Source organism: Canis aureus, chromosome 9, assembly GCF_053574225.1.
Source record: "Canis aureus isolate CA01 chromosome 9, VMU_Caureus_v.1.0, whole genome shotgun sequence".
In the NCBI taxonomy this organism is placed as follows: domain Eukaryota; kingdom Metazoa; phylum Chordata; class Mammalia; order Carnivora; family Canidae; genus Canis; species Canis aureus.
In genome coordinates, this window is record NC_135619.1 from 3,110,680 (window position 1) to 3,182,768 (window position 72,089).

The 72,089-nt window shown below is 38.9% G+C and overlaps 1 protein-coding gene and 1 pseudogene across 1 annotated transcript; one reads left to right on the plus strand and one right to left on the minus strand.

Annotated features, from left to right (window-relative positions):
- Window positions 1–6,102: 6,102 nt before the first annotated feature.
- Window positions 6,103–8,608, minus strand: LOC144320229 (transmembrane protein 229A-like). The gene has a single exon (XM_077908487.1). It carries the CDS (start codon window positions 8,454–8,456, stop codon window positions 7,653–7,655), a length of 804 nt encoding a protein of 267 aa, XP_077764613.1. The 5' UTR covers window positions 8,457–8,608; the 3' UTR covers window positions 6,103–7,652.
- Window positions 8,609–19,026: 10,418 nt separating this feature from the next.
- On the plus strand, window positions 19,027–19,755 carry LOC144319990 (translocon-associated protein subunit gamma pseudogene; annotated as a pseudogene).
- The last annotated feature ends 52,334 nt before the right edge of the window (window positions 19,756–72,089 follow it).

The following is a 72,089-nucleotide window of genomic DNA, read 5'->3' on the forward strand; positions in this document are numbered from 1 at the left end:
GTTCTATAAATAGCTTACAAATTTTAATCTATAATGTAGCTAAAATCTCTTATAGAGTTCTGCACCTGACAAAAGAAGTTGCTGAACAGATGAGGGAAGGAGAGGAGAGACTAAGCAAATTCCACATAATTCTAGGCATGTGGTGAGTCTCGTGTATGTTCCATAAATTAATGTCCTGTGTGGCCATGTGGCCATGTGGCACATTCCTAATTCCTGCTTCCACTATTGAATTGTCTGACATGAAAGCTCAGATAAGTTCATCATCAGCAACAAAATTTGAGTACGGCTCTGTGCTAGGTTCTTTCCTAACTGTGGAGAAAACATAAAGAATGACAAATGCTCATTCTCAAAATGAGAGTAGGAAAATCAGAGGAATGAAGGAAATGAAGAGTGAATTCAATGGTCGATTCTCTGTTCTTCACTCAACTTGCCTTCATTTCTCTATCATTCACCTTCAAGCCAATTCATGGAGTATGGGAATAGAACAGATCCATGCCAATTATTTTTATACGAATGTGCATATACACAAAGTGATCACGGGCTTAACAGCAGTTTACAAGAGACTTGGAGTGTTTGGAGAAATAAAAGTTCAATTGAAACAATTGAAGTGGGGGGGAACCTGGGGTGCACAGTCAGTTGAACATCAGTCAGACTCTTGGTTTCAGTTCAGGTGGTGATCTCAGAATCTTGAGATCACAAGCCTGGCTCCATGCTCAGTGCAGAGTCTGCTTAGGACTCTCTCTTCCTCTCCCTCTGCCTCTCCCCTACCCCCAAGCTTGCTCCCTCTCTCAAATAAATAAATCTCCTTAAAAAAAAAGAAAAGAAACAATCAAGTGGTCAGAGCTGCTAAAGAAGGTAATAGTGCTAAATGTTGTTCCCATTTGCAGAAATAAAGTGCCCTGATTGAAGTAGATAATAATTTTCTAATTGTACACTTTATTATCTATTGCTGAAAGATCTTGGATATTTCACCTGGAGTAAAACAATTAAGACACACTTGGAAACTTTCTTCAAACCTTTGGTCCTCTTTCGATGGGTGAAAACTTGGAAAATGTGTGAAAATTATAGATATCCCTTACTGTTAAGAACTTTCTAGCAACTAAAACAATAGAACAAAGAAATGATACTGACTCAGCTCTCTTGGCCTGCGAGAGCTGAGTAAGTATCATAATCTCATTGGATGTGATCAAGAAGAGAGTGGATGACACCTGTAAAAGAGGATCTAGAAAGAATTATTCTACTGTCTGGAAGTTAAATTAGATGACCTTTAGTTCTCTCCTCAAATTCTGAAACTCCATGGTTTTATTTATTTTTATTTCCCTAAGATTTAATTTTTTTTAAAATTAATCTCTACACCCAATGTGGGGCTCGAACTTACAACCCCAGATCAAGAGTCACATGCTCTACCAACTAAGCCAGCCGGGTGCCCCTGAAATACCATAATTTTAGGTTTTAGTAAGTTGTGGACTGTTTACTTGTACATTTGTAGAGACTTTAAAAGCACATTATTAAAACTTTTATAGTATGTCCAATCACATCATTACACATGCAAAAAAAAAAAACAAAAACCTCAGAAAATTTGCTGAATAAATGTTAACATAATAAAGTACACATTTTGATACCTCACCAAACTAAGGGTGTACAGCATTTCCTGAACTCAACATTTTCTTTTAATTCAAATCTTACATGATATAAAGACTTAGAAAAGCATTCATAATCTGAATTATTTTACATAGAAAGATAATCCATGGGCTCTCTAAAGCTACTGAATACTATCCTTTTCATTATATCTCCTATTAATGCCTTTATTATTCTTTTGTTTCTGTTTTGTTTGTTGAAAATATCCTCATTACAAGTAAGAACAATGATAAATTTTGTTAAATATTTGCTTTTGAGTACTTAGGATCTGAGTACTTGCTCTGATGTACTCCAGGGAATTTTCTTATTTATTTTATCTTCCTGTCCATTCATTGTTTCTAATAAAAGGTTAAGACTAAAATAGTTCTCCCTCAGAAATGTACAACAGCATATTTAATTTTGCTTTAGTATCTAAAAGTTAGTGGGTAATCAAAATGAGATGATGTAAACTTTCTACATATTCTTCTCAATACCATTTTTCTCCAACAACAACTACCTTTCAAATATTTAAAGTTCTGAATCTGAGATCCTGTGAAACAAGTCTTATTTTCATCATGGATCTTAATAATACGTTAATAAAGTATCTCAGATATAACCTAAATGTCTGTTGGAATCCCATCAAAAGTGGAGCTAGCTTTCCCTTTAATATATAATTCTCTTTTTCCGATTGGCATCTTTCATCCTTCCTGGCTAGCTACTTGCTTCTGTGACACCTGTGGCCTCTCAATTCCTTTCTTAATGCAGCTGTTTAGGTCTGCCAGAGGAAACTATCAGGAAAGTCCCCCAGTTGACATTCTGTAGGTAGCCCTGAGAAGCAACCAAAAGCTTTTCCTGGGTCCAGCCACATTGAGACTCCAGCAACCCAAGCAGGGTCCCTACCATTTAACCTTCAACTCCTCTATCTACAGCCAATGTTTCTTTTTTCCTCTTTCTCTGAAGTAATGTCAATTACTCTCAAAGTTCTCAAAGCCTTGCTGCTTAGACTCAGTGAATGAAAGCATCATTTGGAAAGATGTAAGACCATACGTATCATGATAAAAGAATGAAACACTGATTTTTTAATGACAAGAAAAGAGTGCCTTATAAAACGTTTCATTGCAATACACAAGCAATGTATTAAGCAATACATTAGCAATGTGCAACACACAAGATATGTTAGCTCCTGAAAGCCTTGAAAAGCCTTTTGCTTCACTGACAGAGAGTGGGTTTTATCAGCTCAGCTGTTGATAGCTTTCCCTTCATTCAGTCTTTGCATGAAAAACATAATTAATACTGCCTTGAATAGTCCAAGCTGAGTTGAGAAACCATCTGTCAGAGATGTCATGTAAGTAATTCCTGCCTGGGATGGAACTGGTTGTTAACCAGTTTAACCAGCTTTCTTTCAAACCTTTACTCTCCTTAATAATGGTAAAAAATCATTTTTTCCAAATGGGAAAGTTGGTCCATGTGACGTTTGGATTCTAATGGAATCATTAAAAGATGAAATCAAGTCTTTCTGTATGTCAAAGACCAGTCCCTCACTCCCACCCTTCCTTTCTTTCAGAATTAAGGGGAAAAGTCTCTAAATTTATGTTCTCTTTATATTAAGAGAAAAAGTCTCTAGGGAAAAATTCGCTACACTCATCCCAGTTTAATTTACAATTGGGTTGCTAGTGTCTAGAAGCCACTGCCTCTGTGGTGGTTTCATACCTCAATGTTAAAAATCAGAATGAGGCAAATTCTAGTGAATAGAAGTCCGCACAAACAATTGCTGCTTTTGTTGGTTCCTCTGGTACCAAGTCTAAGAATAGAAAGAAAAAAAAAAAAAAACCTGGCAACACAACAACATCATCTTTTACAGCCATCTTTCTCTTCAGCATAAACTGAAGCATGTGTTTGATGGAGGGAGGGAAAGAGTGTTTCTTTTATTTCCCCTCAGTAAAGGAGCTTAGTTCCATTAAACAATGTTGGAAAACATATTGGAGATAGTATATTTAAAATTAATTTAAAATGTAAAGTGTTTTTAATGCCTTTTAATATAAACAAAAAATGATTTTATTAAAATGCTTTCAGATATTACAATACAATGATTTATTTATCACTCCAAGTCTGTAGCATGACTATAACTTCCTTTCCAAGTATATTGATTTTTAACTGTATTATGGAAGTGGAAAAAGAACCAAAACAGTCTACCAAAATTCTTCACCAGCCCTCTTAAATACAACCAGGTCCATTATGTCAATGGAGTCTATTTCAAAACAGTATGGGAAAATTAGTTTTTCAAAAGGATAGGATTAACCAATTAGAAACATTTTTTAAATAACAAAGGACAGGTCATACTTTTCTAAGTTGTGTTTTGCTGAGTCGAAACATGGAAGGTCAAATATTGATAAAATATTCAAAGTTAGGTACACCGAAATGTCTGAAATATTGATATAGATTATCAACCTTTTGGAGTCTTTGCAGAACCTAAAAATGTCCTTGTTAACATGAGAAACTTGAAAGATCATATTTCTCTGTAGATACAGTGCCCAGATAGAATTGATTTAAAATTTAAAGCACCTTTAGAAGAAAATTTCAGTGTTGTTGAAGTTAAACATGGAGCAAAAATCATACTTGTTACTTTTCTTCCATGTTTTCTGTTCAGGACTCCTTAGACTTTAAGGTATTTAATCCAACTCAGAATAAATGTTGGTGCAAAAAATTTAATTTTAACTTTTGGAGCATTTAGCTCTCACAATGATGATCCCTCCAAATGCTATGTTAAATATGTAGCAATAATTATGTATTTTTCCTAGCTTGTGATATAAGGTATCATGCCTCTTGGTGTATTATTCTTCGATCAAGATTGCCTGACTTCAAATGAAGAACTCCACTTCAGAGCTCTGCTTAAGTATAAGACTATTACCTGAGGAATTAGTACTAGGCTGATTTTCAGTTATGTATCCTGGTATTAATAAATCGTTGTTATTTCCCATGGAATAGAGTGTTTTTGTTACTAGTGCCTGGTTATTAGACATCTACACTTGCATTTGTGATAGTGAAAGGGAAGAGCAAGACAAACAGCAAGGCGAAATCCGTAGAAGATCCAAAATCATTGCGGTCAGTAGACAGAGGCATGACAGTGTTGCTGTTAAAAACAGACCCTGGAGTACAGAGTACTTGGATTCAAGTCTAAATATTCAATAGCTGTATGACTTAACCTCTTCCGGCTTCAGTTTCATTGTCTTGGTTGTAAAAGGAGGGTTGCTAGAGGTTTAAGTAAAATCTGTGGGTTTGTGTCTGTATGTATCTGTATACATATGTATATATATCTACAATTAAGAGATATAGATCATATTTTATATGCATTACTTTGTATATGGATATATATTAAGATTATATACATCTACTTAAGATGTATAAATGTTACTCATTTAAAACATATACGTGGATATATACATATATTCACTTCAGATTTTATGTATGTAATAGAGGCTCATTTTTGGCAGGTGGTGTTCCTTAAATATTAACTATTATATTGGCTTGTCACTTCTATGTCTGAACTGCTAATGAGTTAACAAAATTGATTGATCTGATGATTCTTGCCATGTTTTTTCTTTCAAGTTTCAGTTATAGCAAAATGTCAATTAAGAAATTGAGTAAACACATAACAAGAAGTCTTAGAGCAAGGTGCGAGTTCATAGACAGGATAATCACTTCCGGAATACATACGGATGAAGTCTTTGTAGAACTAGAAGAGGGGCTGTTAATGGACTTTTGTTTTAGGGATGATGGATTGATGTTTATTCTGATGAATATCCAGCCTGATGAGGACCCTCCTAGCAACTGCCTCTCGTTGCCTAGTACTAAAACAGTAGCTTTCCGAGTTAAGTATAACTTCCTATAAACCAAAACACTAATACCTGAGCTTCATAAGGACAGATTTTGTTTGTGTTGGGTCATTGCTGTATCTGCAGAATTTAGGCAAATGCCTTGCAAATAATGGGTGCACAGTAATTATTTCTTGAATGAACTGAATGGATGGAAAACTTGGTCTTTTCTTTAAAATAGGATTAACATTAAAAGCAAAAACAAACAAACAAAAAGTAGCAGGCTTTCCTACTTCCTGACAGATTTCTGAACCTAGGAACGCTGGTAAGCAGGTAAGCAGGGATGAGGAGCCCTATATGAAGGATGTAAGTGCAAACATGTACATTTAGCAAGTATCCTAGAAGTCAAGGATTTGGTTAAGCATTCACAGGAATGTGTGGTGTGGTGCCACACCTAACTCAGATTCCTGTGCAATGGGTCACATTCATATTACAAATATTTGCTTAGCATCTGACTAACTTTAGTGTCTATACTTCTACTTTTCTCTGGCCAGTGTTTTCAGAAATCCTTTACCTATGACCAAGTTTCATAAAGTGACACTTTAACTTTCTGCAAACATTTGGTTTGCTACTCTGCTTTGACTAGCTAAAATAATCAGTTTGACACGATCCATTCCACAGGTGGGGTTGATTATATTGCATTATTTATAATTTAGCTCACAACCTCAGATAGTGAATTAAAATAACATTCTCAAAATTATTCCCAACAATCATCTAAATACATATTTGTTTTTACTGCCATAGCAAATATTTTTTGAAACCAGAAAGAAGTCCCCTTTCATAGCATAGACAAGCTAATAATTTGAAGCGGAAACAATTCATTTGTACAAACTGTAAGTTTTCCTCATAATTTTCATAACGAAAACTGAGAAAGTGTTAGTCATCCTTGGCTGAGCTATACTCAATTCTACATCTTTTCTAAATATAATAAAACAACAAACAACCTTAAAGTACATTATTATTGATTAGACATGATTTCTTAAAGCTGTTTTTATCATCTCATTTAACTTTGGAGCTTCCAGACAATAATGAGTCACCAAAAAGCTATCATTGATTTATACTGCACATTAGCACATCAGGTTTGGCCCAAGAACTCTGTGGGTCCAGAAGGAAAAAGAAAGACGATTACAAGTGAGCCGTGGCAGAAATACTCTGAAAACGCCTATCTGTATTCACGGTAAGCAATTAGGTCTAACGCGAGGATAATGAACATTCAGGTTCATTTTATTCCAAGGAACTGTTTCTGTTCTTGAAGCTCCCTGTAGAAAGAGTCCTTAGGGTTAGAATACTATTGTGGGTGATAAAATTTTGCTTGGCCTTTGGGCATATAAGGTAAACATTTTACAACAAAAGTTTACAACTATAGATAACACAGCATCTGATCAATGTCAACACACTTGGCGTTTAAGGCTAATCCACATTGGAAAAACAATCATCTCCAGGATGAAGGTCAAAAATCTTAACACAGTGTCACCTGTCTGAGTTGCTAGAAAAGATTTATTTAAAAATCGATCCATAGGATGTGTTTCCACATTTGTCAGTTTCTTTCCACTTGCGCGCTAGAGGGAGGCACTTTAAGAGTTATTAACTGTCATTCTAGGAATAAAAGACACTGAGTTTCAGCAGTGATTGGTAAATAGGGCAGGGAATTAAAATGAAATTGGATTAAAAAGAAAGTAAAAAAAATCACTGAATTAGAAAATTTCACCAAATCTTGTAGATCATTAATTTCTGATTTGAATAACTTCATTCTTAAACAACAACAACAACAACAAAAAACCTAGTAGTTATCACCCACCCATGCCCAAATAAGTGAATATACTACAGCTTCTGATGTTAAGGTATCATGGTTTTGCTGTTTGGGCTTGTAAGGGATTTTAAATATTGACAAGTACTTTGAGTTATGTTTCGAGTAAAATTTGAAAACGTTGTATTATGCATAGGTTCCAAAGTGTCAGAAAAACCGAAAAGTCGAATAAAACATATTAGAAGAGCTTAGGAAACCGTATAAAAATTAAAAGGGTAAAAAAAACACTCCGTTTTAAACGTGTAAAAATAAATCGAATTGGTTCGCGGGACTCGAATGACTTTTTTTTTTTTTTTTCTTTTAGATAGTTGGTATGTACTGAACCCGGCACAACACCAAGTAGGTCCTGGTACACACTAAGGAATATCCAACCAGGTAAATACATCAGGGTGATGAGGCCCATGAAATTGAGTGGGTAGTGAGAATAGTCCCAGGAGCAAGCGCCGCACGAGCGGAGGCCCAGGCCCCGGCACAGCTCCCACGCGTAGAGGAAGGTCACGTAGACGGGCACCGCTTCCAGGTGCTCCAGCCGCGGCTCCAGTGCAGGTGGAAGTAGAGTTTCTCCACCACGAAGCTGCAGCTGCCCTACAGAAAGGAGGACCAGAGCGACGTGTGGCCGCTGGTCGGCCCGTCTGCCTGCCCAAGAAAGTGAAGAGGATCTCATCCCAAAAGCCGTGCGTTCCGAAGAAGAGAAAGCGGAGCGGGTCCGGCAGCCCCCGAGCGGGGCTCCCCGACGCCCCCGGTGCCTCGGCGGTCGTCGCCGGCCACCTGCGCCCGGAGCGGCGGGGGCGCGCGCGGCCAAGGCTGGGGCCGCTGCTCGGGCGGCCCCGGTGCCGCAGGCGCAGGAAGCGCTTCGGGAGCACTGGGCCGCGGGAGAGCGCCAGCACGTCCTGCAGTCCCGCAGCCCCAGCGCAGCGGCCCCGCACCGCCGCGCCCGGTCCGCCGCGCAGGCCGAGCCGCAGCGCCTGGCCGCCGGGGTCTGCAGCGCCACGCGGGCCGACGGGGAGGCCGGAGAACTGAAGACGGAGGCGCTGGGGCAGCGCGGCCGGCAGGCAGACCTTCTCCGGGGCGAAGCGGGTGAGCGAGTGCAGCAGGCGGCGGCGGGCGAGGAGAACCCCAGCCTGCGGAGGTCCGGGCTGCGAGCGAGGCGTCCCGGGCATCCCGTGCGTCCCGTACTAGCAGAGTCGCTCCAGGCGGGCAGCGCGGCGCCGGCGGCCGGCGCTTCAGCAGTGGACAGCGGCTCCGGGCGGCTGGCGGCAGCCTCGCGCCCCCGCCCGCCCGCCCCTCCGCGCCCGCATCGCCGCGTGCGTGGAGCTGCGGGGCCGCGCCGCCGAGGCCCCCGGGGGAGCGCAGGGAGCTCCGTCCCGGCCGCGGCCCGATGGCAGCCGGAGCCCTAGTGTCCGGGAGACGCGCGGCCGCCCAGCTCGCGGAGCCCCCCGCGCAGCGCCCCCCCGCCCCGCGCCCTGCCCTCCGGCCCGGGTGGGTGCAGCCGGAGCCCTAGAGTCCGGGAGACGCGCGGCCGCCCAGCTCGCGGAGCCCCCCCGCGCAGCACCCCCCCCCCGCGCCCTGCCCTCCGGCCCGGGTGGGTGCAGCCGGAGCCCTAGTGTCCGGGAGACGCGCGGCCGCCCAGCCCGCGGAGCGCCCCCGCGCAGCCCCCCCCCCCGCGCCCTGCCCTCCGGCCCGGGTGGGTGCAGCCGGAGCCCTAGTGTCCGGGAGACGCGCGGCCGCCCAGCTCGCGGAGCCCCCCCGCGCAGCACCCCCCCCCCGCGCCCTGCCCTCCGGCCCGGGTGGGTGCAGCCGGAGCCCTAGTGTCCGGGAGACGCGCGGCCGCCCAGCTCGCGGAGCCCCCCCGCGCAGCACCCCCCCCCCGCGCCCTGCCCTCCGGCCCGGGTGGGTGCAGCCGGAGCCCTAGTGTCCGGGAGACGCGCGGCCGCCCAGCTCGCGGAGCCCCCCCGCGCAGCACCCCCCCCCCGCGCCCTGCCCTCCGGCCCGGGTGGGTGCAGCCGGAGCCCTAGTGTCCGGGAGACGAGCGGCCGCCCAGCTCGCGGAGCCCCCCCGCGCAGCACCCCCCCCCCGCGCCCTGCCCTCCGGCCCGGGTGGGTGCAGCCGGAGCCCTAGTGTCCGGGAGACGAGCGGCCGCCCAGCTCGCGGAGCCCCCCGCGCAGCGCCCCCCCGCCCCGCGCCCTGCCCTCCGGCCCGGGTGGGTGCAGCCGGAGCCCTAGAGTCCGGGAGACGCGCGGCCGCCCAGCCCGCGGAGCCCCCCGCGCAGCCACCCCCCCCCGCGCCCTGCCCTCCGGCCCGGGTGGGTGCAGCCGGCCGCGCCCGCGCTCCCTCCGCGCGGCCCACGGAGGAGTGGAGGCGAGGACCGCTGCGAACCCCGTCGCCGCCGCCGCTCCGCCCCGCCGCCTCTGCCGCCCGCTCCTGAAGCGGAGAGCGAGCAGTGACGCCCTTCCCGGCCTCCCCGTGCTCCCCTCCGGCTCGCCCTCTCCCGCCTTCGCCGGGCCCCCCTCCCGCTCCGCCCTCCGCGCAGAGGCCCGCGGGGTCCCGGCGAGGAAGCCCGGCCGCGCCTCTCCGCCCTCCTCCTGGGACGGCGTCGGCGGGGGAGGCAGGAGCGGAGAAACCCCCACCAGGGGTGACCCGAGCTGCGCCGGCTGCGCGGGGGCCCGGCACTCCCGGGAGCGCGGAACCAGGGCCGGGCCCGCTGGCGAGGCGGAGGGCCTCGCGCCACACGCCAGAGGCCGGGCCGGGCCCAGGCTGCGGTGCTGTGTATTTAATGTTCTGATTCAAAGCCGGCCGTGTCCCAGGCACGAAGAATAAACACGAGACTCCGTGCCGCACCCCAGCATCCGAAATGTCCCCTGGTTCACTTTTTCACTCTCTCTCCCCGACAAGACTGTTTTCCTAGGTTAGTCTGCCAGGGGCCAAGACAGAGATTCAAAGCTCCCCACCCCCCACCTCCCACCCCCGAATTATGAAATGATCTGAGGCCAGTTCGGTTGGACGTTGCTCTGGCTGCCGCGGAGGCTCTTGTCAGGAATAGCACCCTTGAGGGATCCCTGGGTGGCTCAGCGGTTTGGCGCCTGCCTTCAGCCCAGGGCATGATCCTGGGGTCCCGGTATCGAGTCCTGCGTCGGGCTCCCTGCATGGAGCCTGCTTCTCCTCTGTCTGTGTCTCTGCCTCTTACACCCCAGTGCTGCTTTTTCTCCTTGCAGAACTAGTTCATCCCAGAGATGAAGACTGAGAGTGAGATTTTTTAATTAATTAATTAATCTATTTAAGGTAGAATGAGAGAATCTAGAACTTTGGTGTGTTGGGGGCTGCGCTTTTTTTTTTTTAAAGATTTTATTTATTCATGAGAGACAGACAGAGGGGCAGAGACACAGGCAGAGGGAGAAGCAGGCTCCATGCAGGGAGCCTGACGTGGGACTCGATCCCAGGTCTCCAGGATCAGGCCCTGGGCTGAAGGCGGCACTAAACTGCTGAGCCACCGGAGCTGCCCTATTATAAACTTTCTTAAAGATGCAAGGAAAACCTTGAAAGGTCTAATTTGATAGTTCAGACTAGTTCATCTCAGGGAATGTAGGAAAATCTTTTGGATTAAACACAAAAATTGGTATCTTCTATTTCTGTATTTTTAGCCTCCACACTTAACAAAATTTCAATTTTGTGTACCATACATGTCTTATGAATTGTATTGGTATAATAAGACATGTATAAAATTTATGCATGTATAGTACATGCATGTTCTAAACACGCCAATTTTTTAAAATTAGGGAATATATAATAAAAAGCTTGTGTCTCACCACTGTTGTCAATGTATTGCTCTGCTAAGTGGGGAGTGGGTTAGATTACTAAAAATCTCAATGTTCTAGGTCCTTTTTTTGAATCTGTTTCTCATGTATTCCGGGAGAAGTAATGCAAAATAGAAATTAACAGTTATAAGTCCATAGCAGAAAAAGCAGCTATTACCTGTTATTCTATATTTCTTTTTATATTTTTGTTGTGGCCTCGCCTTACTTATGCCACTTCAAAATGTATGAAACACTAACTTTTTTAAAAAGTAGACCAAAAGGATAAAAGGAAAGGTTTTTAAAAAGGCATGAAACGAAGGGCAAGGAAACTATTCATTATATAACTTGCTATTATTAATTATTTACACTCATTGCCTCATTTTAAAAAAAGTGACTATCTTCTACCATTCTGAAAAGCTAGCCCACCAACGATACCAATCTTTGTTTCTGCCTTATCTTCACATTGTTCTTTTGTTTTAAACACTTCATTGCTGGGTTTCCAAATGGAAAACTGCAGCACGGCTTTGCTGATCCATGATGATTTTATAATTTACAATGGTTGCATCAGAATCTCCATGATCATAAAATGCTTAAAAGCATTTCTGTGTTGGTCTTGACTACTACAAACATTAGGTTGCAAAGATCCACCTGTTAAAGCAGCAACTTGCTGGGAGTTGGTGGGCATAAGGGTGAGGGGAATTTAAAAATAGGAAACGGGAATCTGCAATAAAATAACATGAGTTGAGACTCCCTAGGTTAGAAAGTAGCCATTCGGGGATCCCTGGGTGGCGCAGCGGTTTGGCGCCTGCCTTTGGCCCAGGGCGCGATCCTGGAGACCCGGGATCGAGTCCCACATCGGGCTCCTGGTGCATGGAGCCTGCTTCTCCCTCTGCCTGTGTCTCCGCCTCTCTCTCTCTCTCTCTGTGTGACTATCATAAATAAATTAAAAAAAAAAAAAAAAAAAGAAAGTAGCCATTCAAAGGATGTTTTGAAGCATTGTTCTTCCATGGAAAAGACACTCTTCTTTGTCCTCAGAAGCTGTGAAGCTGTCTCAGTAACCACCTGTAGAGATGTAACCATTCTGGGCTGGCCAGGTTGAGCTGTGTAGCTAGTGTGACCAGGGAGAGATCTGCTAATTAGGAGAAGGGTCCTCTGGAGGATTATGATAATCTTCAGTGAGTTGTTGTCTAGTGAATATGGGGTCATGGTTGTAGTCTTTTAGATGTGCGGAATGCCTGAGACCTTTCATTGCACACCAGAAGAACAAAGGAAAGTGAGGGGAGAGTACAGCATTTAGAAGAAAGCTTAAGGGAATTTCACTAGGGTAAAGTATGAATGTAACGACAGAAGAAAACAGTAAAAGGCAGCAGCCACATTAACACTAGATATAAAAACCTTTCTTATTATAGGTCAAATTATACCCATACACCCCCCTCCTATATACTATAATCATCAAACTAAGAACACCCGCTCCAAGAAGGCTTGCAATTGCTGAATGCTAGCTCCCTAAAAAATACTACCAAAATAGCCTGTTGCTAAGGCAAAACTGAGTTTGTTGCTTACCATGGTAAGTAAGCTTTCTTCCTTGACAAAGTTTTAATAGCATCTTGGAGCAGGAAGGACAACGTTGGACTATTTAAGTGGTTTTTGGGTTTGAGTCTAAAATGGGTCTTTCAATACAAGGGCTTGATTAGAATTAGCTAATGATTATGATAAACTAGTTTTGGATTGGTGGACATAAGATGAGTGTCTTGAGGTGAGTGTTTCAAAAAGCATTGTGAATCAATAAACATTTTGCTCCAGAGCTTCCTAGAATAAAAAAGTTGTGTTGATGAAGACAATAGAAGTCATGTTAATGAAGACAGCCAAACAATAATGTCATGGCCACGCAGACAATAAGCTTTAGAGATGTCTGATCTTGGGTTCACACAATCGAATAGAGAGGACCAGTTTGGAATCTGAGGAGAATACTTTGAGTAAGGACAGGTAAAGGTAACAAAGAAGCAAGGCTGACATTGAGTTTAGCTAAAATGATGCTCATCCTTAGTGTGTGTGGAGGGCAGGGGAAGGGAGAGAGAGATTGATTGACAGTTCCATAAAAACAGCCGTGTAAAATATTTGTCTGCATACATCTACAGTTTCATTTACTTTACCTATACTCTTCTTTTTCTTTTTTCTTTTTTAAAAATTTTATTTATTTATTTGACAGAGATAAAAAAAAAGAGAGTGAGAGCACAAGCGGGGGTGGAGGTGGTGGGTAGCAGGAGAGAGAGAAGCAGGGTCCTCATGGAGCAGGGAGCCTGATGTGGAGCTCCATCCCAGGGTCCCTGAGCCAGAGGCAGACACTTAACTGACTGAGCCACCGAGGCGCCCTAAGGAACAGATTTTGAATAAATTCTTTAAATTCACAACACTTAAAGAAAAACCAAAAGAGCACCAAACTATTTTGGAAAATCTTGCTTAAAATTTTCACTTTGTGCAATATTCAAATCAGAAACACTCCCTTTGTGTAATTTCTGCCTGCCTGCCAGTGACTCATCTTCAGTGCGCAAGGAGAGGATTTCCCCTCCCTAGTTAATTCCATTATGTCTTCAGAGGAAGGAGTTTATTTTGAATAAAACTACTTGGGTACATTGGTTGAGGTTTATGGGTGAGAGAGGTCATCACTGTCAATGGATACTACTTAAGAGCGCACCTACATGTCAGCTGGGCACTTCACATAGATTATCAGTAATTCCTACAACTGTTCTCTTATTTTTTTGAACAGATATTGAAACTGGGGCTCAGAAAAGTTACTTGCTCAAGGTCTTAGCTAATAAGTCCAATGCCAACAATGAAGTCATTTCCACTTGACATCACAGCTCATTTGCCACACACTGTGTTGTCTCTTATGTTCTTGTATTAAAGCCACCTTGAATGAGTTGAAGTTGCAGATTTAATAAAAAAGATTATTCTGTTTATAGTTCTAATGGGCTTTCCTTTAAGAATCCCTAACCCCTCCCCAGCTACTCCATCCCTTTGGCTATCATTTTAATCATTAACCTATGCAATCTTTCACATCCTTTTGTTGTTACTGTTCAGTACACTTATTTATTGTGCCACACTTTCCCCCTTCTGCGTTTCATGACAAATTAGTAATGGCTCTTTATTTGTACAAATGGGGCTGTCTGGAAGGGCTCGCTGTTTGGTGTGGAATAGAAGATAGAGCTCAGATAACAGGAAAATAAGTATGGAATGCAAATGTATTCCTGTGCGCTGTTGGGACATGTCTCTAGATATCGAAGTTCAGCAAAATCACATCCTGCTATTCCAGTTAACACATCTATTTGTGGCTGTCATAACCTAAAAACTTAGGAATGCTTCCGTGCAGAGACTTAACCAATAGATTTGCATGTGTTCATCTAGTTACCCAAGTCCACTCATTTTTTTGAAGATTTTACTTATTCATGAGAGACACAGAGAGAGAGACAGAGACAGAGACTCAGGGAGAGGGAGAAGCATGCTCCACGCAGGGAGCCTGACGTGGGACTCGATCCCAGGTCCCCAGGATCACACCCCAGGCGGAAGGCGGCACTAAACCGCTGAGCCACCCGGGCTGCCACCCAAGTCCACTTGTATCTGGTCTCCAAAACCTAAGTACATATTATATTTCAGCATCTTCCGTATGAATCATACATGGCATTCTCATTCTAGAATGTATATGGGGCATTTCTCTCTTTCTAGGGTAGTAAAGGTAATATATTTTATAGTTTAACACCTAGTTATGGTACTTCTTAATTTTTTTTCAGTCATTATCCATTTTGTCCTCAATCTTGTGACAAACAGCTATTTTTCTAATTCATACTTAACAAGTAAAACGAAAATGCAACTTGGCAAAACTCACACGCTGGTAATGGCAGAGTTGTTTCTCGTTTAAAATCTAAAAATTCCTTCTTCCAGACTACACTCCCTATCTTACAAAATGTCTCCAGCCCACTGGAGGGTTCTAAGCACCCACCCTAGCTGTGTGAAACAAGCTTACTGATCAGGGCTCAGAAGAGAGGAGTTATTTTCACTTGAATTCCAGAAGGAAATGAAGGAGGCCTGAGTCAGTCCTGTTGGCCAAGAGCCTGGATTTCTTAGGCCCTCTGTGGAGGATGCAGTTTCTAGAACTCACTATATTCATTGGCTTCTTTAGCTAAGTTGCTGGTTCTATTTCCTGCCACCTGGTGATTACTTAGTGGTTTTCTTCCTTTAACTGTAGTTATTTGGCCTGACCTGTGTGACTGTTTCTTCTGTGAATGGTCGTGTTGGTGACATATTGCTTTCCTCTGAGATTACGACTGCCACAACTCTTGCTTTAGAGAATATATATTTCTTATATTTATATCCTATATGAATTTTATTTATAATAACTAAATATAAATATATGTTTAAATATATTTTTCTTCAACACACAGTTATGGAACACTTATGTGCAATATTTTGTGCTATATCTTGGACATAAAAAATGAATATAACAAAGTCTACTCCTCTTGAAGTTTCAAGTATAGCTTACTACAAAGGATATGCTTGTCTATTGAATGCATTGGAAATAAATATATGTAGAAAGTAAAAGAAGTACACATCCCCCGTGATACCACCACCCATAGATAACCACTGTTAATATTTTGGTATGTAGGCTTTCAACAATATTCTAGTATCACCAAAAAGAAGATTATATTATGCATTCCTTTTATAATTTATAATTGCTCTTGTCACTTATTGGTGATTAGGGAGCATCTTTTCATTTGATAATCTGCTACATCATGGGTATGACGACAATAGATTCCTTTGTAGAGATATCCCATAGTTTGTTTAGCCAATCCCCAATTTTTAGCTGGTTAGGTTGTTTCAAAAGTTTTGCTGCTATAAACTTTTATGCGACAAGCATTTCCTTAATTCTCTTCTTCATGTAGCCATGTTTATTTACCTAGACCACATACCCTTAAAGTTTAAATAGAGAATCAAACTTATATACATTTTAAGGCTTTGGCGCTCTCTCTCTTTCTCTTTCATATAAATAAAAATCTCAAAACAAAAAAAAGGAGACATACACAAAAAGGAGATCATTCAACTTCTGTGGATTCTAATGTTGATTTACATGAGCTACTGTTTGGACATTCTTGACCTTCATTGATTACATTGTATATAAATGAAATCTAGTAGTATTGATATGAACTAGTCGTGATAATAACCAGAGCGAAAAACTAACTGAGCTCCAAACAAGTTTTTCTTCCATCTCTTCATCCTTTCCTCTTGCTAAGGAAGTCTAGGGAGGAGAACACTTCTTTCTTTCTTACTACCAGTCTGCCTAAATCCTATTCTGAACCTCTTTCCTAGCAATCTTTTTGTAGAAAATTATGGTGCTGAAGGGCAGAAGGGAAGAAGAAAGGGGAAACATATGCGAATGTAGAGAGCAGTTGTGACTGTGTCTGGCCTTCCAACTGTTCCTTACTCTCACATACATGGCAGACATAATTATTGCTGCATGTTTTCCCATTAAGTCCAGAGTTTGCCTTGGAATCTCATTCAACAGAATGATACAAGAAGATATCATCAGTCAACAGAAGTTGGCAAGAAAATGAATCATACATGGCATTCTCATTCTAGAATGTACATGGGGCATTTATCTCTTTCTGGGGTAAATTAGATATATGATAATTTGCATTTATATACATACATTCCCATGTTTGGGGTAATTGTTTATTCTTTAAAAGTTCTCTTCCTGGTAAGCAAATCCTCACAGTAGGATTTTTTGAGGTCAATTTCCTAGAACATTTAAAAAACTATTTATTTACTTCAGAGAGAGAGAGAGTATGAACAGGAAGGGGGTGCAGAGGGAGAAGGTAGAGGGAGAAGCAGGCTCCCTGCTCAGCAGAGATCCCAATGTAGGGCTCCATCTCAGGACCCTAGGATCATGACCAGAGCTGAAGGCAGACTCTTACTGGACTGAGCCACCCAGGTGTTCCCTTTCCTAGTACATTAATGTGTTATTGTTTGAGTTACATGTGACTATTTTTTTAATATTACATGACATGAGGTGAGTTCTTTTTTGTGTTTAAGGCTAAAAAAATCATTGTTTGGAGCCAGAATAAACACTTTGCAAAGAAATGGGTTAGAATTTGTATTCTTAAACTGAGTTTCAACAAAACTATTAGAATATTCAGTATTTATTTTATAGTAAGGATCTAGGCTCAGTCAATACTGTTATATATACACATTTTTTTTTTGCCTTTGCATACTACTTTATTTTTTTTAATTTTTATTTATTTATGATAGTCACAGAGAGAGAGAGAGAGAGAGAGGCAGAGACACAGGCAGAGGGAGAAGCAGGCTCCATGCACCAGGAGCCCGACGTGGGATTTGATACCGGGTCTCCAAGATTGCTACCTGGGCCAAAGGCAGGTGCTAAACCGCTGCGCCACCCAGGGATCCCATGCATACTACTTTATAGTCTACAAAGTGCTCTCATGCTTGTTTTCTCATTGGTTCCCTGAAATAATGTGTGATAGGCAAGAAGTACCATTTATTGCTAGGGAAATTCCAAAATAGTAAATTGTATTTCAAAATAGGTTAAAATAACTCTTGGAGAGGCGGAGCCCAAGCCTAGATGATTTTTTAATCTAGCTTTTATTTAATTTAAAAACAATTCACATTGTATGTGAACTATTCTTAGATAAAAAAGAACTACTATTTTCCTATGGTCAATATTTATAAGATACAGAAAGTTATGCAGAGAAAATTTCCCTCTGACATTTGTCCTCCACCCACCCATTTTCCTTTTGGGGCAATATCATTAGGTTAGTATTAGTTAGTTGGCTATCTATGCAGAGATATTCTATGCATATACTAGTGAATAGAAGTCTCCTCTACCATTTTTTATGCTGACGCTAATATACTATACATTTTATTCTGTACCTTACTTGTTTCACCTATTAACTCTGCACATAAATCATTCCAGATCTATGCATAAAGAATTAATCAATTTTTATTTGAAACAACTAAGTAGTGCATTGATTGAGTGATTCACTATTGATCAAACCAGGCCCTTACCAGTGAGGATTTAAATAGCTTAAAATCTTTCATCATGGTAAAAATGTTACAATATATGCAAACATACATGGCCAACAGACTGCATGAAAAGTTGTTCAACATCATTCATCTGGGAAATGCAAATCAAAACCATAATGAAAAAAAAACCATAATGAGATATCACCTTACATGTATCAGAATGGCTAAAATTAAAAAGACAAGAAAACAAGTGTTGATAAGGATGTGGATAAAAAGGAACACTTGTATACTGTTGGTGGGAATATAAAGTGGGACAGCCACTGTGGAAAATAGTACAGAGCTTCCTCAAAAAATTAAGATGGAAATATGATACGATCCAATAATTCCACTATTAGATATTTACCCCAAAGGAAATGTAAACACTAATTTGAAAAGATATATATGCATCGCTATGTTTCCTGCAGCATTATTTACAATAGTCAAGATATGGAAGCAACCTAAGTGTCCATCAATAGGACACTTATCAAAAGATAAGAAAGAAGGAAGATATCACACACACACACACACAGACACACACACAGAGGAATATTATGCAGCCATAAAAAGGATAAGATCATGCCTTCAGAGACAAGAAGGATGGACCTAGCAGGTATTATGCTGAGTGAAATAAGGTAGACTGATAAAGACAAATACCATGGTTTCACTCACACGTGGAATCCAAAAGAAAACTACAAAAAAGAATAAACAAACAAAAAAATGCAGAATCGGGACGATAAATACAAAGAACAAACTGATGGTTGACAGAGAGGAGGTGGGAGCGAGGTGCAGGGAGTGGGAGATACAGGTTTGCAGTTAGGGAATGAATAAGTCAGAGGAATAAAAGGCACAGCATAAGGAATATAGTCCATGATACTGCAATAGCTTTGTGCGGCAACCTGTCGGCCAAGTCCTCCACGCTCTTCTTCGGGAACGCCTTCATCGTGTCAGCCATCCCCATCTGGCTGTATTGGCAAATTTGGCATATGGATCTCATTCAGTCGGCCATGCTCTACAGTGTGATGACCCTCGTAAGCACTTACCTGGTGGCTTTCGCATACAAAAACGTGAAATTTGTTCTCAAACACAAAGTAGCACAGAAGAGGGAGGATGCTGTTTCCAAAGAAGTGACTCGAAAACTCTCTGAAGCTGATAACAGAAAGATGTCTCGAAAGGAAAAAGATGAAAGAATTTTGTGGAAGAAGAATGAAGTTGCTGATTATGAAGCTACAACATTTTCCATCTTCTATTCCTGGTCACCCAATTCCTGGTCTTGGTCATTGTTGCCTTCTTCTTTATATTGAAGAACTTCAACCCAACGGTGAACTATATTTTGTCCATAAGTGCTTCATCAGGCCTCATCCCCTTCTGTCTACTGGCTCCAAGTAGACTGTACCGGCTTTGGCCCCTGGCTTTGTATCTATGGGTGGCCTGTGGTATATGGAAAAGTAACAGGGTGGTCAGAATGAGAGACACACAAGATGTTTTTATAGTCTGCAGTTGGAGGGTTTGAAAAACCCAACCAAATTTAATTCAGTATTTGTCTATTGGCTCTTTTTTGACAGATTGTTGAAATTAAATGAATTGAAAGGAAAAAAAATAGCTGTACTTGTGGTGAACATAGCATAAAAATGACATTTTTAATCACTATGTTGTACACTTGAAACTAATGTGACAATGTCTGTCAGCTATACTCGGGTTTTTAAAATGCTACAATATAAAGGCCTTGAACACAAGTCATTTCAAGATGTGGGAGTAGATGACTTAAGGATGTAGGAGCAAAGCTTTTGGGTGAGGGGATGTATACCTTTGTAATTTTGATAGATATTGCCAAATTGTTCTCCTAAGAAATTGGATCAATTTTCACTCCTGCCAGCAATTATGAAAGGGTCTATTTCACACAGTCTTGCAAATAATGCTTTATTACACTTTTTGAAGCTTGCCAGTTTGAGAGATGAAAAGTATTTCATTGGTAGTTTTAATTTTTAATTGTCATATTATGAGTACAGTGGAGCATTATGTCAAATATAGAAGAACTATTTGTCTTTCTTCTGTAAACTATCTTTTCATGTCCCTTTTCATTGGGGTGATAGGTCTTTTTAAAATTTATTAACAGTAGTTTTCATATATTAGAGAGATCCATTCTTTGTGTGATGCACATGACTTTTGGATCTAAATTTCATGTTCCTATCATTATACTAGAATAATAAAAATCATTTTTAATGATAGTATCTCCAGAACTTGCAAGTCTTTCACATTATTTATCTATTTGCATGTAATGATACTCCTTTTGTTTCTTTCCTGTAAGATTATTTCATCTCTGTAATTAATTTACAGTGTTGATGAATTTCAACTTTCAATTTTCCATATTTCTGAGCATCTTTAGAGAACCTTCTGGGATTCTAATCTTACCTCTGAGTACTCCTTCTTAGCAAAAGGCATGTTTCTTTTCTGAATTTTTTTACCCAAATATCTGGAAACAAATTAACTTCTAGACTTCTAAATTTTAGAATTTCACAGTGGCATAGATCTTTCTTTTGAATCTAAGCTATTTGGGCACCTGGATTTTTCTGGGGGTGTGTGACAGCAAGTTGTATTTCTTGAGCTTATTCCTCCTCATGACAATGTCCTAACCCATGGAAATTGTCCTGCTCTAAATTTAGCTCTCCAGCATGGTGTACCTCTCCCTATTTGCTGACCCCCTGGGTCTGTCCCAGAAAGAAACTATTGCACCACTTTTTCCCATGCCTTCCTGTCTACAGATGACTTTTAGTGGATTATGGCTAGCCAAATTCAAATCCTGAAAATATAAAGAACAGATTGTAACTGACAAACTCTTTGTTTTCAAGTTATTTATGTGGCTTTTCAGCAATGACACAAAGTCCTCTTTGTCTCCGAAAAACAGAAAGAACTTCTTAACTCACCAAGTATTTAAATCTACTCAATATGATGGGTAGGCTAATGCATGAATCCTGGCCTGGCACAAAGGAAGTGCTGTGAAAAACCCATTCTCAAGCCATTTATGCTGCTCAGTTTGCCACCATGAAGGGTACTTAGGTAAAAGATTGAGAGGGATTAAAGAATGCTTAAAGGGGGATCCCTGGGTGGCGCAGCGGTTTGGCGCCTGCCTTTGGACCAGGGCGCGATCCTGGAGACCCGGGATCGAATCCCACATCGGGCTCCCGGTGCATGGAGCCTGCTTCTCCCTCTGCCTGTGTCTCTGCCTCTCTCTCTCTCTCTGTGTGACTATCATAAATTAAAAAAAAGAATGCTTAAAGATTTACAGTGGGAATAATTCAAGTAGTTGGAAAATTAAATCTATAAGTAAAAGCATAAGGACCTGTTTTCTAGCCTACAAAAGAGAAGTCTCCAGAGTCCTTTAATAATGTGTTTCTGGGTCATAAAATAAACATGGAAAGAATGATGCTTACATAGTCATCTGGGGACAAGGGAAAATGAACACATGAATGAGGAGGAAGAGTATAGGTTAGAAACCAGATAACACTTTGAATATGCTCTTCATTTAAAAAATACGGACGTGTTCTTTTCTCTACATATATTATACTTTAAGAAAAAGTTAAAAAATGAAACGACTGATTTTTATCTGGGTGGGATGCCTTTATAGATCAAAGAGTAGATGGTTTCATAAAGCTTAGTGATAATGAGTATGGCCTCTGCCATTGGATTTCTTGGATTAAATTCTAGCTCTACTTTCTCCTGTTTGGATGACCTTGGGCAAATCTCTCTCTTCATTTCTCTTAGGCTCATCCCTACCTTCTTTTTTTTTTTAAGATTTTATTCATCTATTTATGAGAGAGAGACACACACACACACACAGAGAGAGAGAGGCAGAGACATAGGCAAAGGGAGAACCAGGTTCCCTGCTGGGAGCCCCATCTAGGACTCAATCCCAGGACCCCAGGATCATGAACTGAGCCAAAGGCAGATGCCCAACCACTGAACCACCCAGTCACCCCTCATTCCTCACTTTTAAATTAGGTATAATGATAGTGTTGTTATGAGGATTATATGAGATGATGTACATGACCTAGTTAAGATTTGGTTTTGTTTTAAAAAGCAGAACATCCAAATATTAGTAATCTAAAAAAGAGACAAATTACTTTTGTCTCACGAATAATTCTCACTAGGTGCCTAGGGCTCTGACCTGGTGCTCCTGGTATGCAGGTACTGGTTTGTGTGGTTGCTGTACTTCCATATCTAAGTATCTGTCTATCCTAGCCATGTCATTGTCTGCATTCTTGCATTAAGAAGGATAAGGAAAGGCTTTTTTGAGAACACTTCCACTTCCAGGCCATTGGTCAGAATTTAGTTGCATAGTGACACCTAGCCAAGGAAGATTAGGACACACAGTCTCTTTCCAAGTAGCTATGTACTTAGCCACAAATCATGGGTTCTCTTAATATCAATAAAGGTGAATATAGTTATTGAGGGAGCACATATATTTAGAAATAGCAGCTTCTGCTACAGAGTACAAAATGCTTAGCATAGAGTCTAGCAATAAATAAAAATTCTTATGGTTGTAATCATTGCAAACTCAGATTCATATACCCAGTATCGCATCAGCTATTTACACCTGTGTATTAAGCACCATCTCAACATTTCTAAAACTGAAGTCGTTCTATCGCTTGTTATTCCCTTTCTTCCACTGTTTCTCCTCTCAGAGGACATGGGATGCCTTGCCTAGTCTTGGCTAATGGCTTCACCACTTATCTACCTTGGAGTCTTTCTCTGCTCCCCCTTTTGCTTTGCTCATTAAATCTAATCAGTTTTGGAGACCTATCCACTCTCCTTGGGAGATGTCCCTCAGATACAGTTTCTTTTTTCTACTCTCATTATTCACTACTTTACCTTCACAACTCTTTAGAATGGCTTCGAGGGCCCTTCCTAGTCTGACTCTAATTTATTATTCAACCCAACACGCTTTTCACACTTTGTGTTAAAAAAAAAAGCAAATATTTGTATTTTTCTTGTTTTAGGCAAATTTTGAACAAAATGTTTCTTTAATATAGGATTTATTTTTTAACAAAGATTGTGATAAAAAATTTGCATAAGCATTTATTTTTAAATACTGCAGTGAATGTATCAGAAGGATTTTTCCTAATGGGGCATCTCTAATATGTGTCTCAACAAGTAAAACAGTTACCCAGAAAAAAACCCAAAAAGCAAAGAACCCAAAACCATGTATATTCTTTTCATTTATTTTCTTTTCATGTACATCTCCTCTCTAAAACCTATGGACTCTCAGGAAGGTGAGAACATTTCAGAGATATCTGCTTCTGCTCCAACTTCTCCCCATACTTTGTAAAAGATTTGCACATGATCCATAAATGAATTAACCTCTTGTAATAAAAATAAACTTGCTTTGTAAGCAATTAATCCCTAGCTATTTGGTCACTGTAAGTCTTTAATCACTCTCCTTTCTGGTCTGTTAAATGTTCAGGCTCTTATCCTTCACTGTGATCCAAATTTATACAAGACTTTGAATCCAGAGTTTGGAATCTGAATTATCACGTCTGTTTTCTTTATTAACCCAAAATTCTTTAAAACAAAGTGAAAAGGCATTTCCATCAACCTAAGTAAGGAACCTTATGCAGACTCCAGCTATATATATCTAACTAGGCAAGGATAAGAGTTAGGAAATGTTACTTGTTATAAGTTTAGACTCTGGAGTTGGAAGGTTGTGATTCTAGCTCCATCACCCCCTGGTCATGTGACCTTTGGCAAGTGCCTTAGCACCTTGGTGCCTTTCTAAAAAAAAAGGGTTAGATTAGTGCTGTCCTGCTCTTGGAGTTCTTGTCTTTGTTTTAAAGATTAAGTGAGTTAATATATGCCAAGCTCTTCGACCAATGCCTGGTTCATAGGAGGTACCAATAAATGGTAGGGTCTCAGGTGCTTAATCCTTGAATTCTATTGTAGGTTGCCAATGAAATACAGAATATTCACAAAACACTATCAAGTAATAATATTATTGCTCCTTATATTGCAGATATGGAAATAGGCTCAGAATGGTTAGACATTTTCTTGCCTGTTTCTCAATGCTGAACTCTTTCTACATTATCAGACAGTGGAAATAAGGCTTGAATTTAATTTGAAATTCCAATGGCTGAAACTGTGGAAGGAGCCTCGGTGTCCATTGAAAAATGAATGGATAATGAAGATGTGGTTTATGTATACAATGGAATATTACTCAGCCATTAGAAATGACAAATACCCACCATTTGCTTCAACGTGGATGGAACTGGAGGGTATTATGCTGAGTGACATAAGTCAATCGGAGAAGGACAAACTTATATGGTCTCATTCATTTGGGGAATATAAATAATAGTGACAGGGAATAGAAGGGAAAGGAGAAGAAATGGGTAGGAAATATCAGAAAGGGAGACAGAACATAAAGACTCCTAACTCTGGGAAATGAACTAGGGGTGGTGGAAGGGGAGGAGGGTGGGGGGTGGGGGTGAATAGGTGATGGGCACTGAGGGGAGCACTTGACGGGATGAGCACTGGGTGTTATTCTGTATGTTGGCAAATAGAACACCAATAAAAAATAAATTTATTATTAAGAAAATAATTCCAATGGCTGTGTTTTTCTCAGGGGACTAAAAGAAGAAAAAAATGTCAGGTAAGGTTGAAATTGGTATCTGTCAAATTCACAAATGCTTTAACTTACTCAGGTTCCCTCCTCTCCTTCCCTCAGAATAGTCACAACCAAACTCCTATAATCCTAATTGAACTAATACTGAATTATTTCCTCTCTGAATTATAGCCAATCTTACCCCTGATAATAATAACTTAAAAATTTTCATTCTCTGATTTCTCATTCTTTGTTTTTATGCAATACAATGTGGTTGTTGTCATTATTGAGAACCCAGGTCTACCAATAATACAAAAATTACATTTATTGTGAACCTATTATGTGTCAAAATGTGCTAAATGACTCACATAATTTCATTTAACCCACTCAACAAACAAGTAATCGTTGCCCCAGGGGGGCATTTGACAATGTCTGGAAAAAATTTTGATTGTAACAAGGAGTGGGGGATGTACTCACATCTAACGAATAGAGAGACCAGGGCTGCTGAAAAACACGAGGACAGCTCCTTACAACAAAGAGCGTCCATCAAAAGATGAATGGAGAAAGAAGATGTGGTTGATGTATACAATGGAATATTCCTCAGCCATTAGAAATGACAGGTACCCACCATTTGCTTCGACGTGGATGGAACTGGAGGGTATTATGCTGAGTGAAGTAAGTCAATCGGAGAAGGACAAACATATGGTCTCATTCATTTGGGGAATATAAATAATAATGAAAGGGAATAGAAGGGAAAGGAGAAGAAATGGGTAGGAAATATCAGAAAGGGAGACAGAACATGAAGACTCCTAACTCTGGGAAATGAACTAGGGGTGGTGGAAGGGGAGGAGGGTGGGGGGTGGGGGTGAATGGGCGACGGGCACTGTGGGGGGCACTTGACGGGATGAGCACTGGGTGTTATTCTGTATGTTGGCAAATAGAACGCCAATAAAAAATAAATTTATTATTAAAAAAATGTCAGTATTGCAGAGGTGAGGTAGGCAGTATAAAGCATTACAACCTCTGTATTTATGGTTGGAGAAAGCTCAGAGAGGTTAAATAACTTGCCCAAGGTTATGTAGACTGTAAATGAGAGAGCCAGGTATGGAATCTAGATATATTTAGCTCAAAGTCCATGTTTTCCCCACAAAGAGGCAAAGAGAATTTCAGTTTAGAGAAAGTGAAGATTAGTACACATATAATGACAACCATAAAATTACTTTAAGGTATAATTAAGTGAAAATACATGATTGTTAAGTGGAGTGTTTAGCAAAAGCTTCTGACCTTGCTGTGACACCTGAAGTTATGTCTAGAAGACTCGATACAGAGAAATAAGACTAATTGTGTCAGAAAAAAACAGAATCATTTTTTCTTACACTTAATCGCTTTCTTTTTTGTTTCTGAAAGTGTGGTTTCTGGATGTTGAAGCTCTTGAAAAAAGACATGGGCAATCAGATGAAATTATTCAGGTTTCTAGGAAAGAAGATCATCAAAAAATGTTCCATCATGCCTTCACTGAAAATAGACACATTATAATGGATCCAAAATTGATACCAAGGAAGATTTGATATTATGGTGGTAAACTGCCTGAAATACTAAACAAAAAAGCCAGTACCTATAAAATAGGAAAAGCAAAGGGTCTGTTTTGCTCCCCTTTAAAATGGAAAACCTGATCATAATGTAATAGCTGAAAGGAAAATAATAGTCTAAGATGGGAAAACATCAAAAGGAGTTAATTCCAGTCATGTAAGTCCATGTATTAGTCTTCTATTGTTGCTGTAACAAATGACCACAAACATGGTAAAATAAAACAAAAATCTTTCTTATACTTTGGCAGGTTAGAAGCATGCCATGGATCTTGCTGAAATAAAATTGAGGGGTCAACAGGACTGTATTCCCTTCTGGAGTCTCCAGGGGTGAATCAATGTCTTTGCCTTTCCAGTTTCCAGAGACTGCCTACACTTTTGGCATCTTCTTCCATCTCTAAAGCCAGCAAAGTTACACCTCTCCACCTACTCTTCCTAGTCACATCTCCTCTGACTCCCTTCTGCTTTCCTCGTCTACATTTTTTTAAAGATTTTATTTATTTATTCATGACAGAGAGAGAGGCAAGCAGAGGGAGAAGCAGGCTCTGTGCAGGGAGCCCAATGTGGGACTCGATCCCGGGTCTCCAGGATCACACCCCAGGCTGAAGGCAGTATTAAACAGCTGAGCCACCGGGGCTGCCCTCCTCTTCTACTTTTAAGGACCCTGTGATTATGTCAGGCCCACCTAGATAAGTTATGCTAATCTCCCCATCTCAGGATCCTGAACCTTAATCATATCTGCGAAGTCCCTTCCTGCTACATAAGATAACATATTCACAAGATGTGGTGCTCGTTGTGGGCATCATTCTGCTTGCCACAGCCCATGTAGTTAATATTATAAAACAGTAGACAAAGAATTTTAATTGGAGCTCTGGTAGTACATTTAAAAATTACTTCATGTTAATATATGTACATGGTTAAAGTTGTACTTACCCTACCACCTAAGTCCTTCTTTAGAAGTCGCTACTTTTACAACTTCATTTTTTTTTTTTTTTGTTATTCTGGTGGTTAACTCCATGTCTCCAATAAATCATGTATAATGCGATTTCTTGACTTATCAAATTTGACACTTCCTAGTGTCATCCTGCTATGAGTCATGAGGGTTTACCTCACACAACTCTCACACCTGTCACCACTCCTCATGGAACTTCCCAAGGAAGGGGGTATGGAGATAAATCTATCAGTGCTTTCAGACCAAAAAGTTCTCTTTCATTCTTTCCCACTTGATTAATGGTTTGGCTGCGTAGAGAATGCTAAGTTGGAAAAAAGCTTCCCACAGAACCTTAAAAATATTGCTGTACTATGTGGTGTCGCTAATAAAACAAAAAGGAATCAATGCTTTTTTTTTTAAGATTTTATTTATTTATTCATGAGAGCCCACAGAGAGAGGCAGAGACACAGGCAGAGGGAGAAACAGGCTCCCTGCGGGGAGCCTGATGCTGGACTCTATCCCAGGCCTCAGAATGAACCAAAGGCAGACACTCCACCACCAAGCCACCCAGGAATCCCAGGAATCAATGCTTCTGATTCTAATTTCTGTGTACACAATTGTCTTTCCCAGCCCTCTGTGGAAGCTTTTTAATATCTTTTAACTTTTGGAGTTTTGAAGTTTTATAATAATGTGCCCAAGTGTGGTTCTTTTTAAATTCATACCATTGGTTGCAAGTAGACCCTACCAGATTGGAGACAGGTCCTCCTTTCATCTCCGGAGAATTATCTTATTTTAATTCTTTGATAAATTGCTCTCATCTCTTTAGAATTCTTAATAACTAGACTTTATATTGATTCTCAATTTTGTTGATCTTTTCTTTAGTATTTTCTGTGTAAGGACACTAAAGTTTTACTTAAGGCTCTCTTCTGCTGTTTCCTGGATATTCTTTTTGTTTAGGGGATAATTTTGTTATTTATCTTGGTCTTTCTGTTACACTGCAACCTTCCCTCAGTTTTCTTGGTAGTCATTTGTTGCCTATTTCTATTTAAAACTGAGGTAATTAAAAGGTTATGGTGTGTTCTGTATGTGAAGAGGTTTGGTGGCTAGAAGCTTTACATTATAGTTAGAGGGAAGTGAGCCAGCTGCCTTTTCTTCTAGCTAATACTAGAAGGAGAGGGGCTTTGCTTTCTGGCACCAGTGAAATGCCTAACTACAAGTCATTCTGCGTGAGAAGACAGGTGTCTATGTCTTATACAGGTCTTCATTTAATCTCGTTTTCATGTCCACTTTCTCCTGACCTTTCTTCTACCTATAGTCTCTATTCTGAAGCATCTTGATTTCTGCTGGACAAGGTGTTTCCCATATCTGCTGAAGCCTCCTTCTCTCTTATTTTGGGCTAGAGCTTTAGCACAAGAGGTATTCTTTCTCAATTTCCATATTCCAGAAATATGTTAAAGTACTTGTTTTTGTATGCTTCCACTATTTTCTTTTAGTTATTGTGTTTTTATAATTTTAGATAATCCTTATTATAATCTTATGGGGTATACAGAAGAAGAAAAGTGGAAAATAGGCTGAATCTACCATTTTGTGCTGAAATGTAACATAAAATGTTTGGTTGAGGTTGGTGGGGAAAAGCATAGGACCAGTTAGTAAAAAATTGTTAATGATTCTTGATTTTATGTGGAATGGAAAAAGGGATGAGGTTACATAGAAAGAGCATCCTAAGTGATTTGAGACATAAAATTTATGAGTGTTTTTCAGTCCTGCTATTCCTCTCATTTCCAATCATACAGAACTTTTCAAACACATCTAAGAATATAAATTCTCATTTGATGTGAATTCTTTTGCTTCTTAAGTACTTTTATTTTTCTATAGATACTTCTCAGGGTTTTGTGCAATAACCTCCAATCAGGTGTCTCAGTTACAGCTTGACTAGGGAAGGAGTACCCCTATGAGTGATATGAAATAGATTTATTGTAGGGATTAGATCGTACAAAGTGTACAAGAACCTGGAGGCACAGAAATCTTAACAGTGATGTTGGAAGATCAGAGAAAAGTTGCTAATCATCATGAAGGGAAACTGGAGAAATAATATTTTTAAGTCCCCTCTGCATATGATGGTGGGCTTGCAGTTAGTGTAGGTCAGCAGGACACATAGGAAAGGAAAATGCAAGCTGAGGTCCACAGGGACAGAGTGGAACCTGAGGAAACAAACTGGAACTCATGTGGCCAGAGGGAACTTGTTTGATGCTCACAACATCTGGATGACCTGAGATTAAAGCTGGTGCCTTTTACATGTTATTGCATGTACACCTAGATTGGTGCTCAGAAAACCCAAAGGAGGAGATCTGGTCAGAGCTGGAATCGCTGTTGATGGGCAGCTGCCATCACTGTCAGGTGGGCAAGCAGGTCAGAGACAAGGTGTATGAACTGTAGCAGTGCCTGGGGCACAATCTTAATACAGTCTACCATGATTTATCAATTGATGTTTCTGTTGGATGTCTGTGTGGACACGTGGGAGAAAGTCAGAATTTGTGGTCAGAGAGATTAACACTAGAATCTTAAGGTTTTTTAAAAAGAAAATTTCCATGGTTGATAAGATTTAGAAAAAAGAAAATTAAGAAGACTAGATTTTAGGGGACCAAGGAACTATGAACTTAAGACTTTAGGCTATTGGAGAAGTCATCCAAATGGACATGGAAGTAGTACACTATGATGATAAATATTTTGAAAAACTTGTGCCAAACCCATCTAAGTTAAGTATTGACCAATGACAGTAGATGGCTGAGAATAGGAGCTGACTAACATGTCTCAAAGGAGGAGAGGTTTGTTAGCTTTTATTAGAGGAAGATAAAGAAGAAATGATTTAAAACTAACATGAGGTGCTAAAGAATGCCACTTCTTCTCTAGTAGATAGCCTGTGATGTTTTTCTTTGAAGATATGAACTTCATGTGATTTTGGAGGAGCTATCTATTTTGGTGTTCAGCCTCACAAATTAGTGGACTTATGTCCCAGGCTGGACCAATAGAAAGTTATGGAAAGTGTTTGCATAGAAAGTAACTGGATCAAAGAATAGCTTTATTACCCAAGCTATTCAACTACAGTACTTCTGAATTGTAGATGTACTCTTCAAGATGAGGGTAAAGATGATGTGACCTTGTTATCAGCAGCCGTCTTGCCCACTGCCTAGAAGATGGCCATAGAATCCTGAGAAAATTATTTTGAGCAGAGACAAGTAGAAATAATGGCTGAAAGTTGGAATAATATTTCTGATATTTGTTTGCATCTTTGAGAATACCTCTCTTCAGTTATATAGGTCCATAATTTTTTAAGGTTATGCTAGACATTAGCCTGAGTCTCTATTACTACTAACCAAAAGACTATTAACTATTAACTTATATACTCCTTCCTATACGCCATCACCATGGCCTTGGACTGTGTGAGTTATAAGAGAACAAAGAGCCTTCATTATAGGTTTGGAGAGAGAAAAGATTCTCCAGGGAAAGTGAGGTTTCAGTTAAGACTAAGAGTACAGAATGCTTGCTTACAGTGGGATTGAGTTTTGAAGGCCATGATGAAAAGGGTTCGAAGAGTGGGAAGTCTGAGAAAGAGGGTGACAGGAGAGAAAGTACTGAATAAAGGGGGACTTAATATCAATGCAAGCTCTTTGAAACAATTAACGTGCTAATATACTAACATATAAAATCATATTGCCATGGCTCTTGTGACTGTATATGTAATAAAAATATAGATCAGATTGTGTTTAAAATGCCACTTATATGAGCTATCTAAAGTAGTCAAATTCATAGGAATAGAAAGTAGGAAGGTGGCTGCCAGGACCTTAGGGAGAAAGAGATGGGGAGCTGCTATTTAATGGGTTACAGAATTTCAGTTTTGCAAGATGAAAAGGCTGTGGAGATCTGTTGTACAACACTGTAAATATACTTAATACTGCAAACTGCACACTTTAAAACAACGAAGATGGTAAATTTTATGTTACTTTAAAAAAAAAACCCACAAGTTAAAAAAGAATTAATTAATTAGTTCAGCTAATATAACTTACAAGACACTATGAAAAGTTATGATACTGAAGTGGACCTGGAAATAAATAAAGGAACCAATCTTATATTTTTAAAAAATGTCAGAGGAAGCTACATTTTAAGGAAAGCACAATGTTGACTAAATACTGAGGTGTAGATAGAGTTTCTGCCTCAGAAAACTAAAATTTAAATTTGAGATGGACTAAAACCTCCCAAGACACAAAAGTCCAGGGCCAGATGGCTTCCCAGGGGAATTCTATCAAACGTTTAAAGAAGAAACCATACCTATTCTACTAAAGCTGTTTGGAAAGATAGAAAGAGATGGAATACTTCCAAATTCATTCTATGAGGCCAGCATCACCTTAATTCCAAAACCAGACAAAGACCCCACCAAAAAGGAGAATTACAGACCAATATCCCTGATGAACATGGATGCAAAAATTCTCAAAAAGATATTATCCAATAGGATCCAACAGTACATTAAGAAAATTATTCACCATGACCAAGTAGGATTTATCCCCGGGACACAAGGCTGGTTCAACACTTATAAAACAATCAATGTGATTCAACATATCAGCAAGAGAAAAACCAAGAACCATATGATCCTCTCATTATACACAGATAAAGCATTTGACAAAATACAGCATCCATGCCTGATCAAAACTCTTCAGAGTGTAGGGATAGAGGGAACATTCCTCGACATCTTAAAAGCCATCTACGAAAAGCCCACTGCAAATATCATTCTCAATGGGGAAGCACTGGGAGCCTTTCCCTTAAGATCAGGAACAAGACAGGGATGTGCACTCTCACCACTGTTATTCAACATAGTACTGGAAGTCCTAGCCTCAGCAATCAGGCAACAAAAAGACATTAAAGGCATTCAAATTGGCAAAGAAGAAGTCAAACTCTACCTCTTCACCGATGACATGATACTCTTCATAGAAAACCCAAAGCCTCCACCCCAAGATTGCTAGAACTCATACAGCAATTTAGCAGCATGGCAGGATACAAAATCAATGCCCAGAAATCAATGGCATTTCTATACACTAACAATGAGACTGAAGAAAGAGAAATTAAGCAGTCAATCCCATTTACAATTGCACCAAAAAGCATAAGATACCTAGGAATAAACCTAACCAAAGAGGTAAAGGATCTATACCCTAAAAACTATAGAACACTTCTGAAAGAAATTGAGGAAGACACAAAGAGATAGAAAAATATTCCATGCTCATGGTTTGGCAGAATTAATATTGTGAAAATGCCAATGTTACCCAGGGCAATTTACACGTTTAATGCAATCCCTATCAAAATACCATGGACTTTCTTCAGAGAGTTAGAACAAATTATTTTAAGATTTGTGTGGAATCAGAAAAGACCCCGAATAGCCAGGGGAATTTTAAAAAAGAAAACGATATCTGGGGGCATCACAGTGCCAGAATTCAGGTTGTACTACAAAGCTGTGGTCATCAAGACAGTGTGGTACTGGCACAAAAACAGACACATAGATCAATGGAACAGAACATAGCACCCAGAAGTGGACCCTGAACTTTATGGTCAACTAATATTCGATAAAGTAGGAAAGACTATCCATTGGAAGAAAGACAGTCTCTTCAATAAATGGTGCTGGGAAAATTGGACATCCACATCCAGAAGAATGAAACTAGACCATTCTCTTACACCATACACAAAGATAAACTCAAAATGGATGAAAGATCTAAATGTGAGACAAGATTTCATCAAAATCCTAGAGGAGAACACAGGAAACACACTTTTTGAACTCGGCCAGAGTAACTTCTTGCAAGGTACAGCCACGAAGGCAAAAGAAACAAAAGCAAAAATGAACTATTGGGACTTCATCAAGATAAGAAGCTTTTGCACAGCAAAGGATACAGTCAACAAAACGAAAAGACAACCTACAGAATGGTTGTCTTTTTTCTTTCTACAGAAAAAATTTTTTTTTCTTTCTACAGAAAAAAATTTTTTTCTTTCTACAGAAAAAAAATTGAATCAAATCTATTAGAATCTAATCGAATCGATAAGAATCGAATCAAATAGAATCGAAAAGAAAAAATCGAATGGAGTCGAATGGTTGTCTTTTTTCTTTCTACAGAAAAAAAAATTTTTTATTTTTTTTTAATTTTTTTCTTTCTACAGAAAAAAATCGAATCAAATCGATTAGAATCTAATCGAATCGATAAGAATCGAATCAAATAGAATCGAATAGAAAAAAATTGAATGGAGTTGAATCGATTCGAAAGGAAAGGATCGAATCGAATCGAATAGAAAAGAATCAAATCGAATTGAATCGAAAAGAATCCAATCAATTCGAATAGACTCAAATAGAAAAAAACAGAATTGAATCGAATCAAATAGAAAAGAATCGAATCGAATAGAATCGAATCGAATAGAAAAGAATCAAATCGAATTGAATTGAAAAGAATCGAATCAAATCTAATCGAATGGAATAGAAAGGGATCGAATCAAATCGAATAGAAAAGAATCGAAGAGAATCGAATCTAATAGAAAAGAATTGAATCGAATCGAATCGAATAGAAAAGAATCGAATTGAATCGAAATGAAATAGAATAGAATAGAATAGAATCGCATCAAATCGAATACAAAAGAATCGAATCGAATAGAAAAGAATCGAATTGAATCGAATAAAATAGAATAGAAAAGAATCGATTCGAATAGAATAGAAAGGAATTGAATCAAATAGAATAGAATAAAAAAGAATCGAATCAAATTGAATAGAAAAGAATCAAATCGAATAGAATCGGATAGAATAGAATCAAATAGAAAAGAATCGAATGGAATAGAATAGAAAAAAATCGAATCGAATAGAATTAAATCGAAAAGAATCGAGTCGAATAGAATCAAATCAAATCGAATCGAATAGAAAAGAATCAAATTGAAACGAATTGAATAGAATACAATTTAATCGTATCGAATCGAATAGAAAAATCGAATCGAATCGAATTGAATAGAATAGAATAGAAAAGAATCGAAACGATTCGAATAGAATAGAAAGGAATAGAATCGACTTGAATAAAATAGAAAAGAATCGAATCCTATCAAATCGAATCGAATAGAATACGAAAGAATCGAATCAAATCGAATCGAACAGAAAAGAATTGAATAGAATCGAATCGAATCAAATAGAAAAGAATCAAATAGAATAGAATAGAATAGAATAGAAAAAAATCGAATCGAATCGAATCAAAACGAAAAGAATCGAATCGAATAGAATAGTATAGAATCGAATAGAGAAGAATCGAATCGAATCAAATCGAATAGAAAAGAATCGAATCGAATTGAATCGAATCGAATCGAATAGAAAGAATCTAATCGAATCGAATTGAAATGAATAGAAACGAATAGAATATAATATAATAGATTAAAGTAGAATAAAAAGAATCAAATAGAATCGAATCAAATACAATCGAATAGAAAAGAATCGATCAAATCGAATCGAATAAAATAAAAAAGAATCGAATCGAATCGAAGAGAAAAGATTCGAATCGAATCGAATAGAAAAGAATCGAATCAAATCGAATAGAAAAAAATAGAGAAGAATCGAATCAAATTGAATAGAAAAGAATCAAATCAAATAGAATAGAAAAGAATCGAATAGAATAGAATAGAAAACAATCGAATTGAATGGAATTCAATCGAAACGAATTGAATCAAACAGAATAGAAAAGAATTGAATCGAATAGAAAACAATCAAATTGAATCGAATAGAAAAGAATCGAATAGAATAGAATAAAAAAGAATCGAATCGAATAGAATAGAAAAGAATGGATCGAGTCGAATCGAATCGAATAGAAAAGAATTGAATGGAATCGAATCGATAAGAGAAGAATCGAATAGAATCGAATAGAATCAAAAATAGAATAGAAAAGAATCAAATCGAGTCGAATTGAATTGAATCAAATAGAATAGAATAGAATAGAATTGAATCGTATATAAAAGAATTGAATCCAATTGAATAGAATTGAAAAAAATCGAATCGAATAGAATCTAATCAAATTGTAAGGAATCAAATCGAATCGAATGAATCGAATAGAAAAAATCGAATTGAATTGAAACGAATCGTATACAAAAGAATCGAATCAAATAGAAAAGAATCAAATTGAATCGATTCGAATAGAATAGAAAAGAATCGAATCGAATCGAATCAAATCGAATCGAAAAGAATTGAATTGAATAGAAAAGAATCGAATAGAAGGAATAGAATCGAATCTAATCGAATCGAATACAAAATAATCGAATAGACTAGAATAGAATAGAATAGAATAGAAAAGAAACGAATCGAGTCGAATCGAATAGAATAGAATACAAAAGAATCGAATGGAATTGAATCGAAACGAATCAAAGAGAAAAGAATCGAATCAAATAGAATAGAATAGAAAAGAATGGAGTCGTCAAATCGAATCGAATACCATAGCAAAGAATTGAATCAAATACAATAGAATGGAAAAGAAATGAATCGAATCGAATAGAAAAGAATCAAATCGAAAAGAATTGAATTGAATTTAATCAAATTGAATCATTTCGAATAGAATAGCAAAGAATCGAATTGAATCAAATAGAATAGAAAGAATCAAATCGAGTCAAATCGAATCGTATAGAATTGAAAAGATCGAATAGAATAGAATAGAAAAGAATCAAGTCAAATCGAATCGAATAGAATCCAATAAAAAAGAATTGAAATGAATCGAATCGAATGGAATTGAAAAGAATTAAATCATATCGAAGAGAAAAGATTCGAATCGAATCAAATCGAATCGAATAGAATAGAAAAGAATCAAATCGAATCGAATCGAATAGAAAAGAATTGAATCAAAATGAATCGAATAGAAAAGAATCGAATCGAATCCAATTGAATCAAATAGAAAAGAATAGAATCTAATCGAATCGAATAGAAAAGAATAGAAGAGAATGGAATCGAATCGAATAGAAAAGAATCGAATTGAATCGAAAAGAATAGAATCGAATGGAATAGAATAGAAAAGAAAAAAATCGAATCAAATCGAATAGAAAAGAATTGAATCGAATTCAATCAAATCGAATAGAATAGAAAAGAAACGAATAGAATAGAAAAGAATCGAATCGAATCGAAAAGAAAAGAATCGAATCAAATCTAATAGAATTGAATAGAAAAGAATCAAATCGAATAAAATAGAAAAGAATGGAATCGAATCGAATCGAATAGAAAAGAGTCGAATCGAAAAGAATTGAATCGAATCAAATCAAATTGAATCGAAACGAATAGCAAAGAATCGAATCGAATACAATAGAATAGAAAAGAATAGAATCGAGTCGAATCGAATCGAATAGAATAGAAAAGAATCGAATCGAACCAAATAGAGTAGAAAAGAATTGAATCGAAAAGGATAGAATCAAATAGAATTGAATTGAATGGAATCGAATCAAATAGAAAAGAATCGAATCGAATCGAATAGAAAAGAACCGAATACAATAGAATAGAATAGAATAAAAAAGAATTGAATCGAATAGAAAAGAAAAGAATCAAATCGAGTCGAATCGAATCGAAAAGAAAAGAATTGAATCGAATCCAATTGAATAGAAAAGAATCTAATTGAATCGAATAGAATAGAAAAAAATTGAATTGAATAGTATCGAACAGATACGAGAAGAATCGAATCAAATAGAATCGAAGAGAATCGCATAGAAATATATCGAATCGAATCGAATACAAAAGAATCGAATCGAATCGAATAGAATAGAATTGAAAAGAATCGAATTGAATCAAGTCGAATAGAATGAATTGAATTGAATCAAAACGAATTGAATAGAAATGAATAGAATAGAGTAGAATAAAAAAGAAACGAATCAAATCGAATAAAATCGAATAGAAAAGAATCGATTCAAATCGAATTGAATCCAATAAAAAAGAACCGAATTGAATCATATCGAATGGAAAAGAATCGAATTGAATTGAATCAAATCAAAAAGAAATGAATCGAATTGAATAGAATAGAAAAGAATCGAATCGAATAGAATAGAGAAGAATCGAATTGAATTGAATCGAAAATAGACTAGAAAAGAATCAAATCGAGTAGAATACAATAGAATAGAATAGAATTGAATTGAATCGATAGAAAAGAATCGAATCCAATCGAATAGAATTGAAAAAAATAATAGAATAGAATAGAATAGAATCTATTCAAATCTAAAGAATCTAATCGAATAGAATCGAATAGAAAAAATCGAATCGAATCGAATAGAAAAGAATCTAATAGAATCGAATAGGTAAGATACAAATTGAATCGAATCGAATAGAATAGAAAAGAATCAAAACAAATAGAAAAGAATCAAATCGAATAGAAAAGAATCGAATTGAAAAGAGTCAAATCGAATCAAATAGAATACAAAATAATTGAATCGAAAAGAATAGAATAGAAAAGAATGGAATTGTCGAATTGAATAGAATAGCAAAGAATAGAATAGAATAGAATAGAAAAGAATCGACTCGAATAGAAAAGGATCGAATCGAAAATAATAGAATCAAATAGAATTGAATTGAATCAAATCGAATCGAATTGAAAAGAATAGAATCAAATAGAATTGAGTTGAATCAAATCGAATCGAATAGAAAAGAATCAAATCGAATCGAATTGAATAGAAAAGAATTGAATCGAGATGAATCGAATAGAAAAGAACCGAATCGAATCAAATTGAATCGAATAGAAAAGAATCGAATTGAATCGAATAGAAAAGAATAAGAGAATGGAATCGAATCGAATAGAAAATAATAGAATAGAATAAAACAGAATGGAATGGAATAGAATAGAATAGAAAAGAAAAGAATCGAATCGAAACGAAACGAATAGAAAAGAATCGAATCGAATTCAATCGAATCGAATAGAGAAGAATCGAATTGAATAGAATCGAATCGCATCGAATCAAATAGAAAAGAATCGAATCGAATCGAATAAAAAAGAACCAAATCGAATCAGATCAAATAGAATGAATCGAATAGAATCGAAACGAATTGAATAGAAGTGAATACAATAGAATAGAATAGAGTAGAATAAAAAAGAACCGAATAGAATCAAATCGATACAATCGAATAGAAAAGAATCGATTCGAATCGAATCGAATCGAAAAAGAATCGAATCGAATACAAAAGAATCGAATCGAATCATTCAAATGGAAAAGAATCGAATTGAATAGAATCGAATCAAAAAGACGTGAATCGAATCGAATAGAATAGAAAAGAATCGAATATAATAGAATAGAATAGAGAAGAATCGAATTGAAACGAATTGAAAATAGAATAGAAAAGAATCAAATCAAAAAAAAAAGAGAAAAGAATCAAATCGAGTCGAATAGAATAGAATAGAAAAGAATCGAATCGAATAGAATAGAATAGAAAACAATCGAATTGAATAGAAAATAATCGAATCGAATAGAAAAGAATCAAATTGAATAGAAAAGAATCGAATTGAATCGAATCAAAAATAAACGAATCGAATCGAATTGAATCGAATTGAATGGAATACAAATGATCGAATCAAATAGAATAGAATAGAAAAGAAACGAATCGAGTCGAATCGTATAGAATAGAAAAGAATCGAATGGAATCTAATCGAATTGAATAGAAGAGAAAACCATCGAATCAAATCAAATAGAATAGAATAGAAAAGAATGGAATTGTCGAATTGAATCGAATAGAATAGTAAAGAATTGAATCGAATAGAATAGAAAAGAAAAGAATCGAATCGAATCGAACAGAAAAGAATTGAATCGAATAGAATAGAATAGAAAAGGACCGAATCGAGAAGAATAGAATCAAATCGAATTGAATTGTATCGAATCGAATTGAATAGATAAGAATAGAATAGAATGGAATAGAATAGAATAAAAAAGAATCGAATAGAATAGAATAGAAAAGACTCAAATCGAGTCGAATCGAATCGAATCGAATAGAAAAGAATTGAATCGAATCCATTAGAATAGAAAAGAATCGAATTGAATCGAAAAGAATAGAAAAATATCGAATCGAATAGAATCGAACCGATACAAGAAGAATTGAATCGAATAGAATCGAAGAGAATCGCATAGAAATATATCAAATTGAATCGAATCGAATAGAAAAGAATCAAATTGAATCAAATCGAATAGAATGAATCGAATCGAATTGAAACGAATTGAATAGAAACAAATAGAATAGAATAGAATACAGTAGATTAAAAAGAATCGAATCAGATCGAATAGAATACAATCAAATAGAAAAGAATCAATTCGAATCAAACCGAATTGAATCGAATAAAAAAGAAGCAAATCAAATCAAATCGAATAGAAATAATCAAATAGAATAGAATAGAAAAGAAAAGAATTGAATAGAAGAGAATAGAATCAAATTGAATTGAATCGAATCAAATAGAAAAGAATCGAATAGAAAAGAATCGAATCGAATCAAATCGAATAAAATGAATCGAATCGAATCGAAATGAATTGAAAAGAAACGAATAGAATAGAATAGAGTAGAATAAAAAAGAATCAAATCGAATCGAACCGAATCGAAATGAATAGAATCGAATAGAATAGAGAAGAATTGAATTGAATCAACTTGAAAATAGAATAGAAAAGAATCAAATCGAGTCGAATCAAATAGAATAGAATTGAAGTGAATTGAATAGAATCGAATCGAATAGAAAAGAATCGAATCGAATCCAATCGATTAGAATAGAAAAGAATCGAATCGATGATAATAGAAAAGAATCAAATCAAATCGAATAGAAAAGAATCGAATCGAATAGAATAGAAAAGAAACGAATCAAATCAAATGGAATCGAATCGAATCAAATAGAAAAGAAAAGAATCGAATAGAATAGAAAAGAATCGAATCGAATCGAATCAAATGGAATGGAATGGAATCGAATCGAATAAAAAGAATCGAATCGAAAAGAATAGAATCAAATCGAATTGAATTGAATCAAATCGAATCGAAAAGATTGAATCGAATTGAATCAAATTGAATCAATTCGAATAGAAGAGCAAAGAATCGAATTGAGTCGAATAGAATAGAAAAGAATCGAATCGAGTCGAATCGAATCGTATAGAATAGCAATGATCGAATAGAATACAATAGAATAGAAAAGAATCGAATCGAATGGAATAAAAGAGAATCCAATAGAAAAGACTCAAAACGAATCAAATCGAATGGAATCGAAAAGAATTAAATAATATCGAAGACAAAAGATTCGAATCGAATCAAATAGAATCGAATCAAATCAAATCAAATAGAAAAGAATAGAAGAGAATGGAATCGAATCGAATAGAAAAGAATCGAATAGAATAGAATGGAATAGAATAGAAAAGAAAAGAATCAAATCGAAACGAATAGAAAAGAATTGAATCGAATAGAAAAGAATGGAATGGAATCGATTTGAATAGAAAAGAATCGAATCGAAAAGAATAGAATCGAATCAAATAGCAAAGAATCAAATGGAATCGAATCGAATAGAAGAGAAACCATCGAATCGAATCGAATCGAATCGAATAGAAAAGAATGGAATCGTCGAATTGAATCCAATAGAATAGCAAAGAATCGAATCGAATAGAAAAGAATCGAATCGAATAGAAAAGAATTGAATCAAATAGAATAGAATAGAAAATAATCAAATCGAATAGAAAGAATCGAATTGAAAACAAGAGGATCTAATCAAATCAAATTGAATCGAATTGAATAGCAAAGAATCGAATCGAATACAATAGAAAAGAATAGAATCAAATCGAATTGAATTGTATCGAATCGAATAGAATAGAATAGAAAAGAGTTGAATCGAATCGAGTAGAAAAGAATCGAATCGAATAGAATAGAATAAAAAAGAATCGAATCGAATAGAATAGAAAAGACTCGACTCGAGTCGAATCGAATCGAATCGAATAGAAAAGAATTTAATCGAATCCAATAGAATAGAAAAAAATGGAATAGAATCAAATAGAATAGAAAAATATCGAATCGAATAGAATCGAACCGATACAAGAATAATCGTATCGATTAGAATCGAAGAGAATCGCATAAAATTATATCGAATCGAATCAAATAGAAAAGAATCAAATCGAATTGAATAGAATAGAATAGAGTAGAATTGAAAAGAATCGAATCGAATAGAATAGAAAAGAATCGAATCGAATCAAATCGAATAGAATGAATCAAATGGAATCGAAACGTATTGAACAAAAACGAATAGAATAGAATAGAGTAGATTAAAAAGAATCGAATCTAATCGAATCAAATACAATGGAATAGAAAAGAATCGATTGGAATCAAACCGAATTGAATTGAATCGAATAAAAAAGAATAGAATAGAATAGAATAGAATAGAATAGAATAGAAAAGAATCGAATAGAAGAGAATAGAATCAAATTATATTGAATCAAATCAAATACAATAGAAAAGAATCGAATAGAATCGAATAGAAAAGAATCTAGTCGAATCGAAAAATAATCGAATAGAAGCGAATCGAATAGAAAAGAAGCGAATCGAATCTAATCGAAAAGATAAGAAAAGAATCGAATCGAATCGAATAGAATAGAATAGAAAATAATTGAAACGAATCAAATACAAAAGAATCGAATCGAATTAATTCAAATCGAATCGAATAAAACCGAATCAAATCGAATAGAAAAGAAGCGAATAGAACCGAATCGAAAAGATTAGAAAAGAATCTAATCGAATCCAAAAGAAAAGAATTGAATCGAATTGAATTGAATCGAATCGAATGGAAAGAAACCAATCGAATCGAAAAGAATCGATTCAAATAGAAAAAATTTGAATCAAATCGAATTGAATCAAATCGAAAATAATCGAATCGAATCAAAAAGAATAGAATCCAATCGAATCCAAAATAATTGAATCGAATCGAATCAAAAAAATTCGAATCGAATCGATTCGAATCAAATCGAATCGAATTGAATCGAAAAAAATTGAATCAAATAGAATCGAAAAAAATCAAATTGAATAGAATCTAATCAAATCGAAAAAAATTGAACCGAATCGAAAAGAAACGAATGGAATCGAACCGAATTGAAAAGAATCAAATCGAATCGAAAAGAATCCAAAGTAATCCATTCAAATCGAAAAGAATCGAATCAAAAAGAATCGAATCGAATCAAAAAGAATCTAATCCCATCGAATCAAATAGAATGGAATCGAATCTAATCAAAAAGAATCGAATCGAATCGAAAAGAATCCAATCCAATCGAATCGAATCAAATCGAAAAGAATCGAATTGAATCAAATTGAATTGAATCGAAAAGAATCAAATCGAATTGAAAACAAACGAATCGAATCGAAAGAATCGAATTGAATCGAATCACATCGAAAAGAATCGAATCGAATTGAAAAGAATCCAATCCAATCGAGTCGAATTGAATTGAAAAGAATCGAATCGAATCGAATCGAAAAAATCGAATAGAATCGAATTAAATAGAAAAGAATCAAATCGAATGGAAAAGAAACTAAACAAATTGAAAAGAATCGATTCGAAATGAAAAATTCAAATCTAATCGAATTGAATTGAATCAATTGAAAAGAATCGAATCGAATTGATTCGAATCGAAAAGAATCGAATTGAATCGAAAAGAATAGAATCCAATCGAATCCGAAATAATCGAATTGAATCGAATCGAACCGAAAAGAATAGAAACAAATCAAACCGAAATGAATCGAATCGAATCCAATCCAAAGGAATCGAAAAGAATCAAATTGAATCGAAAAAATTCGAATCGAATGGATTAGAATCTAATCGAATTAAATCGATTCGAAAGAATTGAATCGAATAGAAAAGAAATGAATCGAATCAAATTCAAAAGACTCCATTCAAATAGAATAGAATCAAATCAAAAAGAATCGAATCGAATCGAAAAGAATCGAATCGAAAAGAATTGAATCGAATCGAAAGAATCGAAACAAATCAAATCGAATCGAAAAGAATCGAATCGAATCGATTCGAAAAGAATCGAACCAAATCGAATCGAATCTAAAAGAATCTAATCTAATCTAATCTAATTGAATCCAATTGAAAAGATTCGAATCCAATAGAAAAAACTAGAATACAAATAATCGAATAGTTCCGAATAAACGAATTGAAAGAATCGATCGAATCGAAAAGAATCGAATCGAATTGAAAAAATTCTATTCTAATAGAATCGAATTGATTCGAATTGAAAAGATTCGAATAGAAATGATTTGAATCGAAGAATCAAACTGAATCGAAAAGAATCGAATCCAAAAGAATCGAGTCGAAAAGAATCTAATCCAATCGAATCCAAAAGCATTGAATCAAATCAAATCGAATCGAAAAGAATCGAACCGAAAAAAATCGAATCCAAAAGAATCAAATCAAATCCAATCGAATCGAAAAGAAACGAATCGAATTGAAAAGAATCGAATCGATTCGAATTAAATCGCATCAAATCGAAAAGAATCGAATCGAATGGAATAGAAAAGAATCTAATCCAATCGAATCCAAAAGTATTGAATTGAACCGAATCGAATCGAAAAGAATCAAAACGAATCGAAAAAAATCGACTGAATCAAATTGAATCAAAAAGAATCAAATCGAATCAAATCAAATTGAATCGAAAAGAATCGAAACGAATCTAACTGAAAAGAATCAAATCCAATCGAATCGAATCGAAAAGAACGAATCCAATCGAATCAAATCGAATAAAAAAGATTCGAATCGAATCGAAAAAATAGAATCGAATCAGATCAAATTGAATCGAAAAGAATCAAATCGAATCAAAGGAAACGAATCTAATGGAACGAATTGAATGGAATCGAAAGAATCCAATCGAATCGAATAGAAAAGAATCCAATCCAATCGAATCAAATCGAAAAGAATCGAATCGAATTGAACCGAAAAGAATCTAATCCAATCGAATCAAATCAAATCGAAAAGAATCGAATCAAAAAGAATCAAATCGAAAAGAAAAAATTTGAATCGAATCGATTCAAATCTACTCTAATCGAATAGAATCGAAAGAAACGAATCGAATCGAAAAGAATCGAAACTCATTGAATAGAAAAGAATCGACACGAATCAAAAGGAATCGAATCTAATCTAACCGAAAAGAATCAAATGGAATCAAATCGAATCGAATCAAAAAGAATCGGATCGAATCGAATAGAATCGAATTGAAAAGAATCTAATCGAATCGAATTGAAAAAATCAATTTGAATCAAATCGAATCGAAAAGAATAGAATTGAAAAGAATAGAATTGAATCATAAATAATCGAATCGAATCCAATTGACTCGAATCGAAAAGATTCAATTCAAATCGAATTGAATCGAAAAGAATCAAATCGATCGAAAAGAATCGAATTGAATCGAATCGCATCGAAAAGAATCAAATCGAAACAAATCGAATCGAATAAAAAAATCGAAGAGTCGAATCGAAAAAATCAAATCAAATAGAATTGAATCGAATAGAATCAAATAGAATCGAAAAGAAATAATCGAATCGAAGAGAATCGAATCTAATCAAAATAATTCGAATCGAATCGAATCAAATCAAAAAGAATTGAATCGATAAGAATCGAATGGAATTGAACCGAATCGAAAAGAATCGAATCGAATCGAAAAGAATCCAATCCAATCCAATCGAATCGAATTGAAAAGAATCCAATTCAATCGAAAAAATAAATTCGATTCGAATTGAATTGAATCAAAAAGAATCAAATCGAATTGAAAAGAAACGATTGAATGGATATAATTGACTCGACTCGAATCGAATCAAACCAAATCGAAAAGAATCCAATCGAATCAAATCAAATCGAAAAGAATCGAATCGAATTGAATCGAAAAGAATCTAATCCAATCGAATCGAATCGAACCAAATCGAAAAGAATCGAATCGAATCGAAAAGAATTGAATTGAATCGAATCAAAAAGAATCGAATCGAAAAGAATCGAATCGAATCAAATCGAATCGAAAAGATTCGAATCGAATCGAAAAAATAGAATAGAGTCGACTCGAATTGAATCGAAAAGGATCATATCTAATCGAAAGGAAACGAATCAAATGAAACAAATTGAATCGAATCGAAAAGAATCGAATTGAATCGAATCAAAAATAATCCAATCCAATCGAATCAAATCGAAAGAATCGAATCGAGGCGAATCGAAAAAATCGAATCGAATCGAATTGACTCAAAAGATTCGAATAGAATCAAATCGAATCGAAAAGAAACGAATTGAATCGAATCAAAAAGAATCGAATAGTATCGAATAGAATCGAAGAAAAAACAATCAAATCGAATCGAAAAGAATTGAACCGAATCGAATAGAATCGAAGCGAAAAGAATAGAATCATATCAAATCGAAAAGAATCAAATCGAGTCGAATCGAAAGAATAGAATCGAACTGAATCAAGAAGAATCGATTTGAATAAAATAGAAAAGAATCAAACGGAATCGAATCGAATCGAAAAGAATAAAATAGAATCAAAAAGAATCAAATCAAACCGAATTGAATCGAAAAATATCAAATCGAATTGAAAGAATTGAATCAAATAGAATTGATTCAAAACAAAAAGAATCGAATAGAATTGAATGGACCTGAAAAGAATCGAATCGAATCGAATCAAATCGAAAACAATCGAATCGAATTGAAAAGAATTGAATCGAATGGAATCGAATCGAAAAGAATCGAATAGAATTGATTCGAATCTAATAAAATAAAAAAGAATCAAATTGAAATGAATTGTGTCGAATTGATTAGAAAAGAATCGAATCGAATTGAAAAGAAACTAATCGAATCGAATCAAAAAGAATCGAATCGTATCGAATAGAATAGAAAACAATCAAATTGTATCGAAACAGAAAGAATCGAATCAAATCGAAACGAAAAGAATCGAATTGAATCGGAAAGAATCGATTTGAATTGAATCGAAAAGAATCAAATCGCAAAGTATCGAATAGAGCCAAAAAGAATACAATCAAATCAAATAGGATCAAAAAGAATCGAATCATATTGAATCAAATCGACAAGAATCGAATATGATCGAATAGAAAAGAATCGAATAGAATTGAATTAAAAAGAATCGAATCGTATCGAATCGAAACGAAAAGAATCTAATCGAATCGAAAAGAATCAAATCGTATCGAATCGAATCAAAAAGAATCGAATTGAATCAAAACAAAAAGAATCGAATCGAATCAAAAGAATCATTTCGAATAGAATCGAAAAGAATCGAATTGAATCAAATTGAATTGAAAAGAATCGAATCGAATCGAATTGAACCAAAAATAATAGAATTGAATCTAATCGAAAAGAATCGAATCATATCGAATCGAATCGAAAAGAATCGAATTGAATCAAATCGAAAAGAATCTAATTGAATCGAAAAGAATCGAATCGAATTGAATCAAAAAGAATCGAACCGAACACTATTGAATTGAATCGAAAAGAATCGAATCGAAACGAATCGAATTGAACCCCAAAAAATTGAACCAAATCGAATCGAATCGAAAAGAATCGAACCGTATCGCATTGAATTGAAAAGAATCGAATAGAATCACATCGAATCAAATCGAATAGAAAAGAATCAAATCGTATCTAATTGAATCAAAAAGATTCGAATCGAATCAAATCAAAAATAAACGAATTGAATTGAATCAAAAAGAATCGAATCGAATCAAATCGAAAATAATAGATTCGAATCTAATCGAAAAGAATCATATCGAATCGAATCGAATCAAAAAGAAACGAATCAAATCGAATCAAATCAAAAAGAATCAAATCGAAAAGAATTGAATCGAAACTAAAAGAACCGAACCGAATCGAATTGAATCGAGAAGAATAGAATCGAATTGAAAAGAATCGAATCGAATCGAATTGAATTGAAAAGAATCGAATCGAATCGAATCGAAAAGAAATGAATCGAAAAGCATCGAATCGAATCGAATTGAATCGAAAAGAAACGAATTGAGTCAAATCAAAAAGAATAGAAAAGAATCAAATCGAATCGAATTGAAAAGAAACGAATCGAATAGAATCAAATCGAAAGAATCGAATCGAATCGAAAATAATAGAATCAAATTCGAAAGATCGAATCGAATTGAAAAGAATCGAATTGAATCGAAACGAATCGAAAAGAATCGCATCGAATCGAATCGAAAATAATCGAATAGGATCGAAGCAAAAAGAATCGAATCAAATCAAAAAGAATCAAATCGAAACGAATCAAATCAAATCGAAAACAATCGAATCAAATCGAAACAAATGGAATCGAATCGAATCCAATCGAAAAGAATCAAGTCGAATTGAATCGAAAAGAATCGCATGGAATCCAATCTAAAAGAATCGAATAGTATCAAATAGAATCAAAAAAAGGAATAGAATCGAACCGAAAAGAATCGAATCAAATAGAACTGAATCGAAAAGAATCGAACCGAATTGAATCGAATCGTATCGAATCGAATCGAACCAAATCGAAAAGAATCAAATCGTATCGAATCAAATCGAAAAGAATCATATCGAATCGATCGAATAAAAAGAAACTAATCAAATTGAATCGAAAAGAATCGAATCGAATCGAATTGAATCAAAAAGAATCAAATCAAACAGTATCAAATCGAATTGAAAAGAATCGAATCAAAAATAATTGAATCGAAAAAACCGAAAAGGATCAAATTGAAAAGAATCGAATCGAAAAGAATCGAATCAAATCAAATCAAATCGAAAAGAATCGAATCAAATTGAATTGAAAAGAATCGAATCGAATTGAAAAGACTCCAAACGCATTGAATCGAATCAAAAAGAATCGAATTGAATCGAATCAAATCGAACTGAATCGAAAAGGATCGAATCAAATCGAACCGAAAATAATAGAATCATATCTAATCGAAAAGAAGCGAATCGAACACTTTCGAATTGAATTGAAAAGAATCAAATCGAACACTATCGGATTGAATCAAAAAGAATAGAATCAAAATGAATCGAATAGAATAGAAAAGAATTGAATCGAAAAGAATCGACCCCAATCGAATCGAATAGAAAAGAAACAAATCGAATCGAAAAAAATTGAACCGAATTGAATCCAATTGAAAAGAATTGAACCGTATCGAATCGAATTGAAAAGAATCGAATCGAAACGAAAAGAATCTAATCGAATCGAATCGACAAGAATCGAATCTAATCGAAAGGAATCGAATCAATTCGAATCGAATCTAATCGACTTGACTCGAAAAGAATCGAATCGAATCAAAAAGAATCGATTCGAATCGAAAAGAATTGAATCGAAAAGTATCGAATCGACTCAAAAAGAATCGAATCGAATCGAATAGAATCGAATCAAAAAGAATTGAATTGTATCGAATCGAATCGAAAAGAATCGAAACCAGTCGAATCGAAAAGAATCGAATCGAATCGAATCAAAAAGAATCGATTCGAATCGAATCAAAAACAATCGAACTGAATCAAATTGAATCGAATTGAACAGAATAGAATAGAATCGAAAAGAATCGAATCAAATCGAATTGAATCAAAAAGAATCGAATCGAATTGAAAAGAATTGAATTGAATAAAAAAATCGAATCCAATCGAATGGAAAAGAATTGAATCCAACTGAATCAAATCGAAAAGTATCGAATTGAATCTAAAAGAATCGAAACGAATAGAATCAAATTGAAAAGAATCTAATCAAATCGAAACGAAGAGTCGAATAGATTCGAAAAGAATCGAATCGAATAGAAAATAATCGAATCGAATAGAATCGAATCGAAAAGAATAGAATCTCATCAAATTGAAAAGAATTGAATCTAATCATATCGAATCGATTCGAAAAGAATGGAATCAAATCAAATCGAAAAGAATCGAATCGAAAAGAATCGAATCGAATCGAATCAAAAAGAATCGAATCGAATCGAAAAAAAATTGAATCGAATAGAATTGAATCGAATTGAAACAAAAAGAATTGAATCTAATCGAAAAGAATCGAATCGAATAGAATCGAAAAGAATCAAATCGAATGGAATTGAATCGAATCGAAAGAATTGAATAGAATCGAATCCAATCGAAAAGAATCGAATCAAATAGAATCGAATTGAAAAGAACTTAAACAAATCAAAATGAATTGAAAATAATCGAATAGAATCAAATCGAAAAGAATCAAATCTAAAAGAATCAAATCGAAACGAAAAGAATCGGATCGAATCGAAAAGAATCGAATCAAATCGACTCGACTCAAAAAGAATTGAATTGAATCGAATTGAAAAATCAAATCGTATCGAATCAAAAAGAAACCAATCGAATCGAATCAAATCAAAAAGAATCGAATCGAAACGAAAAGAATCGAACTGAAAAGAATCGAACCGAATCGAATCGAAAAGAATAGATTCAAATCGAAAAGAATCGAATCGAATCAAATTGAATTGAAAAGAAATGAATCGAATCGAATCCAATCGAAAATAATAGAATTGAATCGAATTGAAAAAAATCGAAAAGAATCAAATCGAATCTAATTGAATCGAAAAGAAACGAATCGAATCGAATCAAAAAGAATCGAATCGAATCAACTCAGCTCGAAAAGAATTGAATCGAATCGAATCGAAAAATCGAATCGTATCAAATCGAATCGAAAAGATTCGAATCAAATCGAATAGAAACTACTCGAATCGAATCAAAAACAATCCAATCGAATCGAATCAAAAATAATAGAATCGAATCTAATCGAAAAGAATCGAAAAGAATCAAATCGAATCGAAAAGAAACGAATAGAATCAATTCAAATAAAAAAGAATCAAATCGAAAAGAATCGAATCGAAATGAAAAGAATCGAACCGAATCGAATCAAATCGAAAAGAATAGATTTGAATCGAAAAGAATCGAATCGAATCAAATTGAATCGAAAAGAAATGAATCGAATCGAAAAGAAATGAGTCGAATCGAAAAGAATCGAATTGAATCGAATTGAATCGAAAATAATAGAATTGAATCGAATCGAAAAAATCGAAAAGAATCAAATCGAATCTAATTGAATCGAAAAGAAACGAATCGAATCGAATCAAAAAGAATCGAATCAAATCGACTCGACTCGAAAAGAATTGAATCGAATCGAATTGAAAAATCGAATCGTATCAAATCGAATCGAAAGGATTCGAATCAAATCGAATTGAAAAGAAACGACTCGAATCGAATCAAAAAGAATAGAATCAAATCGAATCGAAAAAACAGAATTGAATCTAATCGAAAAGAATCGAAAAGAATCCAATCGAATCGAAAAGAAACGAATCGAATCGAATCGAGTCAAATCAGAAAGAATCAAATTGAAAAAAATCAAATCGAATCGAAAAGAAATGAATCAAATCGAAAAGAATCGAATCGAATCGAATTGAATCGTAAATAACAGAATTGAATCGAATAGAAAAAAATCGAAAAGAATCAAATCGAATCTAATTGAATCAAAAAACGAATCGAATCGAACTGAAAAGAATCGAATCGAATCGAAAATAGAATCGAATCGAAAGAATAGAATCGAAAAGAATCTAAATGTATCGAATAGAATCGAAAAGAATCGAATCGAAAAGAATTGAATCGAAACGAAAAGAATCGAATTGAATCGAAAAGAATCGAATCGAATCGAAAGGAATCTAACCGAATCGAATCGAATCGAAAAGAATCGAATCAAATCAAAAAGAATCGAACCGAATCAAATCGAAACGAAAAGAATTGAATCGAATCAAAAAGAATCGAACCGAATCGAATTGAAAATAATTGAATAGTATCGAAACAAATCGAAAAGCATCATATCAAATTGAATCGAATCGAAAAACAACTAATCGAATCGAATTGAAAAGAATCAAATCGAATAGAAAAGAATCGAATTGAATCGAAAAGAATCAAACCGAATTGAATCGGATCGAATCGAAAAGAATCGAATCGAAAAGAATTGAATCGAAACGAAAAGAATCGAATTGAATCGAAAAGAATCGAATCGAATCGAAAGGAATCTAACCGAATCAAATCGAATCGAAAAGAATCGAATCAAATCAAAAAGAATCGAACCGAATCAAATCGAAACGAAAAGAATTGAATCGAATCAAAAAGAATCGAACCGAATCGAATTGAAAATAATTGAATAGTATCGAAACAAATCGAAAAGCATCATATCAAATTGAATCGAATCGAAAAACAACTAATCGAATCGAATTGAAAAGAATCAAATCGAATAGAAAAGAATCGAATTGAATCGAAAAGAATCAAACTGAATTGAATCGGATCGAATCGAAAAGAATCGAATCGAATTGAAAAGAATCAAATGAATTGAATCAAATAGAATCGAATCGTGTCGAATCGAACTGAACCGAATCGAAAAGAATCGAATCGAACCAAATCAAATAGAATTTAAAAGAATCAAATCGTATCGAGTCATATCGAAAAGAATCATATCGAATCGAATTGAATCGAAAAGAAACTAACCAACAGGAATCGAAAAGAATCGAATCAAATCGAAAAGAATCGAATCGAATCGAAAACAATCGAATCAAATCGAAACAAATCGAATCGAATCCAATCCAATCGAAAAGATTCAAATCGAATCGAATCGAAAAGAATTGCATCAAATCTAATAAAAAAGAATCGAATAGTATCAAATAGAATCGAAGAAAAAAGAGTCGAATCAAATCGAAAAGTATCAAATAGAATTGAAAAGAATCGAACCGAATCGAATCGAATTGAAAATAATCGAATCAAATCGAAAAGAATCTAATTGTATCGAATCGAATCGAACAAAATTGAAAAGAATCGAATCGAATCGAATCAAATCGAAAAGAATCATATCGAATCGAATCGATTCGAAAAGAAACTAATCGAATCGAATCGAAAAGAATCGAATCCAATCCAATCAAATTGAATCAAAAAGAATCGAATCGAACAGTATCGAATCTAATTGAAAAGAATCGAATCGAAACAAATGGGAAAGAATCAAATTGAAAAGAATCGAATCAAAAAGAATTGAATTGAATTGAAAAGAATCGAAAAGAATCGAATCGAATCAACTCAAAAAGAATCGAATCGAATGGAATCGAATCGAAAACAATCGAATAGAATCGATTCGAATCGAAACGAATAGACTCGAATTGAAAACAATCTAATCAAATCGAATTGAATCGAATCAAATAGAAAAGAATCAAATCAAAACGGAAAGAATCGAACCGAATCAAATCGAATCAAATCGGAAGAATCGAATAGAATAGAATTGAATCGAATCGAAAAGAATCTAATCAAATCAAAAAGAATTGAATCGAATTGAAAAGAATCGAATCAAATTGAAAAGAATGGAATCAATTAAAAAGAATCGAATCGAATTGAATTGAAAGGAATCGAATTGAATGGAATCGAATCGAAGAGAATTGAATAGAATCGAATCGAATCTAAAAGAATCGAATTGGAAAGAATCTAATCAAATCAAAACGAATTGAAAAGAATCGAATCAAATCAAATCGAAAAGAATCGAATCGAAACAAAAAGAACAAATCGAATCGAATCGACTCGAATCGAAAAGAATCGAATCGAATCTAATCAAAAAGAATCGATTCAAATCAAATAGAAAACAATCGAAACGAAAAGTATCAAATTGAGTCGAAAAGGATCAAATTGATTCGAATAGAATCGAATGGAAAAGAATCGAATCGTGTCGAATCGAATCGAAAAGAATCGAATCTAGTCAAATCGAAAAGAATCGAATCGAATCTAAATGAATCAAAAAGAATCGAATCGAATCGAAAAGTATTGAATCGAATAGAATTGAATCGAATCGAAAAGAATTGAATCGAATAAAAAAGAATCAAATCGAAAAGAATCGAATCGAATCGAAAAGAATGGAATCGAATAGAAAAGAATTGAATTGAATAGAATCGAAAAGAATCGAATCGAATGGAATTGAATCGAAAAGAATAGAATAGAAAAGAATCTAATCAAATCAAAATGAATTGAAAAGAATCAAATCGAATCAAATCGAAAAGATTCAAATCGAAAAGTATCGAATCGAAACGAAAAGAATCTAATCGAATCGAAAAGAATCAAATCGAATCGAAAGGAATCAAATCGAATCGAAACAAAAAGAATCGAATCAAAAAGAATCAATTCGAATCGAATAAAAAAGAATTGAATTGAAAAGTATCGAATCGAATTGAATTGAAAAGAATAAAATCTTATCGAATTGAATCGAAAAGAATTGAAACCAGTCGAATTGAAAAGAATCGAATCGAATCAAATCAAAAAGAATCAATTCGAATCGAATTGAAAAGAATCGAACCGAATCAAATTGAATCGAATCGAAAAGAATCGAATTGAATCACAAAGAACCAAACCGAATTGAAAAGAATTGAATCGAATCAAAAAGAATCGAATTGAATCAAAAAGAATCGATTCGAGTCGAATCAAAAAGAATCGAATCGAATCGAATCGAAAAGAATTGAATAGAATCGAATCGAAAAGATTCGAATAGAATGGAATACAATAGAATCGTATAGAATCGAATCAAAAACAACCGAAAACAATCGAATCGAATGGAAACGAATCACTTAGATCAATAGAACAGAATGGAAAGCCAAAACAAGATACGAACCTGTAACTCTATGATCCATTAATCGACAACAAGGCAGGAAGGAATATCCAATGGCACAAAGACAGTCTCTTCAACAAACCCTAACCCTGACCCCAGGATAAGAACAAATGGTGTTGGGAAAACCAGGCAGCCACATGCAGAAGAATGAAACTGGACCACTTTCTTATACCATATATATAAATAATAAATTCAAAATGGATGAAAGACCTAAATGTGAGACCTGAAACCATACAAAGAAGAAAAGATAGGCAGCAACGTCTTTGACATTGGCCACTGGATCTTCTTTCTAGATATGCCTCTGAGGTGAGGGAAACAAAAGCAAAAATACTATTGGGACTTCATCAAATTCCGCACTTCCGCAAAATGAAGGTAACAACCAAAGCTCAAAGGCAACATACAAAATGAGAGGAGATATTTGTAAACAACACATCCAATAAAGAGTTAGTATCCAAAATACATAAAGCAAATATAAATCTCAGCATCCTAAACACAAATTATCCAACTGCAGATGGGCAGAAGACATGAATGGACTTTGTCTCTGACAAGACATCCAGATGGCCACCAGACACACGGAAAGACACTCAGCGTCACCCATCATCAGGGAAATGCAAACCAAAACCACAATGAGATGTCACCTGACAGCCGTCAGAATGGCTAAAATTAACAACACAAGAAACAACAGGTGTTGGTGAGGCTATGGAGAAGGGGGAGCCCCCTTACACTGCTGGTGGGCATGCGAACAGGTGCAGCCACTGTGGAAAACAGTGTGGAGGTTCCTCCAGAAGTTAAAAGTAGAGCTACCCTACGATTCCAAAATTGCACAGCTAGGTATTTACCCTGAGGATACAAAAGTAGTTTAGTAGATTCGAAGAGGGACTCGCAGCCCAGTGTTGGTAGCAGCGTTATCAACAACAGCCAGACTGTGGATACAGCCCAGATGTCCATCGACTGATGAATGGGCAGAAAGATGTGGTAAATATACACACTGCGACATCACTCGGTCATCAGAAGGGATGAAATGAAGCCATTTACAATGACATGGGAGAAGTGGAAGGGACTGATGCTCAATGAACTCACTCAGTCAGAGAAAGACAGATACCAAATACCATACAATTGCATTCACATGGGAATTTTAAGAAACCAAACAAACTGGCAAAGGGGCGGAGGGGGGGATGAGAGAAGCAAACCAAGAAACACACTCTTAACCACAGAGAATAAACTAATAAATACCAGAGGAAGGTGAGGGGGATGGGGAATCAGGGGATGGGGATAGTGGAGGGCACCTGTGACCAGTACCAGGCGTTGTATCCAAGGGTTGAATCACTATGTGGTAAACCTGAAACTATATCATACTGTGTTTACAAACAGAAATTCAAGTAAAACTTTAAAATAATAATAGGTAGTATTGATGAAACATGTGCGCACAAGAGATAAAATCAGAAAGGCAACTAAAAATCCAAATAAAGAGTATTTAGAGCCACAAATCCCCTCCTTAGCTCAGCTCAGGAGAAGCCTGCCATGCCTATTCTCACCCCAGCAGAAGCCTGGATTTTGATTCTCTGGGGAGGCTACTGACCTGGTGGAGTCAGGCTGTCTTTGAACCCAAAACCTAAATAGAGTGCATAAAACTAAACTGCCGAAGATACTAGAGTCCCAGTGCAGGCACAGGCCAAGACCCAAACTCTAACCATACACAGACATAACCCTAACCCTACACTTAAGCCTAATGTTAACCTAACCCTTAAACAAGACCTATCACTAATCGAAAACCAAACACAAACCCCAAGACAGAAACACATTCACTGAACCTTCCTGCCAAGCCTCACCGTAACTCCTAAACCTATTCTAAACCCTTAACCCTGACCCCTACCTTAAATCTAACCCTAACCCTAACCTCTAACCCTAACCTAAACTTGATGTACTTAAATCCTATTCCTAACCTTAACCTGTACCCTAACCCTAACCCTCTAATACTAACCCTATCTCATACCCCAAACTGTACCCTAACCCATACCCTAAAACTAACCCCTAACCCACTCCCTAACCCTATCTCTTACCCTTTTCCAAAACCGTACCCTGACCCTGACATGACCCTAACCCTAACCTCTAACCAAACACTAACCCTAACCCTAACCCTAACCCCTATCCCAACCCTAACCCTCGCCCTAACCCTAAACCTAGCCCTAACTTTAACCCTAACCCCTAACCCTAACCCCGAATCCTAACTGCAAACTTAAGCCCAAACCTAACTCTAACCATAACCCTAACCTCCAACTCCTAACCTACAGCCCTAATCCCTAAAGCCTAAACCCTAACCCTAACTCTAAATCCTGTCCTTAACACTAACCCCTTTCCCTAATCCCTAACTCCCATCTAATTCCTAACCACGACCCTTACCCTTTTCCCTCACCTTAACCTCTAATCCGTAACCATAAGCATAATCATTAACCCCTAACATCTCACCTAACCCTAACCACCAACTGCCTCCCCTCCCCTGACCCTACCATTCATTCTACCCATTCACTTACCCTGTGGTTCTGAGTAGTCCCTCTGATGTGGACGTGGCCCCCAACGGTGCCTCCAGAGTCCTCCAAAGAACCAACTCCTATTTTTGTTGATCTGTTCCACACTTCTTTTGGTCTTGATTTCCTTGAGTTCTGCTTGAATCTTGATTAACTCTCTTCTGCTGGGTGTAGGATCTATTTGCTGTTTTTCTCTAGCTCCTTCAGGTGTAAGGTTAGCTTTTGTATTTGAATTATTTCCAGTTTTGAATGGATGCTTGTATTGTGATGTATTTCCTCCCCCAGGATTGCTTTTGCTGCGTCCCAAATATTTTCAACGGTTGTATCTTCATTCTCAGTAGTTTCCATGAATCTTTTTAATTCTTCCTTAGTTTCCTGGTTGAACCTATCATCTTTTAGCAGGATGGTCCTTAACCTCCACGTGTTTGAGGTCCTTCCAAACTTCTTGTTGTGATTTAATTCTAATTTCAAGGCATTATGGTCTGAGAATATGCAGGGGATGATCCCAATTTTTGGTATTGGTTCAGACCCTATTTGTGACCCAGTATGTGGTCTATTCTGGAGAAAGTTCCATGTGCACTTGAGAGGAATGTGTATTCAGTTGAATTTGGATGTAAAGTTCTGTAGATATCTGTGAAATTCATCTGGTCCAGTGTATTATGTGAAGCTCTCGTTTCTTTGGAGATTTTGTGTTTAGATGACCTATCGAGTGTAGAAAGCGCTAGATTGAAGTCACCAAGTATAAGTGTATTATTATCTAAGTATGTCTTAACTTTCATTATTAATTGATTGATATATTTTGCAGCTCCCATATTCGGGGCATATATATTGAATATTGTTAAGTCCTCTTGTTGGATAGATCCTTTAAGTATGATATAATGTCCCTCTTCATCTATCACTATAGTCTTTGGGGTAAATTTTAGTTTATATGATGTAAGGATGGCTACCCCTGCTTTCTTTTGAGGACCATTTGAATGGTAAATGGTTCTCCAACCTTTTATTTTCAGGCTGTAGGTGTCCTTCTGTCTAAAATAAGTCTCTTGTAGACAGCAAATAGATGGGTCCTGCTTTTTTATCCAGTCTGACACCCTGGGCCTTTTGAGGGGGTCATTAAGCCCGTTCACGTTCAGAGTTACTATTGAGAGATATGAGTTTACTGTCATCATGATATCTATTCAGTCCTTGTTTTTGTGGATTGTTCCACTGGACTTCTTCTTAAAGGGGAATTTTAAGAGTCCCCCTTAAAATTTCTTGCAGAGCTGGTTTGGAGGTCACATATTCTTTCAGTTCCTGCCTGTCTTGGAAGCTCTTTATCTCTCCTTCCATTTTGAATGAGAGCCTTGCTGGATAAAGTATTCTTGGTTGCATGTTCTTCTCATTTAGGACCCTGAATATATCCTGCCAGCCCTTTCTGGCCTGCCAGGTCTCCGTGGACAGGGCTGCTGTTACCCTAACACTCCTCCCCATAAAAGTCAGGGATTTCTTGTGTCTTGCTGCTTTAAGGATCTTCTCTTTATCTTTGGAATTTGCAAGCTTCACTATTAAATGTCGAGGTGTTGAACGGTTTTTATTGATTTTAGCGGGGGGATCTCTCTATTTCCTGGATCTGAATGCCTGTTTCCCTTCCCAGATTAGGAAACTTTTCAGCTATGATTTGTTCAAATACATATTCTGGCTCTCTGTCCCTTTCGGCGCCCTCAGGAACTCCAATTAAACGTAGGTTTTTCTTCCTCAGGCTGTCGTTTATTTCCCTTAATCTATCCTCATGGTCTTTTAATTGTTTGTCTCTTTTTTCCTCAGTTTCCCTCTTTGCCATCAACTTGTCTTCTATATCACTCACTGGTTCTTCCACCTCGTTAACCTTCATCGTTAGGACTTCTAGTTTGGATTGCATCTCATTCAATTGATTTTTAATTTCTGCTTGATTAGATCTAAATTTTGCAGTCATGAAGTCTCTTGAGTCCTTTATGCTCTTTTCTAGAGCCACCAATAGCTTTATTACAGTGCTTCTGAATTGGCTTTCTGACATTGAATTGTAATCCAGATTTTGTAACACTGTGGGAGAGAGGACTGTTTCTGATTCTTTCTTTTGAGGTGAGGTTTTCCTTCTAGTCATTTGCTCAGTCCAGAGTGGCCAAAAACAAGTTGTACTGGGAAAAGGAGAAAAAGAGAGGAGAGAAAGAAGGAAAGAAAAGAGAAAATGAAAAAGGAAGAAAAAAAATAGAAGAAAAAGAGAAAGAAAAAAAAGGGAAAAAAGGGTGGGGGAAGCAAACAGAAATCAAAAAGCAAAACAAAAAACACCGGGGAATATCTTCTGATTCTGTGTACTTTATGTCCCTTGACTTCCCCTGGAACCTCTCCATCAGCTGGTCTTCTGGGGGAGGGGCCTGTTGTGCTGATTTTCAGTTGTTAGCACTGGGGGAGATGCTCAGCCTCCTGCATAGTGCAGGGCTCAATGGGGGTTGTTGTTTACCCCGTGAGGCCCCAGGAGGAACAACCACAGTGTCAGCAGCCAGCTCTGGAGCCCTGGATTCAGCTCCCACAGTAACTACAGAGCTCTCCATCTGCAGGGGTCTGGATGCTCCAGGGCAGGGCCGCTGATCTGCTCAGCTCAGGGCAGGAGCATCCTTGCTGTCCTGGGCCCTCCTGGCCTCTGCCTGTCCTGGAGGAAGATTGGATCCTGGGCTGTGTCCCCCCACGCCTGGGTTCCAGGGCCTGCACTGTTGGATTCACGCTCCAGGCCGCACAGTCTCCTCTGTGGAGCACCCGCCCGAGCCCCTCTAAGCTGCTCCCAGGTCCAGTTGTGTGCCTGCTGCAGCCTGTTAGGGAGCTCAGCCTCAGGGTGTGGCACACTCTCCCTGGGGCACAGGTGTCTGTTAGTGTCCCAGGGAGCCTAAGGGCATCCCCACCCTTCTGGGGTCCTGGTCTAACTCCCTGCCAGTGCCTTTCCACCCGGGAAGATTGGTGAAGCTCTTGTTTCTCAGGGACGGAGCTTTCCTTTCCTGGGGGCACTTGCCCCTGCCTTAGCCTGGCTCCTTGCGGGACCCCTTCGCCTTGGATGCCTTGTGTTTCCTTATTTCTATTTTCCCCGTCTTCCTACCTTGATAGAAGCGCTAACTCTTCTCACTGTAGCATTCCAGCTGTTCTCTCTTTAAATATCAGGCCAAATTCTTAGATTTTCAGGATGATTTGAAGGTTATCTAGGTAATTTGGTGGGGACAGGTGATTTGGGGACTCTTCTCTTCCCCAAAATTGCCCCTCTTCTGCAGATGGAGTTTTGAACATACTCACTAGAGATGTTTGTCAGAAGCTCGTGGGATGCAACTGGAAAAATGCAGGCTTGGAAGGTATGTCTCCAGGTGCAGTAGAGCAGTACTCATGGAACGTCCTCACTGAGAATGCTCCTACATTCTCTCACCAATAAGTTCACAGCTAGTTGAAAGATAGCTTAACCCTTAACCCTAACCCTAAGCCAAAACCCTCCCTCTACTCCTAACCCTCACCCTAACCCTACCCCTAACCCTGACACCTAACCCTACCCTAACCCCTATCCCTAACCCGAAAACCTAACCCTTAACCTAACAAATAACCCTAACAACGCAAACCCTAACAACGCTAACCCTAACAACCCTAAACCTAACCCTAACAACCCTAAACCTAACCATAACCCTAACCCTAACAACCCTAAACCTAACCCTATCCCCTAACCCCTAAAACTAACCCTACTGCTAACCATAACCCCTAACCCTAACCCTACCCCTCACTCTACTCTAACACTCACCCTAACCCCTAACCCCTAACCCTAACACCTAACCCTATCCTAACCCCTATCCCTAACCTGAAAACCTGACCCTAAACCTAACAAATAACCCTAACAACCCAAACACTAACAACCCTAAACCTAACCCTAACCCTAACCCCTAACCCTAAAACTAACCCTAATGCTAATCCTAAGCCCTAGCCCTAACCACCTAACACTAATCCTACCCCTAAGTCCTAACCCTAATCCTAACCCAACCCTAACCCTAACCCTAAACCCTAACCCTAACCCTAACCCTAACCCGTAACTCTCACCCTAACCCTCACCCTACCCTAACCCTAGCCCCTAACCATAACAGCTAACCCTACCCTAACCCCTACCCCAACCCGAAAACCTAACCCTAACCTAACAAATAACCCTAACAACCCTAACCCAAAACCTAACCCTAAAAATCCTACCCCTAACCCTAACAACCCTAAGTCTAACCTTAACAACCCTACCCTAAACCTTACCTTAAATCTAACGCCTTAACCCTAACCCTAATTTCCTAACCCTAAGCACCTAATTCTAACAATCCTAACCCTAACCCTAACAATCCTACCCCAATCCTAAACCTAACAACCCTAAGCCTAACCTTAAACCCTACCCTAACCCTAACCCTAACCCCCTAACCCTAACCCTAATCTCCTAACCCTAACCCTAACACCCTAACCCTAACCATAACACCCTAACCCTAACAACCCTAACCCTAAAAACCCTAACCCTAAACCCTGACCCTAACCTCCAAACTCTAACCCTAAACTGTAACCCTAACCTCTAACCCTAACCCTAACCCTAACCCATACCCTAACCCGTACCCTAACCCGTACCCTAACCCTAACCTTAACCCATACCCTAACCCGTACCCTAACCCTAACCCGTACGCTAACCCCTAACCTGTACCCTAACCATAACCCTATGCCTAACCCTAACCCGTACCCTAATCCCTAACCCTAACCGTAAACCTAGCCCAAACCCCTAGCCTTAACCCTAACCCATAACCCTAACCCTGCCTTAACCCCTAACTCTAAACTCTAACCCCATCTCCGACTCTAACTCTAACCCTATTCCCTCCCCCTATCCCCTAACCCTCAACCCTATAAGCTATCTGGAACATAACCCTAATCCAGACCCTAACTCAGTTTCCTAATCCCTAATACCGACCTTAACTCCTAACTCTTGACCCTTACCCCATCCCTCACCCTAACCAGTAACTCCTACGCATAAGCATGATCACTAATCCATAATATCTAACCTAACTCTAACCACCTATTGCTCACCCTAAACCCTAACCTTACTCTCAATTCTCCCCATTCACTTACCTTGTCATTCTGAGTAGCCCTGCTGAGGTGGATGTGACTCCGAACAGCGCCTCCAGGGTCCTCCAGCGGGTCCTGAGGAAGCCGGACTCCTGTCATGGCGGACGTGGCCCCATGTCTTCCTGAGTCATAGACAGCGGGTCCTGAGGACGAGGGGGGTCCTGTCACTGTGGACTATGCCTCACATCCTCCGGAAGCCTCCCCGAGGGTCCTGAGGAGGCCAGGCTCCTGTCAGCGTGGACGCAGCCCCACGTCATCCCGAAAACTCACCACAGGTCCTGAGGAGGCCCTGTCAGGCTCCTGTCAGTAAGGACGCGGCCCCAAGTCCTCCTCAGGCCTCCAGAGTGCAGACAGGCTCCTGTTAGTGCAGGCGGACGAGGCCTACTGCACACGCGCGCCCCCTGGTCCAGGCCTGGGCTGGCGTGGGAGCAATGCCTCCTGCACGGCCTCCTGTAGCACCTGAGCCTAACATGTCTTCATGTTAATTTTTAGAAGATTTACTTGAGAGAGGGTGCAGTGGGGAGGGGCGGAGGGAGAGGGGGAACCTGGAGAGGACTCCTCACCCACCGGAGCCCAAGCCCCATGCGAGGCTCCACGCCATAACCTCGAGATCCTGACCTGAGCCAAACTAAAGAGTCAACGTGGAACCGACTGAACCACCCAGGAGCCCCTCAAATGTTCTTAAGTGCAACCCCATGCTGTGAAATCTGGGGGTCGGGGGGACATCTGTGACCCCCAGTCTGCCTAGAAGGGCAGAAGGCCTGCAGGGCCCGAGGATGGGAAATGAGGATGTGGGAGGGTGCCTGCATCCCCATCCCACCAGGCGTGGGGAAAGGACCCTCCCCCGGGACCCTCAGCCTTCAGGGTGAAGGGCTAAGTGCCCCCCACCCGCCCACAGTCATGATGCGGGACCCCACTGTGGGAGGAACTGTGCTGCCCCCCGAGTTCCACCGCTGCCTGGCGCTCACTGTGCATCCGCAGACCTTCGGAAGCACTCGTGCTCTGGATCTGGCTCACAGCGACCCAACTCTCCCGCTCTCCCCAGTACCCCAGTACTCCCGCTCTCCCCAGTACTTCCACTCTCCCCAGTACCCCAGTACTCCCACTCTCCCCAGTACCCCAGTACTCCCACTCTCCCCAGTACCCCAGTACTCCCACTCTCCCCAGTACTCCAACTCTCCCACTCTCCCCAATACTCCAGTACTCCCACTCTCCCCAGTTCCCCAACTCTCTCACTCTCCCCAGTACCCCGGTGCATAAAGAGGAGGCGCTCACACAGTAATAGGTCACAGGTGAGTGGCCGCCGATGTCTGCTCCTCGCGGGCCACTCTGGGGCCTGTGGGTCCGGGTGGGGGCGCTGGCTTCCCGGGCTGGGGTCCAAAACACCCCGACCCCAATACAATGACCATGAGCAGCTCCTGCAGCCCTTCCACAGCCCCACGAGGTGAGGGCGGCCCCCTAAGACCCCGTCTAGGGAAGGAGGCTGCAGTTGGAGTTCGACAGCTCCCCCGGGACCCCCGCTCCCCTGTAAGCCCTGTGCTATGCAGAGAGACCCAATACATGACCTTTCCAGCCCGTCCTAGATGCAAGGACCCCGACAGGGGTGATACCCCCACCCCACCCTGTGGTCAGGGGAGGACGGTCAGGGCCTGCTGGGTCCCCCTGGCCTGTGAGCAGGCTTGCTCTTCACACACTGGAATGCAGAGTCCCTTGTGCTCCCCTCAGACCCCACTCAGGCTGTTCACCCATCGTTGCCCTCAAGATGGGGAGTTTGGTCGCACTCTTGCTGGCATCAGGTTTTAATTTTGATGAAGTCCAGTCCGTTGCTTTCTCCCCTTGGTTGTTGTGCTTGTGGAATCTAAGAGAAACCTTCGATCTCCCCCAGGCTGGGAGACATCACCCTGAGCATCAGATCGGCAGTTCCCTGGAGCCTCCAGGGTGCCCCACCCATGTGCTCCTGATACTGGGGTGGGAGCGCTCTGTGATCCCAGCATGACAGTGTGTCCTGGGACAGTGGCTGGGAAGGTGGACTGTAGGTGGGCAAGCGACAGACAGGCAGTGAGGGCCCATGTGTGATGTTCCAGCCCAGCCTGTGCCCCTCAGGGCTATGGGGTTGTCTCCGGCTCCGGTCAGATGGAGGGGGACCTGCCCATGGGGAGCACCCTGACCCATGTGTCCTCGGAAGGTTTTCATGTGCCATCATTCTTGGATGTGTTTGGATTGCAGCACCATGCAGGAGGACTCGGAGACCCTGCTGGCCTTGCAAAGGGCCAATATCATGGCCCAGTACCATCAGGTGAGGCCCAGAAGGGACCATAGACACTACACACCCACGAGAGGGGGGAACCATACCTGCAAGAACAAGGGAGGCCCAGGAGAGGATCAGAGCCAAGGATGAGTCAGGTCAGCCCAGACAAGGACTATAGTCACCAGGAACAAGTGAAACCCTGGGGATGGTCCCGGTGTCAGTAGCAACTAAGAGTCCATCCTGGATCCCAGTCATTGGTAGCTGAGGAGCCCAGTCACCAGGTACGGTGAGGCCCAGGTGGGGACCACAGTCACCAGGTCCAGATGAAGTCCACAGCTACCGTGTGCAGGTGAGGCCCAGGTGGGGGCCAGAGTCACCAGGTCCAGGTGAGGTCAAGGTGGAGACCACAGTCACCAAGTCCAGGTGAAGCCAAGGTGGGGACTACAGTCACCAGGTCCACATGAGGCCCAGATGGGGACCAGAGTCACTAGGCCCAGGTGAGGCCCAGTGGGGACTAGAGTCACCAGGTCTGGGTGAGGCCCAGGTGGGGAACACACTCACTAGATCCAGGTGAGGCACAGGTGGGGAACACAGTCACCACGTCCAGGTAAGTCCAAACAGAGGACCAGAGGCACCAGTTCCAGGTGAGGCCCAGGTGGGGACCAGAGTCACCAGGTACAAGTGAGGCCAGGTGAGGACCAAAGTTAACAGATCCAGGTGTGTCCCAGGTGGGGAACAGAGAAATCATGTCCTGATGATGCCTCGTTAGGTACCAGAGACACCAGGTCCAGGTGAGGCCCAGGTGGGGACCAGTTACCAGATCCAGGTGAGGCCAAGCTGAGGACCAGAGTCACCAGGTCCCAGTAAGACTCAGGTGAGGCCCAGGTGGGGACCACAGTCACCAGGTCCAGGTGGGGACCAAAGTCACCGGGGCCAGGTGAGGCACAGATGGAGACCAGAGTCACCAGGTCCGGGTGAGGACCAGGTAAGGACCAGATTCACCAGGTCCAAGTGAGGCCCACGTGTTTACCTAAGTCACCAGGTATGGGTGAGGCTCTGGTGGGGACCAGAATCACCAGGTCCAGGTGAGGCCCTGGTGGGGACCAGAGTCACCAGGTACATGAGTAGCTAGAAACACTACAGCCACCAGGTCCACATGAGGTCCATGTGGGAACGAGAGTCACCAGTTACAGGTGAGGCCCAGGTGGGGACCAGATTCACCAGGTCCAGGTGAGACCCAGGTGGGAACCAGTGTCACCATGTCCAGGTGTGGCCCAGGTGAAGACCAGAGTTAACAGGTCCAGGTGGTCCCAGTTAGGGAACAGTGTAACCATGTTCTGATGCTACCCAGGTGGGTACCAGAGACACCAGGTCCAGGTGAGGCCCAGGTGGGGACCAGAGACATGAGGTCCAGGTGATGTCCCGGTGGGAACCACAGTCACCAGGTCAGGTGAGGCCATGCTGAGGATCAGAGTCACCAGTTCCAGGTGAGGCCCAGGTGGGGCCAGAGTCACCTGCTACAGAAGAGGCCAAAGTGAGGACCAGAGTTACCAGGTCCAGGTGAGTCCCAGTGGGGAATAGAGTAACCATGTCCCAATGATGCCCAGGGAGGGACCAGAGTCACCAGGTCCAGATGAGGCCCAGGTGGGGAGCATATTCACTAGGTCCAGGTGAGGCCCAGTTGAGGACCAGAGTCACCAGGTCTGGTTGAGGCCCAGAGGGGTACCAGAATCACCTGGTCCAGGTGACATCCATATGAGGACCAGAGTCACCAGGTCAGGGTGAGGCCCAGACGGGTTCCAGAGTCATCATGTCCAGGTGAGGCTCAGGTGTAGAACAGAGTAACCAGGTCCCAATGATACCCACGTGAGGACCAGAGTCACCAGGTCTGGGTGAGGCCCAGATAGGATCAGAGTCACCAGTTTCAGGTGAGGCCAAGAAGGAGTCCACAGCAATCAGGTCCAGGTGGGGAACAAAGTCACCAGGACTGGGTGAGGCCCAGATGGGGACCAGATTCACCAGGTCCAGGTGAGGCCCAGGTGAGGACCAAAGTTAAATGTTCCAGAGTCTCACTTGGGAAACAGAGTAACCATATCCCAATGATGCCCAGGTGGGTACAAGAGTCACCAGGTCCAGGTGAGGCACACGTGAGGACCAGAGTCACCAGGTCCAGGTGATACCCAGGAGGGGACCAGAATCACCAGGTCCAGGTGAGGCCCAGGTGGAACAGAGTCACCTAGTCTGGGTGAGGCCCAGGTGGGGACAAAAGTCATAAGAGCAGTTGAGGCCCAGGTGGGAATACAGTCACCTGGTCCAGGTGAGGCCAAGCTAAGTACCAGAGGCACCAGGTCCAGCTGAGGCCCAGTTGGGGACTGGAGTGACCAAGTATAGGTTAGGTTAGAAGGACACCACAGTCATAAGAACGCAGCTAGTAGAAAGCTGGCTTCTAGGGATGCTTCCTTGTGAGAGCTGAGCTCAGGGCAGGACCCTCCCGCATCCTGACTGCCTGTAGACATAGCTCCTATCATCCTTAAGTGAGGTGCTGGAAGAGGTTGCGTGAAAAGCATGTGGAAGTGTCAGGCCTGTACTCACGTGTATCTGAGTTCAATACAGCGATTTCCAACAGCCTTGTTCAATTAGAGTGTAGCTAGGTTCTAACTCCCATAAATGAGTGGCTAGCAGACATCTGCCCCCAAGGCAAACACACTTCTGAGAGTTGAGCTTATGGCCTGTACCTCCCACATCCTGCCTGCAGGTACGCTTCGCTTCTAACAGGCCTAGGTTCGATGCGTGACAGAAGTAGTGTGAGAGGAAAGTGGAAAGTGCAGGCCCACAAGCCTAGTGTCTCCAAGCTCAATCCAGGGATTCCCGAGGAATTCCTCTCTTAGATCGGTGCTACATACTAACTTCCATCCATGAGAAGCTAGGTGAACGCAGTGTTCAAAGGTAACTTACTTCTGAGAGCTGAGCTGGCACGCAGTCCCTCAAGTTCCACACTGCCTGCAGATTGACTTTCAAACTTCCTCAGTAGAGATGTTTGTCAGAAGCTAGTGGGAATCAAGTGGAAAAATGCTGGCTTCGAATGTGTGTCTCCAGGTGCTGAAGAGTGTTATGCAGGGAAACTCCCTACGTAGAATGATGGATGCTACGTTCTCACTGCAGTAAGAACACAGCTTGTTGAAAGCTGGCCACTATGCATGCATCCTTGGGTGAGCTGACCATAAGGCAGGACCCTCCCATATCCTGACTGCCTGTAGACATATCACCTAACATCCTTATGTTAGGGCCTGGAAGATGTTGCATGGAAAGCATGTGGAAGTGTCAGGCCTGTACTCACGTGTATCTGCGTTCAACAGGTCGATGTCCAACAGCCTTGTTCAACTAAAGTGGTGCTAATTTCTAACTCCCATAAATGAGTGGCTAGCAGACATCTGCCTCCAAGGCTTACACACTTCCGAGAATTGAGCTTATGGCCTATACCTCCCACATCCTGACTGCATGTACACTTTGCTTCTAACAGGCCTAGGTTCGATGTGTGACAGATGTGGAACTTTTCAGGGACCTCTCTTTTTACATACTTTTTGCTTATCTCCTCTAGAAGGGGAGGAGGGCGGGGTGTGGGGGTGAATGGGTCACAAATCAGGTCTTAACCGCTACCAAAAGATTGGGATCATCCCCTGCATATTTTCAGACCATAACACTTTGAAACTAGAACTAAATCACAAGAAGAAGTTTGGAAGGATTTCAAACACTTGGAGGTTAAGGATCATCCTGCTAAAAGATGAAAGGATCAACCAGGAAATTAGGGAATAATTAAAAAGATTAATGGACACTAGTGAGAATGAAGATACAACCGTTCAATATCTTTGGGATACAGAAAGGAGTCCTGAGGGGGAAATACATTGCAGTACAAGTTTCCATCCCAAAACTGGAAAGAACCCAAATACAAAAGCTAACCTTGCACCTAAAGGAGTTGGAGAAAAAACAGCAAATAAATCCTAAACACAGCAGAAGAAAATTAATAAAGATGCAAGCAGAACTCAATGAAATAGAGACCAGATAACCTGTGGTACAGATTAACAAAACCAGGAATTGTTCTTTGAAAGAATTAATAAGATAGATAAATAAGGCATTAGCCAGCCTTATTAAAAAGAAGAGAGAAAAGATTCAAATTAATAAAATCATGAATGAGAAAGGAGAGATCACCACCAACACCAAGGAAATACAAACGATTTTATTTTTTTTTAATTTTTTATTTATTTATGATAGTCACACACACAGAGAGAGAGAGGGAGGCAGAGACACAGGCGGAGGGAGAAGCAGGCTCCATGCACCGGGAGCCCGATGTGGGATTCGATCCCGGGTCTCCAGGATCGCGCCCTAGGCCAAAGGCAGGCGCCAAACTGCTGCGCCACCCAGGGATCCCCCTACAAACGATTTTAAAAACTTATTATGAGTAGCTTTGTGCCAACAAATTAGGCAATCTAGAAGAAATCTAGAAGAAATGGACACATTTCTGAAAAACAACAAACTACCAAAACTGGAACAGGAAGAAATAGAAAACCTGAACAGACCGATAACCCAGGAGGAAATTGAAGCAGTCATCAAAAACCTCCCAAGACACAAAAGTCCAGGGCCAAATGGCTTTCCAGGGGAATTCTATCAAACATTTAAAGAAGAAACCATACCTATTTTACTAAAGCTGTTTGGAAAGATAGAAAGAGATGGAATACTTCCAAACTCATTCTTTAAGGCCAGCATCACCTTCATTCCAAAACCAGACAAAGACCCCACCAAAAAGGAGAATTACAGACCAATATCCCTGATGGGCACAGATGCAAAAATTCTCAACAAGATACTAGCCAATAGGATCATGGAAGATTAAGATACATTAAGAAGATTATTCACCATGACCAAGTGGGATTTATCCCCGAGATGCAAAGCTGGTTCAACACTCATAAAGCAATCAATGTGACTGATCATATCAGCAAGAGAAAAAAACAAGAACCATATGATCCTTACAATAGATGCCGAGAAAGCATTTGACAAAATACAGCATCCATTCCTGATCAAAACTTTTGAGAGTGTAGGGAGAGAGGGAACATTCCTCAGCATCTTAAAAGCCATCTACAAAAAGCCCACAGCAAATATCATTCTCAATGGGGAAACACTGGAAGCCTTTCCCTGAAGATCGGTAACAGGACAGGGATGAGCACTCTCACTACTGCTATTCTACAGAGTAGTAGAAGTCCTTGCCTCAGCAATCAGGCAACAAAAAGAAATAAAGGGCATTCAAACTGGCAAAGAAGAAGTCAAATTCTCCCTCTTTGCAGATACAGTATCAGTACCTAGAAAACGCAAAAGACTCCACCCCAAGATTGCTAGAATTTGTACAGCAATTAGGCAGTGTGGCAGGAAACAAAATCGATGCCCAGAAATCAGTGGCATGTCTATACACTAGCAATGACTCTGAAGAAAGAGAAATTAAGGAGTCAATCCCATTGACAATTGCACCCAAAAGCATAAGATATGTAGGAATAAACCTAACCAGAGAGGTAAAGATTCTATACCCTAAAAACTACAGAATACTTCTGAAAGAAATTGAGGAAGAGACAAAAAGATGGAAAAATATTCCATGGTCATGGATTGGAGGAATTAATATTGTGAAAATCTCCATGCTACCCAGGGCAATTTACACATTTAACGCAAACCCTATCAAAATACCATGGACTTTCTTCAGAAAGTTGGAACAAATTATCTTAAGATTAGTGTGGAATCAGAAAAGACCCCGAATAGCCAGGGGAATATTAAAAAAGAAAACCATAGTTGGGGGCATCACAATGCCAGATTTCAGGTTGTACTACGAGCTGTGGTCATCAAGACAGTGTGGTCCTGGCACAAAAACAGACACATAGATCAATGGAACAGAGTAGAGAATCCAGAAATGGACCCTCAACTTTATGGTCAACTAAGATTCAACAAAGCAGGAAAGACTATCCACTGGAAAAAAAGACAGTGTCTTCAATAAATGGTGCTGGGAAAATTGGACATCCACATGCAGAAGAATGAAACTAGACCACTCTCTTTCACCATACACAAAGATAAACTCAAAATGGATGAAAGATCTAAATGTGAGACAAGAATCCATCAAAATCCTAGAGGAGAACACAGGCAACACCCTTTTTGAACTTGGCCACAGCAACTTCTTGCAAGATATCTATGAAGGCAAGGAAACTAAAGCAAAAATGAACTATTGGGACTTCATCAAGATTAGAAGCATTTGCACAGCAAAAGAAACAGTCAACAAAACTAAAAGCCTACAGAATGGGAGAAGATATTTGTAAATGAACTATCAGATAAAGGGCTAGTATCCAAGATCTTTAAAGAACTTACCTAACTCAACAGGAAAGAAATAAACAATCCAATCATGAAATGGGCAAAATACATGAACAGAAATTTCAGAGGAAGACATAGACATGCCCAACGAGCACATGAGAAGAAGAAATGGGTGGGAAATATCAGAAAGGGAGACAGAATATGAGAGACTCCTAACTCTGGGAAACGAACTAGGGGTGGTGGAAGGAGAGGAGGACAGGGGGTGGGGGTGACTGGGTGGCGGGCACTGAGGGGGCACTTGACAGGATGAGCACTGGGTGTTATTCTGTATGTTGGCAAATTGAACACCAATAAAAATAAATTTATTATTAAAAAAAAGAGAAAATGCTCTGCATCACTGGGCATCAGGGAAATACAAATCAAATCCACAGTGAGATACCACCTCACACCAGTGAGAATGGGGAAAATTAACAAGACAGGAAACAACAAATGTTGGAGAGGATGTGGAGAAAGGGGAACCCTCTTGCTCTGTTGTTGGGAATGTGAACTGGCACAGCCACACTGGAAAACTGTGGAAGTTCCTCAGAGTTAAAAATATACCTGCCCTACGACCCAGCAATTGCACTGCTGGTGATTTACCCCAAAGATACAGATGCAGTGAAACGCCGGGACACCTGCACCGCAATGTTTATAGCAGCAATGTCCACAATAGCCAAACTGTGCAAGGAGCCTCGGTGTCCATCAAAAGATGAATGGATAAAGAAGATGTGGTTTATGTATACGATGGAATATTACTCAGCCATTAGAAACGACAAATACCCACCATTTGCTTCAATGTGGATGGAACTGGAGGGTATTATGCTGAGTGAAATGAGTCAATCGGAAAAGGACAAACATTATATGGTCTCATTCATTTGGGGAATATAAAAATTAGTAAAAGTGAATAAAGGGAAAGGAGAGAAAATGAGTGAAAATATCAGTGAGGGTAACAAAACATGAGAGACACCTAACTGTGGGAAATGAACAAGGGGTAGTGGAAGGGGAAGTGGGCGGGGGATTCGGATGACTGGGTGATGGGCAATGAGGGGAGCACTTGGCGGGATGAGCACTGGGTGTTATGCTATATGTTGGCTAATTGAACTCCAATAAAAAATTTTAAAAAAAGAATTTTTTTTTTAAAAAAAGAATTTATATGCAATCCCCAAGGCTGCTTGAATGATATATGCCACAGTAAAAACTATCCTCAACTTAAACAAGAAAATTCAGAGTATACATAACAAATATTATCTTAGAGATGAAATGCATCATTTTGGTATAGAATTGAATCAAAAGAGATCTGAAATAGATACAGAGACCTACATGAAGGGAACATATGGAAAGTGCTAGAGGAAAATGCTACAGTTTCCTAGACTGGAAGAAACACCAGCAACTGGTTATGCTACTGGCACAGATGGAATGAGAGGCCATAGTTTTCTAATAGATTAAAGTAGTCAAAGGCACTGAACATTCCAGTAGATTAAGGAAATGTATAAACCCATTTTTTTAACCTTGGTAGAAATTATTACAGAGTTCTGAGAGAGGAATTGCTAAAGGAATTGGTCATAAAGAGTGACAGAACCATTAGCCACATTTCTGGGCCATACAGAAGACATTTCCTTTAACTATACTCCTGAAAAGAATTAACGTGTGGGGATTTCAATTGAAATGGAGCTCTACCAGGGAAATGTGTGTGAGAGTAGGGCAGTTTTTAGGAATTCAGTCCTCTTCTCTCTGTGGAATTAAGAAAAAAGAAATTGCAAGTGACCTGAAATTCAATGAGACAGTGTGCCTATTTCAGTGAAAAAGTTCATCTGGTTCACAATGGAAAATAATTGAAATGAGATTTTTGCTGAAACAAGCAACATTTATAATCACGAGATATTTAAAAAGAGCGAAGAGAAAAGCAT

Bases quoted from the DNA above. Each gene is read 5' to 3' on its own strand.
- LOC144320229 (XM_077908487.1), bottom strand. From the start codon at position 8,456: ATGCCCGGGACGCCTCGCTCGCAGCCCGGACCTCCGCAGGCTGGGGTT.